The 51,907-nt window shown below is 34.5% G+C and overlaps 6 protein-coding genes across 7 annotated transcripts; 3 read left to right on the forward strand and 3 right to left on the reverse strand.

Moving 5' to 3' along the window:
- Positions 1-5,067: 5,067 nt before the first annotated feature.
- LOC125073883 (lysophosphatidylserine lipase ABHD12-like) lies at positions 5,068-11,743 on the reverse strand. The gene is made up of 10 exons (XM_047684966.1): positions 11,723-11,743; positions 10,918-11,039; positions 10,643-10,756; positions 10,191-10,319; positions 9,371-9,463; positions 8,648-8,782; positions 7,540-7,688; positions 6,436-6,603; positions 5,711-5,826; positions 5,068-5,125 (listed from the first exon to the last, which is right to left on the reverse strand). Exons 1-10 carry the CDS (start codon positions 11,731-11,733, stop codon positions 5,068-5,070), a joined length of 1,095 nt encoding a protein of 364 aa, XP_047540922.1. The 5' UTR covers positions 11,734-11,743.
- Positions 11,744-12,865: 1,122 nt separating this feature from the next.
- On the reverse strand, positions 12,866-28,099 carry LOC125073986 (lysophosphatidylserine lipase ABHD12-like). Of its 2 annotated transcripts, none has more exons than XM_047685137.1 (10): positions 27,964-28,099; positions 26,621-26,739; positions 21,238-21,351; positions 19,545-19,685; positions 18,739-18,831; positions 17,964-18,101; positions 17,683-17,837; positions 15,338-15,505; positions 13,488-13,615; positions 12,866-12,996 (listed from the first exon to the last, which is right to left on the reverse strand). In XM_047685137.1, coding segments are annotated over exons 1-10 (1,083 nt in total). In that variant the 5' UTR covers positions 27,966-28,099; the 3' UTR covers positions 12,866-12,971. The 2 variants fall into 2 exon arrangements, with proteins under 2 accessions (XP_047541093.1, XP_047541092.1); XM_047685136.1 differs by lacking the exon at positions 27,964-28,099 and adding an exon at positions 27,736-27,890.
- Positions 28,100-28,246: 147 nt separating this feature from the next.
- Positions 28,247-29,375, reverse strand: LOC125073987. The gene has a single exon (XM_047685138.1). The coding sequence runs from the start codon at positions 29,320-29,322 to the stop codon at positions 28,375-28,377; it is 948 nt and encodes a 315-aa protein (XP_047541094.1). The 5' UTR covers positions 29,323-29,375; the 3' UTR covers positions 28,247-28,374.
- Positions 29,376-31,324: 1,949 nt separating this feature from the next.
- On the forward strand, positions 31,325-32,203 carry LOC125073884 (spherulin-2A-like). The gene has a single exon (XM_047684967.1). The coding sequence runs from the start codon at positions 31,325-31,327 to the stop codon at positions 32,201-32,203; it is 879 nt and encodes a 292-aa protein (XP_047540923.1).
- A 4,601-nt stretch (positions 32,204-36,804) lies between these two features.
- LOC125074028 (pro-resilin-like) lies at positions 36,805-39,846 on the forward strand. Its single transcript, XM_047685206.1, has 6 exons — positions 36,805-36,828; positions 37,218-37,270; positions 37,347-38,435; positions 38,546-38,690; positions 38,844-38,978; positions 39,511-39,846. Exons 1-6 carry the CDS (start codon positions 36,823-36,825, stop codon positions 39,634-39,636), a joined length of 1,554 nt encoding a protein of 517 aa, XP_047541162.1. The 5' UTR covers positions 36,805-36,822; the 3' UTR covers positions 39,637-39,846.
- A 1,645-nt stretch (positions 39,847-41,491) lies between these two features.
- Positions 41,492-49,246, forward strand: LOC125073885 (larval cuticle protein A1A-like). Its single transcript, XM_047684968.1, has 6 exons — positions 41,492-41,569; positions 46,328-46,389; positions 46,827-46,958; positions 47,202-47,304; positions 48,195-48,329; positions 48,999-49,246. The coding sequence occupies exons 1-6, from the start codon at positions 41,492-41,494 to the stop codon at positions 49,152-49,154; spliced, it is 666 nt and encodes a 221-aa protein (XP_047540924.1). The 3' UTR covers positions 49,155-49,246.
- Positions 49,247-51,907: the final 2,661 nt, after the last annotated feature.

A 51,907-nucleotide genomic window follows, 5' to 3' on the forward strand; every position in this document is an offset into this window, starting at 1 on the left:
TTGACTTCTAAATTTAATAATCAGACGAACTTCTGTTATAATTCAATAGTATTTATTTGGATTTGAACTCGCGATTCTCAGATAAAACCCAGCCATCCACTTGACCGTTACCTCTCCTTATTTTCTATTTCCAAATAATCTACACACGACATCAACAGATATGTAGGTACCTAACTTTGGAATTGTCTAAGTTTTACTATAGAAAGGGGTACATACAGGTGACAGAATTTGGGCAATTTACCTCGTTGCGTTGATTGAGGCAGGTATTCATGTTGTTCTAAAGTAATCAGCAGTCTGGAAGTTCAGAAGTTGACCTATATTCGTGCGGTTCATAAAGGTCCGACGCTTGAATTGTCGTTTATCGAGTGAATGCAGAGATAGGCTATTCCAATGGAAGTGGGAAAAATGATAAACAAACCTTAGATTTACGTATTTTATGCGATTTGCTAATAACTCAGCTTTGTTGTGCACTACAAAGAGTTTATGGTTAACATATCTTTATTTATAATACAACACTGTTACACTTAACTACTTATATCCACTTTAATTTTACTTCTAAAATTTCGATAAGAATTTCGTCGACGTCCAAAACGCCATTTTTTCGCAAATCCACAGTGAATATCATAAGTAGATTAATCAAGCTCTCGACCAATGATATCGCGTCAATTTATTTTGTAGTAAAAAATATTCGTGTCTTTGCAGAATATTTTTTATCTTGTGCCTTATCGAACATAGCAAAGCAAAAAAAAGACTACGTTACTGATTTAAAGTCGAATCGATAAGTTTGTAGGGTAAACATTGAGATTGGCTTGAGGCAAGAAGTTCAATTAGAGAAATTAAAAACATGGCCGCCGGTTATAATTCATTAAACGGACAAGAAATCTTTGAAATATTTAAAATAATTCTTCGTTAAATACCACAAAGTTGCTAGGCATAAAAAGTAAGTTCTTCCTTGCAATTCAATCCTGCTTCATAACAAATTCATCAAATTCGGTTCAGTGGCCTTGAAAGAAGATCAGACAGAGAGATAGTTATATGTATAATATTAGTATAGATTAGATTAGATAAGAACCCACCGTAGATCACGAGTGTGAGATGTCAAATGTGACATTGACCTTAATAATTATAAAATTTAGGTATAGGAAACACGTATCAAAACGGCGGATCACTGTAAGTCAGTTGCTAACATTTAACGAGTTAGATACGAAATGAATCCACCATTACACTAAATCAAAAAGCAGTTATTCTTAACACTTGCCGTCTCACACGTAAATTCCTGTCATCATCATATGCTTAACTCTACAAAGACTGATACACTTGGCTTAGGCTCGTGTATCTGCTTAATTTATTACCCCTTTAAAAGGGAGAAAAAAAGAGAAAGAAAAAATAAATAAATAATACCTAATAATAATAATCTTTACTTGAAAAATATAAGCTTTACAGTATTTACACCAAGTTGCTTATATCTACACTAATCACTTAACATTTTTTTTAAATATTCTTACTAATTTGACTAAAACATACAACTAAGGACGAATGAAATAAAATTTAGTAAAAATAAAAATTAAATTTATAACAAAAAAGTATACAAAATAATCTTAAATCTATTTACCTAGGAACTACAAAATTAATCTTTAAAATTCTGAAATATATAGAATTGTTTGAATATATTATACCTATGTATACGTAATTAATGTACATATATATTTCATCTTGTAAATACTAGATGGCGTTATGTCAAATTGTAGATAATTCTGAATCGCGATGGCAAGATTCGCTAATTGTTTGCATATAGCATTTATAAATTTTCATGAATATACATGGTTACCAGTGGCACCTAAATAGATTTACTAGTAAAATGTTAGTGTTGTGGAGCATCCTTAGGATCGACTGAGCTAGTTGTTCATTATAAAAGGGATCATAAAATGGGTATCATAAAAAAAGGTATGATTTTGTACGCTTCCATATTCCCCACCTAAAAAATAATTAACTATTTTGTTGTTTGAACTGTCAAATGAAACGCACGTCAACACTTGTCACCTCCAAAGTTTGTCAAGCAAGTTGATGATCAATAACCGTGTATTCCCGATCAATTTCTTTCGTGTATTCTCCATCGTACGTGACATTGGCGAAATGATCTGTGCCCTGTCGGCACAACTAAAAGCCATTAAACTAAGAATTGACTTGCTCGTTGAATATCCTGCGCGGTTTGATAACTGACCTTCCTGTTTCTCTAGGCCATCAGGCCTACACCACAAGCACCGGTGTTTGGTTACGCCCCACCGGCACATCATCGTCAACCATCGCCGCACCATCACAGTCATCATTCTTCAAATGGTTACAATTACCAAAGACCATCAGTCCAACAGCCACCGCAATCAAACTATCGGCCTCAGCCAGTGCCCCAACCCGAAAAATCGGCTGACGCTATTAATTATTAATAATAATTAAAGTAACATCACTTAAATTAAAAAAGGCGTGACGTTTCGCACTACCGGGAATTGAATTCGCTTTTGATTTTGTATTTGCTTTTGTTGCTTCACTTCAATGTTTCGGGCGCTCCACCTATCTTATCTTTACAACCGAGTCTGGTTCGTAAATATACAATTAACTACAAGTTCAAAATATTTTTATAATTAATATTAACAGCCGGGATTAAGTTATAACAAGATAAGTATTATAACCTTATCCATAACGAAATTACATTTAATATGCATTATCTAAGTTTTTAATTATATATTCTAAGCCTCGAAGGAATTCTAATCCAACCGGAAGGTGCTGAAGGGACTTAACATCTTTAACGGGTGGCCACACTCGACTCCATCAATATTATTAAGATGAGATGAACATTTTAAACGTTAGTAAAGTTAAAAGTTATCAAAATTGTTAAATTTAAGAATTTTTATTTAATTTAATTTATTAGGTCTTTGAAAATTACTGAAAAAAAAACAAGTCACGGTTCTATATGTAGCTTTTCTGATGCAAATACGTTTCATTTCTATCTCGTTTACCAACTATTCACGTACTGATTAGTACAAATAGTAAATTACGATATATTTTAGGTTTATTTTTAATCTGTACCTGTCAGTCAAATGGCGCGAAAAAGAACGCTATTAAAATATTTATTAAATCTATATTTTTTTATCAATCTGTGGTTTCCTATATTTTATTTAATGAATAATATTGAACTAAATATAAACAGATTTTATTAGACCTACATAATATGTTCGACTCATAAAAATATTGTTTATGGCATGGTTCAACCGCACATCACTTATCCGTTATTTTCACCGCGGGGTTGCCAGTAATGAATTCGGTAACGTTAAAAACTAAACATTTGGTGAGATTGCGTTTTGAAATGAGTACTATGAAATTTCACGCTTGCGTGCGAGGGGCTAGAATATAAGCTTTAATAGTTGCTTTGAACAAGTTGGAGATGGCATATGTACCTATTTAATATTATTAAAAAAAAAACTTTTATAATATAATTTAAAAAGACAATAAATTAAATTAAAATTGAAGGATGGCGTACATTAATTTATTAGGTTTTTACATGAGATTTTTACATTGGTCATTCTTACATACAATTATAATAACTCCACAGATTATGTAAAATCTTTTAAAATCATTAAATGTTAATTAAACTATTAATTACTATTGCTTGCCAGTCAATGTTGACAGAAGTTTCATTATAAGTGAATCTTCTACACTGTTAGACTTGGTCAGTGTAATCAAAATACCATTTCTACGAGGCCTTTTTCTCTATGATAGATATATTCAGTGTCAGAGGACCGGCTTATATTTCCAAGGTCGCAGGATCAAATATGAGGCAATTTTATCTGTATTTTGAAGCATATAGTAAAAGAGGTCTAAGATTTTTATTTGTGAAAAAAAAATATTTATTGTCAAAGTAACTACAGATTTGATGAAGAAAACACCCTGGTGGTCCTATTCAACTAACAAATCGTTGCTGTTTAGCTGTTTTCTTATGCAACTAACACAACGATTCAGGTGCGGTTCGGTTCGATATTAGTAGAGTTGATCATTCTTTACGATACAACAGGGCGATTCCGTATGAATTAACTTTGTGAAATGTTGACAACTACCTTACAGTGATATGCCGTCTTGATACGTGTATCCTATATCTTTTATAATTATTATAGTGAATGTCTCTTATCTTATCTTATATAATAATAGACCTATATTAAAATATTTTTTTGTCGAATTGCTTTTGTTTGTTTGTAATAAATCGGCAACGTATCGTTACAAATTGGAAGAAATCCCCTGAACGAATCAAGAGATGCCAGTTGGATTTGTTTTGTCCATAAATATAATTGTTTCAATATTACATAATTTGTTTTAATATGATTATATTTAATTATTATTATATCTTAAAAAATATTCATAGAATTATTTTAATTCGAATGTTTTTTTCTACATCCGTTTTCGACTAAACTAATTTGTATTTTTAAATTGATCAAAACCGGATGTTACAACAGTGGGAAGAGAGGCTTTGATACTAGGAGTGAACATATAAATTGGCATTCTTCGATCAGAGAACTATTTTTGTATTAATTTAGATGGGAAACATTTCAGATTGAATGAATCACATTCTGAGGAAACATTTTGTTTTATTCCAACATGTAATAAACGGATATATCCATTCGAACATGCTTTAATTTAATCTAACTTATTTTTCTTATTCAATAATTCTATCATTAATATCCTGTAGACTTCCCACAGCTGGGCTATAACCTCCTCTCCCTTTGAGTTGGTTTGGACTATATTCCACCACGCTGCTACAATGCGGGTTGGTTGATAGAATTTCGTTGAAATAAGACACATGCAGGTTTCCTCGCGATGTTTTCATACACCGCCGAGCACGAGATGAATTATAAACACAAATTAAGCATATGAAAATTCAGTGGTGCCTGCCTGGGTTTGAACCCGTAATCATCGGTTAAGACGCACGCGTAGCACAATAATTATATAGCATTTTATATTTAATTGCAAAAACAAATAAAAAAAATTTTTTTAATTGAAACTAATATCAATTTATTTTATAATTTATAATGAGTTATTATTTTCAACAGCTTCCCTACTCTTGATCGTGTTCATGAATTTTCTGAAACAAGTTTAATAAATGGGTTAATGTTCTCCTATTTACTTTATAATATACATCAAAATTAAATCAAATAAAATCCGTTTCTATAATAAAATTCCACAGATATTTTTAACTTTGCCGATTCATATATTTAAATTAATTTGTAAAAAACACATTAATAAAAAAACCATATTATTAAATACAAGAATGTATAGATGATAAAAAAGCGTGGAGCTAATACTTGTTGAATTCCAGGCAGGATGTTATTATACACATATATAATTGTATTTAACTAATATAACTTTGTATTTTAAATTATGAAAAAGAGTAACTATTGAGTTTCTCGCCGGTTTTTTTCGGTAGAATCTATATTCCGAACCGATGGTAGCTTCACTTAAAATAGTTTTTTAAATGACGATTCAAAAGTGCTTGTAAAAGCATCCTTGAATAAAGTATATTTTGATTGGATTTGAATATAAATTACCAAGAAACATTCATATTTAGATAATTTTAGTTCAGACTAAGCTGTAAGTACCTCTACCTATCATTTCAAATATGGGCAGATGTGGTGGACTTTCAATTTTTTAATAAAAAAAATAAACTCACGTAATAACTTGAGGCAAGCCGGGCGCTTCACAAATATCATTGTGCCCCTTGTCAAACACATGAAATTCAAGTGGAGCTCCGTTTTCACCCCGCGATCTCTTCAAACATTCATATAACTGCAATAAAAACGATGTATTGACAATGATGACCTCATAGCCGTTTACGGCCTCAACGTCCACTTTCATGAGGGAATTACCATCTGGATACATTTTAGAACACACGAGTGCACTCCTTATTCCCTCACTCTGGAACGGCACTACAAATCAAGTTGAAATACAGGGCGTATAAACTCCGTGGTTATTTCCAACTTTCAGACTTCGGGTTGCTGAGAAATTTCCAATAAAACCATACTCGTTTTTGTGATTTACATACAGGATATTGGAGTCTGCGGCTTTATTAACCACATAAATGACTAGCGTGGCCGATAAAGGAATACATTATTGGTAGGCCTTTGACCAAACCCTTCTGGGTCATCAGGTACCTCACAAGTAATCGTTATTCTACCAATAATAAATACTGCAACATCAAAACTTATGATGGAATATTTTCGCATTACTGTATTCCAGTTTGAATAGTGTACCAGTGTAATTTAAAAAAAAACGAATAAAACACTATAATAGTTGATGGATTGCTTCTATTTCTCAGTCTCAGTGGGCAATGCTGTCCACTTACCTTTAGGGCCCGATTAGCATGTATGTCTTAAAAAGTTTTATAGGAAAACCAACCTTAACGGCTAGATCGTAAGGTACTATTTTATCTCCTTTCGAATGCAGAATCAGCACGGGTAGCCTCGTCACGGTGCTGAGATACTGGTCCGTCGTGAAGTTGTACTCTGATGACGAGCTGAACGGCTTCAAGAACGAATCCTTGTAATATGGTAACCAGGATACAAGCTGGAGGGGAATAGAAGGAAATTGCCTCATATGATGTCGTACACATAATTTATAGCAAAAATATAAAGTACTTTTTATTTATTTTATGTAAAGATGGTCGACAAACTGGCAATGCCCATAAACAAAAAATATAGTAATCATTCCTTACATCGTGAATGTGATGACAACCTAGGAAGCTGAGATGTTATGACCCTTGAGTTTGTAAATCCTTCAAACCGTAACACAACCGTATTGTTGGTATTGTTGCTTGGTGGTAGAGTAGATGAGTGGTTGGTACCTGCTTACTCAGACGGGCTAGCCCAAAATCTACTACCCAAGTAACCAAATGATGTGATATTCTCGCCCCGAATGAAGTGAAGTTATTTAGATCATCTAAAAGATAGTAATGGCTCTTTAAATTTAGATAGGACTAAAAGGTTTTAAAACCCCGCGCATAAATAAGAGATTATTTGCGTTGAAGGAAAAAAACTTCAAAAATATTTACAACTGTTTGATATCGTTTTGCCACATATGTGCCAACGCGTGCTAGATATAATATATATATAAGATATAAGATATACAAATATTGTCCAGAAAAGACCTTTGCCCAAAATTGAGACTTTTGTATGTTAGTTTACGATTTATTGTGGCGGTCTCAAAACGGCAGCACTCCCCTATAAAGTAAAACCTAAGTTTCGATTTTGAGCATTACGTTACAGTGATAGACGAGTACTCACTTGCAGTCGAGTCAGTGGCATTTTCACTGTAATGCCCTGAACTGTTATGAGACAGGTGAACGTTCTCGGTGAGGGACAGCCCTAAAGCTACCCTAGTCACTATGATACAAACGATAAAATGATCTCTATGACAATCATGATAATTAGTGCGGGGCGGGCCTTTTCTGTAGACTAGAGTGTAGAAAGACAAGATCATACTTTTAGGAAAATATGTAGTTACTTTTGAAAATGGATGCCTTTCGATTTCGTTAACGAGGTTGTTAAATGGTGCTTCCAGTACCAGGGCCTTGGGAAGCGGAAGACAGGCCGAGCCGCGGTTAGAACAAAGTTCGTCTAGATTTGAAACTAGATTCGCTGCGATCGCTGTACCTGGAACAAAATGTCGTAACAAAGTTCTTAAATAAATTAATAACAACAATGCAATCGCATCAATTAAAATCTTAATCTTCTTGTGGTTGATATATTTCGAAATAAGCAGGGCCGGATCTACCATATGCTTTTTGGACTTCAGCTCAGGGCCCCGTGTATTCAAGGGGACCCCAGCTAAGTTAAGTCAAAGTCAAAAAAAGACGATAATGCGAAAGAATCCATAACTTTATTAAGGCCCCCCTTAAACTTACGGTTCGGCCTTGGAAATGAGATTACATCGCTGTAATTTCGAATTTCGTAAAGTTCAATATATGTAAGTAGGAGTGTCAATTAAAATTATTCATAGTAATGTAAGTAGGCGGATAGAACCCTCGGTGTGGCGCGTCATTTAGAAAAAAGATAGTACTCAAAAGTATAGCTGTAGGTGACCTTTTTTAATCTATTGCCCCCTGTCTTACAGGGCCCTCGTGTACCATACCTTATAATTTTTTTTTTTTTTTTTAGCATATGCAGCCCTTAAATGTCCCACTGCTGGGATAAAGGCCTCCTCTCCCTTTGAGGAGAAGGTTTGGAGCATATTCCACCACGCTGCTCCAATGCGGGTTGGCGGAATACACATGTGGCAGAATTTCGTTACCTGGCTCTACCTTATAAGCCGAGATGGCCCAGTGGTAAGAACGCGTGCATCTTAACCGATGATTTCGGGTTCAAACCCAGGCAGGCACCACTGAAATTTCATGTGCTTAATTTGTGTTTATAATTCATCTCGTGCTCGGCGGTGAAGGAAACCATCGTGAGGAAACCTGCATGTGTCTAATTTCAATGAAATTCTGCCACATGTGTATTCCGCCAACCCGCATTGGAGCAGCGTGGTGGAATACGCTCCAAACCTTCTCCTCAAGGAGAGAGGAGGCCTTTATCCCAGCAGTTACCTTATAATACACTGTATATATTCTTACCCAGAGAGTGTCCCCACAAAATAACAGTGACCTTGTCGTTTCCTTGTAGGCACTCCATCAACCAGGAGTACACTTGGAGAGCATCCTCGACCACGCCCTTCTCTGTTGGACGTACGCGACTGGAGTCTCCATAACCTGAACAGATATTGAGCATTTGCCTTTGAGCAAAACTTATAATAAAACAAAATGCAATTAAGGTCTTCTGTTAAAATCTGTGAAAGATGTTCTATATCTGTGCGAAAAAATGCTTTATTTTTTTGCCTATGAGTAGATGCACTTGATGGTAGAGCTTTGTGCAAACCATCTGGTTACACTCATCAGATATTCTACCGCCAAACAGTACTTAATACTGTTATGTTTCGGTTTAAAGGATGAAGGCAGTGTAACTACAGGCACAAGGGACATAACCACTCAGTTTCCAAGGTTGGTGGCGCATTGAGTCAGCACTAATGTCTAAGGGTGGTGGTAACTAAACATCAGGTTGTATACTAGCCTGCCCTCCTACATATATCATAAGAAAGTAAGTGAATTTATCTACCAATAATGTTACAAATATACGATTATAATTTTAACGAGAGTAATTACATGTATATAAAGAACGAAACAAAAGAGTGACACTCTAGTCTACGTCAAACACATTACACATGTACAAGTGATGCACTCAAAGTTCTATTCGATTTTCCTTTGCGTGGTCGAGACGTGTCTCTGCAAATATATTGTTACCTCTGTAGTCAAACGTTATGACGTGGAAATTCATCGCCTGAAACACTTTGTAGAGAGTCAAGCGATGCGGTGACGCTCTGTGATTTGAATTACCTGTAAGAATAATCGGAGGATCGGAATTGCGATTCAACAAGGAAAGCCACCATTCCACGCGGTCATGATTTACAGCAACTATTTTTTAATTCTTTGTATATAGTATATAGTTTGACGACCTCCGTGGTCGAGTAGTGTGTACACCGGTTTTCATGGGTACGCCATTCCGAGGTAGATAAAGTTCATTAGTTTTCTATATTGTCTTGGGTCTGGGTCTCTGTGGTACCGTCGTTACTTCTGACAGCTACTTAGCTACTTACATTTGGATCAGAGTAATGTATGTGATGTCGTCCAATATTTAATATTTATTTATTTATAAGATATTATAATTTAAGGACTTAATGTTAATAATTCTTATGTAAATTAATTTAGAGTAATCGTATCGTATCGTACTGAAATGATTAAGGTAAATTTGGTCTAGAATAGAATGAACAGCAATACTTGGTATTATACAGAATCGTTATCGCATCGAAGAAAATCTTTAAGATAATATTTTTGAGTTTATAATTCATCTCGTGCTCGGCGGTGAAGGAAAACATCGTGAGGAAACCTGCATGTGTCTAATTTCAACGAAATTCGGCCACATGTGTATTTCCCCAACCCGCATTGGAGCAGCGTGGTGGAATATGCTCCAAACCTTCTCCTCAAAGGAGAGGAGGCCTTTATCCCAGCAGTGGGACATTACCGGGCTGCTAATGCTAATGCTAATATTTTTCATAACACTTACCATGACAATACAGGACAATAGTATTATGCGATTTATTTAGCTCATTTTGAAGTCTTTGTTCGAGTGTCAAGCAATCGTGTATCACAAATAACTCTCGAAATAGCGAACACGGTATGATGTGCCAAACACCTGAAGATGAAGTAAAAGTCAGTTTAGATATCCCAGTGGTTAAGCGAGTCTTATGATACCGAATTCAAACACGGGCGAGTACTAGTAAAATTGCAGGTGCTTAATTTGAGTTTATAATGCATCAAGGACAATATCGTAGCGAAACCTACATGTTACGAATGCAAATCTATCACGTGTAATTCATATTATAGCAGCACGAGGGAGTAAACCTTTCCTCAAATAGGCCTTTGCTCAGCCTAATTTACACTGAATGTAATTTATTATTCGGTGATACAGATGTAGGATAAGGTTAGTTTGCTCTATAAAAGTTAAAGAACCTTTACCTAATTTGATTGGACTATCATCAACAGTCGACTGAAATTGTATTTTACAATTTCTACCTCCCAAAACATTACAGCTGGAAGGACTTTCAAAGTCAAGATTTTTTGGATAGTTTACTGAAAAATAATATTCACGTATAAAAAATAAATAAATGCGCCTGTATCTTTATTATAGCAATATCTTAAATTTTATTGCTATATTATTTAAGCAGGAGATATGCAATAAATTAAATATTGAAAGTATTACAAATAACTTATTACATTTCTTATCTACTTACTGCAGTTTGAGAAAACAATTTTTCTTTGTACGGACTTGCTATATTTAAACAACAGTGGTATTACTGCAATTTGTAAGACTAGCACACTAGCTGTTAAAGATGCACCTGTTAGTAGTAGCGCCCTAAAACATACATATGTAATCGTTTCTTATTTAAGAATACACTCTTTAAATACATGATTTTGATTTAAATGTAGAACTACCATCGACTTTAAATGAACAGTCTCCCATAAAAAACCAGGATGGCTATTTTACTAACAAATTTTTACTTTATCGCAACCACAACTAAACGAAATCGTCGCCGTTCAATAGTTTTCCTATTCGACTAACCGATATTACCGGGATCGTATGGTAATCGGTATAAATTAATATAAATGAAATAAAAAAATCCACATTATATAATATAATAAAAAAATGACAATTGAATTCATACTAAATATAAATTGGGTGAAAATCAACGAAAACTACGTGCATGCCTTTCTTTAAATTTTACGTAACATTAAAGCAGAGACGACGTGAATAGTAGTAGTGCTATCAAGCAAAGATAACGGCTTAGGTAAGGTAAGGTTTAGGTGTGAGGAAGTACTACTAAGTTTTTTATGCCTTTATGATTCATCTCGTTCTTGGCGGGGATAGGATCATGAACCTGCACGTGACATTGCTAAAATAAGCTCTTTAATAAAGAAGGCCTTAGACCAGTGGTGGGCCAAGTACGTTTTTTTATTAAAACTGTATATAGTAATATTTTTTGTCTCTTATAATATAATTATGTCTGATATACATTTTTTATAATTAATTATACTTACGCGATAACCATTTTTACAACTTTTTTTCTATTTATTTTTATTTTATTTCACATGTTTTTGCCTACATTTATGTTTTATATTTTGTGATATTAGTAAATAAATGACGTAGTTGATAATTGCTAATGATTGACATATTATTTTTATTGTTAGAAAACAAAGAGAATTTAAGGATCTTTGTAAACAATAACTACTAGTAGTTTTAGATTTTATAATTCTTTATTGTAAGTCTTTAGAATTTATTTAGAACATATCATCACTGCTGACAATTTGTTGTAAAATAATGTATTTTTATTTACTAGTCAGTCACTCTGTGGTCGAAATCTATATTGACCGCAATCATGAAACTTTGTGTGAAATATATAAATTTGGTTGCCTTTTAAATTTTTCTTTTGTACCCTATTTTCAAGTTGTATAATTTTAAAGATATAGGGGGCAAACGAGCTGGAAGCTCACCTGATGAAGAAGTGCCCATGAACATCTTCAACATCGGGGGGCTTGCGGGTGCGTTGCCGTATTTTAAGAAATGCGTACGCTTTTTTTTTGAAGGTTCCCAATTTGCATCGATTCGGAAAAACCGCCGGAGAGAGCATGTTACACAGAGTGGTTGTGCAAGGCAGAAAATGCCTTAGACCACCATTGCATGTAAAACTTGGAATTTTGACGCGATGTCGATGTTTGAATAGCTTGATCGTCAATAATTTGAGCCACTACGTATATGTTTAAATGGAAGAAGCTGATACTGAGAAGCAGAGGGAGAAGTACTCCATGTAAGGCTAAATCTGCGCCTTTTATAGTTTTAGGCGACGGGCCGACGTGAATTACCATCTTGCCTTGCCAATGTTGCCATGCCAATTTTGCGCTACCTTCCAATTGGCCGTGGAACTAAATGAGGCAACATAGTAATATTCTCAAATCGTGGAGTTTAACAAAGACTCGATTTCAGACACAAAGTTCCGATTATCATCGTTCCCGAGAAATAACATTAAACATTGTTAACAGCACCAATCAAACACAAACGAGGAGATAAACTCCTCGTTTGTGTTTGATTTGAACAGAGGAGGATTTTGCCAAATTCACAGTAACATCCTGGCTTCTGGAGATTTACGTACTGGGTCCTAAAGATGTGTGGAATAAATGAAACAGTTTGCTATGAAATATTTTATTCCAATCAATGTAAACAATATGCAAAAGCACTTTCCCCTCCCGTGAGATCGCTGAAGCGTGAGTTTTGACTAAATTTACTAAATTCTCATCGATGATTCGATACGAATTCTCTGAAACAATCAAGAATACATAAAATATTTTTAAAGTATATATAATACTGGTATACTTTTATGAGCAACTGTTTATAAGAACACATTGACTAATGACAAATCATAACAGACGCACACGATAAAAAATCGTATTATTTGTATGTATATACAGGTTTTTTTTAACTGGGCGTGTTTGGGAAAAGATTAATTTTTCAAAAAAAAAAAATATATTGTACTGAGACAGATTCTTCTAGTCCTCCTAAAGCTCGGAGTTTCCCTAAACTGACCAAGTTAAAAAAACTCTGATGAGATTCTCAATTCCTCTGTAATCGCGTACATAGGTATATTTTTTTATATATACATATATATTTTTCGTTAACTGCCTATTCAGGGGAACTCAAAAGTCCCATCTACTATAAATGTTTCACAGGTAAGTTTTACTTGAAGCGTGAATTCAGGCATTTATTATTATTGCAAACGTTAAGTGTATAAAAAATGTAGAAACCACTCACCCGACGACTTCAGAGAGATCTTTAGCGAGGCAGATCCATTTGTGTCCCAGATTCTCCTTTTCGTCGTAGGAATGTAACTTGATGGTCGCTCCGCCGGCGGCGCGGGACTCCAGCACGGAGCGGTAGAGCTGGAAGCGGATACAATGTCATAATTATTCACTTTCCATTAAACGATTCATCAGCAACATAACGCACAGTTTTAAAACTTCAATAACTGTGTAGACATACTACTGGTACCGTTGACTGCTTGTTCAGATTTAGTTGGGTATCGGCTATTATATGACTATTTAATAATTATTGTACACTCGAGGAAGATAGACACATGGCGTGACACTGGTTTGCGATGCGGGCGTTGCACAGACACACACAGACGCTCACCTTGTGTCCGACGCAGTGCGGCACGATGCGGTCGTCGCGCGCGTGCAGCAGCAGCGCGGGCGGGCGTTGCACAGACACACACAGACGCTCACCTTGTGTCCGACGCAGTGCGGCACGATGCGGTCGTCGCGCGCGTGCAGCAGCAGCGCGGGCGGGCGTTGCACAGACACACACAGACGCTCACCTTGTGTCCGACGCAGTGCGGCACGATGCGGTCGTCGCGCGCGTGCAGCAGCAGCGCGGGCAGGCGTTGCACAGACACACACAGACGCTCACCTTGTGTCCGACGCAGTGCGGCACGATGCGGTCGTCGCGCGCGTGCAGCAGCAGCGCGGGCGGGCGTTGCACAGACACACACAGACGCTCACCTTGTGTCCGACGCAGTGCGGCACGATGCGGTCGTCGCGCGCGTGCAGCAGCAGCGCGGGCGGGCGTTGCACAGACACACACAGACGCTCACCTTGTGTCCGACGCAGTGCGGCACGATGCGGTCGTCGCGCGCGTGCAGCAGCAGCGCGGGCGGGCGTTGCACAGACACACACAGACGCTCACCTTGTGTCCGACGCAGTGCGGCACGATGCGGTCGTCGCGCGCGTGCAGCAGCAGCGCGGGCGGGCGTTGCACAGACACACACAGACGCTCACCTTGTGTCCGACGCAGTGCGGCACGATGCGGTCGTCGCGCGCGTGCAGCAGCAGCGCGGGCGGGCGTTGCACAGACACACACAGACGCTCACCTTGTGTCCGACGCAGTGCGGCACGATGCGGTCGTCGCGCGCGTGCAGCAGCAGCGCGGGCGGGCGTTGCACAGACACACACAGACGCTTACCTTGTGTCCGACGCAGTGCGGCACGATGCGGTCGTCGCGCGCGTGCAGCAGCAGCGCGGGCGGGCGTTGCACAGACACACACAGACGCTCACCTTGTGTCCGACGCAGTGCGGCACGATGCGGTCGTCGCGCGCGTGCAGCAGCAGCGCGGGCGGGCGTTGCACAGACACACACAGACGCTTACCTTGTGTCCGACGCAGTGCGGCACGATGCGGTCGTCGCGCGCGTGCAGCAGCAGCGCGGGCGGGCGTTGCACAGACACACACAGACGCTCACCTTGTGTCCGACGCAGTGCGGCACGATGCGGTCGTCGCGCGCGTGCAGCAGCAGCGCGGGCGGGCGTTGCACAGACACACACAGACGCTCACCTTGTGTCCGACGCAGTGCGGCACGATGCGGTCGTCGCGCGCGTGCAGCAGCAGCGCGGGCGGGCGTTGCACAGACACACACAGACGCTCACCTTGTGTCCGACGCAGTGCGGCACGATGCGGTCGTCGCGCGCGTGCAGCAGCAGCGCGGGCGGGCGTTGCACAGACACCCACAGCCGCTCACCTTGTGTCCGACGCAGTGCGGCACGATGCGGTCGTCGCGCGCGTGCAGCAGCAGCGCGGGCGGGCGTTGCACAGACACACACAGACGCTCACCTTGTGTCCGACGCAGTGCGGCACGATGCGGTCGTCGCGCGCGTGCAGCAGCAGCGCGGGCAGGCGCGGCGCGCGCGCGAGGTGCTCGTCGGAGCGGAAGGCGTGCACGCGACACGCCGTGAACGGCGACACGAACGTCGACTCGAAGTACGGCAGCCACGACACCAGCTGCGGAGCCGAAAGTGGGAACTCTAATATCGCGACCACTGAAGTCCACGATCCACACCATGGATACCTTATGTACTCATTCTTTACTCTATCCATGTAGTATCCAGGAAGTTTGAAAGTAGCACCTATAGCCGAGAAGTTATGTGGAAGGCTGCTATCATGGTATGGGCATGTTATGCGGAGGAATGAGGAACATATTGTGAGGAAGGTCTTGAGCATGAACGTGGATGGATACAGAGGAAGGGGACGACCAATAAAAAGATGGATGGATTGTGTGAAAGATGATATGGCTGGGAAGAATGTTACTTGTGTGATGACGTCCGATAGAGAAGTATGGAAGAAGAAGACATGACCCCACGACCCCAAGTAAATTGGGATAAGGGCAGGAAGATGATAATGATGAGCTAAATGCCGTCGTCGTTCTTAATATTTTTTTCACGTTGCATAAAGTATTCCCAAAAAGTATCAAATAAAATAGAGTAGGATATCGATAAAGCCTGATTTCTGCCCTATAATAAATTTAATATAAATTTAATCGCTAATTTGAAATATAACAATCTGTAGACCAGTATGAAACAAACAAGTCAATTACATGACCAAGGAAATGTAACGGACTAAAAATAGAACCCTGTGAGACATTTTTCCGTTTACATTAATTCTTTAAATTCAATTTTTGAAGATATTTAAATTGATTCTCATTTACAATATTAACCGATAAGATTATCTTGTATCGTAATGACATATAATTCAAATCAGTTTCATGTCTAGATATAAGATCTGTTACTAAGATAACTAGAATAGACTTTTGTTTTGGGATTTTGTTTATGATGTAGTATGTATAATAATAAATATGGGTCCAAATTACCGAAGAAGTCGTTTCTTGACGTGTTTCAGATGATAAAAAGTCAGTAAAGTGTAGTCAGTATTTTAACCGGTTCACTTGGTGGTAGGGCTTTGTGCAAATCCGTCTGGGTAGGTACCATCCACTCATCAGATATTCCACTCATCAGATATTCTACCGCCAAATAACAGTACACTGTATAGTTGTGTTCCGGTTAGAAGGGTGAGTGAGCCAGTCTAATCACAGGCACAAGGGACATAACATCTTAGTTCCCAAGGTTAGTGGCGCATAGGTGATGTAAGGAATGGTTATTATTTCTTACAGCGCCTTTGTCTATGGGCGGTGGTGACCACTTACCATCAGGTGGCTCATATGCTTGTCCGCCAAACAATGTCATAAAAAAACCGGTTTCATTTGTTCCGCGATCTATTTAAATCCAAATAAGTTTTTTTTACTTTAACTTTGTGTAATAGTAGACAAAGCATTCGATTTAACATACTTGATCAATGATTTTAGAAAAAAAAAACAGACAAAATAGTATTTATTTAATAAAATAATATTTTAAAATCTTTTTAGACAGCTCCTACTAATTACTAACAAGTACTATTTCTCGTAACTGAATGTTTATGTACAAATGTTAGCGTTCCAAAAGTGTAAACTCTAAATTCGTCGTAGTGGTGTATAATGACAATGTCTCCAGACTACGGTGACCTTTCTCTTACAATGCACGTGTATATCGTATAAGTAACTTTGATCGAGGTCTTGGATAATCTATGATTCGTGAAAATATGGCATTTTGAATGATGACGAAGTTGCCATCGGAACTTTGGAAGTCAATAAGTGGAATATGAATATCTAACGTTTCTTTAACCTTACTCCTGTTTCCCTTGGCATTGCCGTTTTATATAGCATGCCAACCACATCTATTTATATTAACCAATGGAAAACATTTTATTTGTGAATTTGACAGAAATTTTATTCCTCTTGTCAAATTAAAAAAAAATCGTGTAATATAACTAATAATAAATGATAGCTTAAGAAAACCGTCTGGCCAAAATACGGCCAGCGTCGTGGGTTAGAGTGAGAGAGCCTGCCTAACACTTCTGTATGCATAAGAGAAAGGGAAGCCAGATAAACCGACGCCGTAACGCGTTACGTAACGCAGCGGGGTAGACACCGGTCCCATAAGAAGTTTTCACTTCCAAAATTGAATTTCAATGATTCAATACTTTCGAGGAAAAGGTTTAAAGTTAATCACCACACTGCTCCAATACTGGTTCCAAGATCCACAACAAAAACTCTTCCAAAGGAAAATAGAACAAAATTAGCAACCCACCTTAGCCAATGGATGATAATGTATTTCGTCCGCTAAATTATTAAATGGCGCTTCTAATATCAGTCCATTCGGTAGCGGCAGAGGTTTCGGACGTTCTAGAATGTTCTTCGATAACTTGTCCAGGTTCCCGAGGAGATGTGAAGAAATGCCTGTACCTGGAACGGACATTGATACGTCAACTTTTGCAGATTGTGTTAATTTTATAATCACTTAAAAAGATTAAACTGTCTGCCACACAGACCCAGAATAATGTTTAATTTCTAATTACTATTAATGCTTACCAAGCGAATGTCCCCAAATATAAATTGGCGGTTTTGTCGGAGCTTTCTCGACTGTCGTCTGTAGCCAGTCGTAAACGATCAGAGCATCCTCCACTACACCGTCTTCGCTTGGAGTCACGTTTGTGGAGTCACCGTAACCTGATGAATGAAAAAAAAAAATAACATAACTACCCTAATAACGATCTTGTTTAAATTGAAAGATATTCAAGAGATATAATAGTCAAGATGGCCCTTTGGTGCGTGTATTTTAACCTAAGATTACAAGTTCATGTTTTAAATTTATATTTATTAATTCATCTCACATGTGATAACATCGTGAGGAAACTTGTATTTGTTGCATGAAAATTTGCCACACGTGTCCACCAACACACATTGAAGCAGCGTGCTGGAATATGCTCTAAAACGTCTCTTCAAAAGGTGAGAGATTTAGACCAGCAGAGAGATATTTACAGAATATTACTACTTTACTAAAGATATCAACATGAAGATAAAATAAAATATAAAAAAAACATTGTTAATCAGCTGATGGTAAGTGGTCACCGCTGCCACGTAGACATTGGCACCATATGAAATTGAGATATATGGAAACTGATATGTTATGTCCCTTGTGCCTGTAGTTACACTGGCTCACTAACCCTTCAAACAGAATCACAACAATACTTCGTATTGCTGCTTGATCGCAGAATATCTGATTGTGGAGTGGTACCTATCGCGATGTGTGATGTGATGTGATGAGTGTGTGTGTGTGTGTGTAATATAATCTATAAGAACATACCTCTATAGTCGAAAGCGATCGTATGATAGTCCATTTGTTGAAAGAACTTGTATATTTGAACTCTGTGTGACGTGGCGCGGGAATTCGAGTTACCTGAAATGAGTAATTATTGACATGTTCTATTTGATAACTTCTCAAGCAATGGAGAATCACTGACTCGAACCGGGGTGAACCTAGCCTTTGAGGTATGTGGCTTTTTAAAGCTTCTAGCCCAACGAGGCGTTCAATAGATACGATAGCACTAGCTGTTGCCCGCAATCTTGCTCGCGTGGAAGTTGGATATATTTACAGATTAATTTAAAATATTACGTTAATTTAAGACCTCCTTGTATACCACATTTGTGTGTATATCACCCGTTTGGGGTAGAATATCCAGAAACGCTTAAATACGTATCTACTCAATTTTAATCAGTAGCCCAAAAATAAAGTTTCATGTTTCTAATTTAAAAAAATACGGACTTCCATACAAAACTTTCACCCCTATTTCGTCCCCTTAGGCCCCTAAGAAAGAAATTCCAAAATTCCTTCTTTAGTTTATGCCTTCTCAATAAAACTACCCTACTCACCCAATTTCATGGCCCTAACCTTAAAAGTTTACTCGGCGATGATGAATCAGTCAGAAATTATTGGAAAAATGTATGGACATGTCAGTATAGAAAAAAATATGATAGTTTATCATGTCAAGTCGAAAAATCCACAACTTTTTATTGCCCCGACCTGAGGTATGAATCCAAAACTACCGGATCTGTGACCTTATATCTAGCCACGAGACTGACGAAGCAGTTTTAATCTAAAGAATTACTTACCGTGACAGTAGAGCATGACAGGATACTTGGAGTCAGACAATTCCGAATCCATCAGCCTGTTCAGTTCTTCTTTATCAGCATTTCCTTCGAAGCTACCTTTCAGCTTCTCGTAGGCACTTTTTGGTAATATATGCCAAACTCCTGGAAGAAATTATATCGATTAATTATCGAAGTCTTCGGTTGCACCAGTGGAAAATGGTTTACCTGGTAAGTGGTCACCACCGCCCACAGACATTAGCGCTGTGCGAAATCAATGTACCATCCACCTTGGAAACTTTAAGATATTATTTCCCTTGTGCCTGTAGTTACACTGACTTCAAACCGAATAAAAATACTATGTATTGGTGTTTGGCAGTCGAATATCTGATGAGTGAGTGGTACCTATCAAACGAGATTGCACAAAGTCCTACCACCAAGACGCCTTTATATTTATTTATATAATACTTGACTTTTAATAGATCCTATGTGAGTTTTATTTTTGGTTCTAGGTATAAGACGTTGCGTTGGCTTGGGTTTTGTACAAAGAAAGGTACCACCAATTGATTTTACAATATAACAACGGGAACCCACTCGGGTAGTTTCTCCAAACACGCCACCATCCACAGTAATTACGATAAACATGAGCATCAGTAGTGGTCACCACTAACCATCGTATACTGCAGTCACGTTTGCTTTAATGTTTTTCACTTTATAAATATTCTTTGTCAAAAACTTTTTTTTTTTCCTTCCTTCAAAAGCCAATATCTCATAACTAGAAATCGAACTGCGACACGTCAACAGTAATTGTTCTATCATCCAATTATCCTATCCATTGTTCTATTTAGCAATTTCGTATTACGTATCTCTATATAATAAAAATAACTGAACGCAAGGACAGACATTACTTAAGGTGGTATCAGACGGTTCGTTTTTTCATTTCGTTCAATTTACTAGATAGATACTGACCACTCATCAGATATTCTCTGCTTCAGTATTGTTGTGTTCCGGTTTGAAGGGTGAGTGAGTCAATGTAACTACAGGCGCAAGGGACATAAATGCTGGTGTCGCATTGGTTATATGAGGATTTATTGAGTTACATTTCTTACAGCGCCACTGTCTATGGGCAGTAGTAACTTACCATCAGGTGGGCCATTTGGCAGTCTACCAACATACATGGCATAGGAACTGGCACATATCCATGCCAATGACAATGAATTCATTAGCGAACCGATCCAACGATATAAGATCGGCATTCGGCTTAGAATTGAATATTCACATTGGAGTCCTTCAGAGTGAATTAGTCTGACATTATCTTTATATGCGTAAACTTGTTAACTTTACGAGCTATTGTGTTTATCGTGACTAAAAAAAATATATGTAAAGAGGTTTCGTATTTGTATATAATTATTACAAATATGTATATACTTTTAATTAATGAAAGAGTCCCTTCTTAGTTTCTTACCGTATGCTGTTAGAATCTAAAAGATATTCTAAAGTCCTCATAGCATACAAGCAAGACATTTAGTACCTAATTAGTAATTTTTAATATTAATTAATGTCCTGTTTAATGTCGAACATAAATATTATATGTATCAGATAAAATTCAGCCACGTGTCATTGGAGTTTTTGGTGAAATATTCCCATATTTTTCCTTAAGAGGAAAGGAGATATTTGTCCACTTGTGGGTCTGTTTCACGCTGCTTTACAAACTTACCTATCTTTATATCACAATTGTCGACTTTTGATTTGTATTCGATGTTGAAATTCCTTCCACCGTCGACACCGCTCGCTTTTAAGTCGTCGAAGTCCACGTTTATTGGCCATTGGACTGAAATAATGAGACCGATTAATAAATAAATATATATTGGACAACATCACATACATTACTTTGATCCCAATGTAAGTTGCTAAAGCAGTTGTGTTATGGAACATCAGAAGTAACGACTGTACCACAAACACCCAGACCCAAGATAACATAGAAAACTAATGAACTTTTTCTACATCGACTCGGCCGGGAATCGAACCGGGGACCTCGGAGTGGCGTACCCATGAAAACCGGTGTACACACTGCTCGACCACGGAGGACATCAAACTTTGATATCGTTCCGATCTCCTTTTTGAAATCAAACATGGAAACTTATTTTTGTATCAAGATCATCTCGGTCATTCAAAAATATAATCACCCTCATAGGGTGTCCCTAATATATACTAATCCGCCGAGAGCCGAGAGCCGAGAGCCGAGATGTCCCAGTGGTTAGAACACGTGCATCTTAACCGATGATTTCGGGTTCAAACCAGGCAGGCTACGCTGAATTTTCATATGCTTAATTTGTGTTAATAATTCATCTCATGCTCGGCGGTGAAGGAAAACATCGTGAGGAAACCTGCATGTGTCTAATTTCAAAGAAATTCTGCCATATGTGTATTCCACGAACCCGCATTGGAGCAGCGTGGTGGAATATGCTCCAAACCTTCTCCTCAAAGGGAGAGGAGGCCTTAGCCCTGCAGTGGGAAATTTACAGGCTGCTAATATAAAAATATATGCATTACGCCTCACTGATTGAGTTCTAGGTGTCCCGTGTAAAAATAAAGAGAAAATCTGTATTGTGAATATTTCAATGGAAATCCTCGGATGCACGAATATCATTTTGCTTGTGTTGAGGCAATTATTTAAATAATATAATTTGGTAAAAAGTGAGATTATTTTAATTTTGAGCACAGAAAATTAAGCACACAAAGAATTAAAATCCACATGCAATACTTATAAAGATTAAAGGATAAATGCCAACAAGTGTTAACATACATATCACAAGTGAAGTGTGACGGATTAATCGTCATAATAGGATAGCTTCTGATACTATCCTATTAAGAAGTCCTTTGTATACTGCTACAGTCGAGCGTCACTTGATGTAAGCAAATTTATTTATTAAAGACCATCAGCAGTTACCACACTTATTAAAGTAATAATAAAAACAATTTACAGACATATACAGGGCTATTGGTATTAGGAGGTAATAGAGATAATATAATTTACCGTCTCGCATTTTTTAGATTTGGACCGAAAATTATTGTTTTAATATTGATAAGTAACCAGTATTTTTTTTTTAAATAAATTTTTAAAGTTGCATTTTTGACTTATTTTGAAAATAAATAATGACGGGAATACATCGAATTACCAAAATAATCCTCTATATATTTTCACTAAAATAATTTTAAATTACAAAGACACTAGAGGTTAACTGCATTATTTTTTTTATGATATAGGTTTGTGGAAGAGCAACTGGGTCACCTGTTGTTAAGTAAGCCTATAGACAACGGTTAATATTTCGTACAGAGCTTTGTCTATGGGCGATAGTGACCACTTACCATCAGGTGGCCCATTTGTTCGTCTGCATAAATATATCATAAAAAAAAAACGGATTTAGATAAAATTCGTAATAGACATTAGCTTATAAAACACACAATCATCCTAATACCATTGCCAAAGAAAGACCACAGTGGCGTGCATTTGGAGAGGCCTATGTCCAGCAGTGAACGAATACCTCCCTCCTCTTACACGAAGCTAGTTTGAATACATACGACACGAATATAGTAAAGTATAGCAAATTGTAATTCCGTGATATTTAATTACATAATCTTGGAAATATATCGAATATTTAATAACTTGTAAAATTGTCTATGTCTAAATCTCATTGTCTTTGATTAGTCGAAATTTGACTTGTATGTGCAAGAGGATATCGAATAACTTTTATTTTAATAATTACGTATATAATTAATTATTAAATAGTTAAATACGACAATTGATCATTTAATAGTGATTATAAGACGCATATCAAGGAAATCAAATATTTACGTAGATACCCACGCTAGATTCGCTCAATAGCAAAACGCTATTAATTTATTTTTTTTGTAAAACTAGATTAATAGGAGTATATTCGTAGTTGATGATAACAATGACGCGGAATTATTTAATTTAAATTAATTTAATTAACAAAACCGGTTCGTTTACAACGAATTACACGCGAAACTTTGGGTTTATATTGCGTAAAATTAACAATAATAGAGTTCTTTGTATAACAATGACATATTTGATTTTTAAATGATTTAAAACATGGATCCAATTGGACACAGGGCATTTGGTTAAATAATATGAAATTCTGCCATTACACGAACTTTTTCAATCACGTAACTCGCTAATGTAAAAATCTGCCACTAAAATCTATTTTCAATCACGAAAAATTCCTTGAAGTACACAACCATCCACGCAGTTTAAGAGGTTTTTGACAATATAATTACAATGGGTCATCATTTCTTCAAGCCGGACACATTCAAGGTCGCATTTTGATGGGAATATTCACCTATCCAATTACAACTAAATCATTCTCAAGAGAGATTAGACATATTCGCTGGGAATATTCTAGTGAACGAGAGCTCTCTTTATTCCATTACTCACATGGAATGGAAATTCGACACGACCGAAGATCAGAACCAACGGCTTTACAATCTCTTCGAGTGTAAACACTACAAAATACCATGTACTGTTTGCCCTGCTATAAACTACAGAGAACGTCGCAACAGAAAACCTCAATAACTTTTTTTTTATCGGCCACTGAACTCTGGACTTCTAGATCTAGATCTATCTAGGTCCTAATAAGATAAAGACATAGAAGCAGTTATATATTGTTACTAGGTATGTAATCGTGGACTTTAAAACGAATATCGATTATCCATCAAACCGTCCTAATCTAATCGTATAACATTTATTCGATTACATTTTTTGATCGGTTAATGAGATTTCGAATACGTTAACTTGCAGACATTAATACAGACATTATTTTAATGATATTCATTTTTTTAAGTTTATTTATTTTTTCCTGGTAACACATGCATTTTATACAAATACCTAGTTGAATAATACATAATACGTCAGAGATTAAAAAAAATACTAGTTAATGTGGCGAGAGCGAAAGGAAACGATTGTGATCAACTTTTTTTTTTTTCTTGTAATTCGTTCGTTTGCAACGGTGAGAGGCACTGTGCCGTAAAATATATGCAAAGCAATCATTATTTATTTAATATAACTAAAATCGTTGGGTAAGTTATTAAATGCTATACGTAACTTCCGACTTCATCGTAAACATGACTGACGTCGTCATGACATGACCAACGACACGGGAGACCGACCAATTATGCGGAATATATGAAAATGCACAAGTGTGTGTGCACAAACACACCTGCACTCTCTATTCTTTCACTCACATGATCTCATGAGACGGAAAATTCGACCCAACTGAGAAGACTCAGGCGCAGTACCAACCGCTTTACTTTTTTACGTTGTACTACTTGTTTTAAAATGGGTCTAGTTTTTTAGTAATTAATATTTGTCATAATCATGAGGATGTATTAAAGTAAAAAGATAAACAATTATGATTATTTACAATGTCTATGGCTACTTACCATAAGGTAGCCCGTTTACCAGTCCGCTAACCGTACATTATATACATATATAAACATATATATTACCAATACAAAGAAATTTCACTAATGTCACGTGAAATTAATTACAGTGAATGTTTTTAATAGTTCCTTATCTAATTAGTATTTTGGACATGAGTGTCTGCAACGTGCAAATATCCTACTTTCTACAGACACAGATAAGCACATCGCAAGAATTGCGTAAAGACTTGAATACCTCGTTTTTTCTAGTCTGACTAATATTCTAAATGGGAAATCGAATTTGATACATTTCTTAATCTTAACTTAGCCGATACACGTTGACAGGGGTACAGAAAAGTACCTATACCATACCCCCGAGGACTTCCCTCGGGGTACTAAAACTAGTAATTCTGTAACAGTACCCCGTATTACTGCGGAACGAGTCGCGAGTACAATCTTGACCTGTGCAGGTCTCTTTTTTAGGTCTCTTTGGAGGAATGAAGAAGTTGGGGGTGCTGAAGCTGCGTGAGGACCAATCACACGCACCCTCGGCACATAATCATTCGGCTACTGTATGGCCAAAAGTGCATATGCGCAAATTTACCCCTACTACTGCCCATCTGTGCTCACGACTCATGTCTATGTTTGCCCTTTAAAAAAACTATAATAAATAAATCGTACTACACAATGATTATAATTGGTGACAAAAAATCGCGGTTTTTTATACAGAATATGTAAATTTTATTACATTACATTAACATAACTATGTAATTAAATATAATTTGATAAGGAAAAGATTAAATCTTGAGTTTCACATTGTTCTTCTCGTTATAATCCGTATTCGAATCGGTTGCTTTATAGCGTATTCCAATTTAAGTAGGAAAAAAGATAAACAAACATTAGATTCGCGTATTTCATGGGATGTGCTTATAACTAAATATTGCGCACTACTAAGAGTTAATGATTAATGTATCTTTATTTATAATACAACAGTATTACACTTAACTACTTATATGCACTTTAATTCCAAAATTCCAATAACAGTTTCGACGACGTTCAAAATACATTTTTTTAACAGATCCATAGTGAAAATCATATCAAGCTCTCGACCAATGATATCGCGTCAATTAGCTGTCAAACATTGTTTATTTGACTTTTCTCCACTTATGGTTTGAAGACGTTTAAGTTGATCTTACTAATATTGTAAACACGGATGTTAGTTTGTTTATCTGTTACGCTGTCACATCTTTACTACTCCGACTATTATGAAATTGCACATAAACGTTACAAAGGAAAGTATCCTTCGATTCGAAATCGCGATTAGCATTACTGAATTTTCATGTGCTGGCGGTAAAGAAAACAATCGTTTGAAATCTTTATCATACGGCCAATACCCAATGAACAATACACCAACTTGTAATGACCAACGATTGCCTTATTTGACCAAATCATCCCAACACGGGGCAAACACCCTGGCCCAACCCAAACTTAGTATAGACAGCAATTGCTAGTTAAATATGTTTAGATTTATTTTTAAATTAAATATATAATGTTTATAAAGTACTGTGTATTATATAAATAAATAAAATGGATTAACATAATAATTATTATTGTAGTAATGACCTTCATAAAATCATAATTATATTATATATATTGCTTACCAAAGTTAGCAAAAACAAGGTGCCGTCTAAATGTCTTTGAGTATTTGAATATCAGCGGTACCACGGCTACATGAAATACAAAAATACCAGCTGTTATTGAGGCCCCGAGTAACAGCACCCTGGAAGAAAAATTTATACTTTATAAACAACTTTTAAATTTTACTCAAGAATCAATTAATTTTTTAACAACTGACATTTATAATAAGATGATTAAATGTCAATTGATTTATTTAATGTATAGTTAAAACATGCATATTAAACACACATACACACACATACAAAAACCAGTTTACATGCATAACTTTTTTTTAAAGTTATCCATTGCTTTTGTAGAAAGAAAAATACAGACATTTACTTTTATTTTTTTTACAAAAAAAAAAAGTTAATTTTCAATGAAATCAACCAAGGGCATAGAGTGTTGTTAAAAATAAACATTCCACTTTAGTCTACCATAGGCAACAAGTACAGGGCATAGACCTCAGTGCATAAATCCTAATAAAGTATTTTATTTCCGATACAAATTCAAATGTCTTCATTTACTCATTTGCATTTTTCCCATTATATATTGTTGGTGCACTTTGTTTTAATATATTTACTGGTTGTTTGCTTTTAGCTTTTAATACTATTATACTATAGTAAATATTCCTTGTAGCCTAACAGCTAGGGTTTTAGATGGCTGTTCTTCTTATGATAATTATGTATATTAATTCTACATGTAAGTAATATAAAACTGTATAAGATACACAAGGGTCTTACCGCTCAGTAGATTGTCTGGATATATTTTAACAATTCAATGCTATGCTGGGTAATTCTATACATTTACAATAGTTAAAATAGTGAGTCATAGAAAACTATGATGTCATGAAATATTGACTAATAACTAACTAATATATTGATATTACATAAGGTTTTATATTTTATGTTTTTACAATATTTAAATAATTATAGTAAATAATTAGAGTAACATTAATTAGATTGATTTAATCATTATTTTAAAATAAAATCGCCACATGACTGTGAATATTAATATAACTCACAAGATATTTTAGTTATATCGATCGGCTTTTTTTTTGTCTTAATCCTAATGTATTAATACAAAAAAAATATATACTTACGCGACAGTGTACAAAGGCACGCAGATTAGAACACCTCTCATTTTTAATTTTTTTTTTAACACACAAATCGAGAAAAATGCAAAGAAAATGCAAAACAGAAATGTTATTACGTAAAAATATAATAAATTAATAAATATTTAATAAATACGCATAAATAAAATAATATTAATATGTTTAATTAATGTTGATGTAATACGTGTGCAATACGGAAGATTTTATAAAACTAACATTTTATACAATGTTTTATATCCAAGTGATGCTATTGCGGTAATGGAAAACACGTAATTTAATTTCCGGAATAATTAAGATTACTGTTACTTTAACTTTCGGCAAAACGACCGTGAGTCGTGACGTGAAATTGAAATTAAAATCACGAATAAACTGACATGTGTCACTAGTCAACCATGTCAGTTTAGAGTTTACTGCAGATACGGTGTTGCTATTTAACTACAATGAAAATAAAAATATATCTAAAAATTTTTGTACAATTAAAAGCGCATGAAGCTCAGTACACATCACATAAGTAATATCTATTGCAACAATATTTATTTCTCAATCTTCGTAATATTAACCGTACGTCTAAATAAGTTTACATTTTTTGAAACGAAATATTAAAAAAGAACATTTTTTGTAACAATTTTATTGTCGCTTCTTTTTATTTATAATACTTAATTGTGATTTTTTCGGCTTCTGCTGATGGAATCGTTTATCAATAAATATCATAGGCATCTTTTTTCCTGTGGTGTTATCAATTACATCTATAACTGGGTCTGTATAACATTTTATTTCAATAGCCTCAGTTACAATAATGTCATTATTTAATTTAGCAGCTTTCATTATTTTTGATATGTTTGGTGCGTAAAAATGATATTTTCCATATACATGTGCGTAATTAATGACCAAACTTCCAATTAGACTAGAAGTGTATATCACTTTAACGAGAATGACAGTTCGTTTAGCGGTTAGTTTAGTCGTAACTGTGTTACCTGGTGCAATATTGATAAAACCAACATTACTCATTCCAAAAATTGATTTCTTTGTCTTGAAATTATTATCCATCCATTTATTTTTGTAAGTTAATTTTGTTGTATAGTGATCTATTGTTATATTATAGTATATGTCGTCGTGGAATCCATCTTTATCCCAAAAAGAGGAAATTATTGTTTCCACTGGCTCGTGCAAATTGACTTTAATTTTTACTTTTCTAGTTGTATTATTTATGTAATTACGAGATTTTAATTCAACATTCTCGTTCACTATGTCGATAATTTCGGCACTTTTAACATACAATTTTCTATGTAGTTCTTTCCATTTATATTTCGAGAATAAATTGCCATAAGTAGTTGGATCTTTAAGGAATATATCATCAGGCGCTTTACCGAGTTCGATTCTTAAACCTCTGTTCAAATTATAATCGGTGATATTGTATAACTTTACTTCCTTTTCAGTCACTAATTTCACATCAGAGCCATGAGACGTCACTGTAGTCCCACCCTTATTTGAGGCAACTTTAACGTTTATATTAATTTCAGCTCGACATTCTACAATATACAGTATATAAACAAAAAAATAAATTAATAAATTCATTTTAAGTAAATTATAAATTATCAGTAAAATCGCTCTATGACTGAGTTTACTAATATAATAGCTTGTTTAAACTGATTATAAAATTATATAAGATCGTCGTTTATAACTAATAAGTTTATACAGGGTGGCGCAGACGTCACCACGTTTAATGAAATGAAATGCAATAAAAAAAAATATATTATTGAAAAAACAAATAGATGAATAATGTTAAAGTGAATTTTTTGAACAAAATAATTCACACGGAAAATAAAAACAAAGAAAAACACGATTTGCAAAATTAGTTCAGTAACCTGTAAAAACGGCAACGCCGCGCGGTAGTGCGATCGCTGGACGTCCCCGCTCACCCGCTCTCCGCACAGTCCCCTTTGAGTTCAGCCGTCATTACTTTAGGTTAATAATTTTATGTAAGAGTAGTTCCGAACGGCAATTGTTGACTAATTTTAGCCGTAAGTTATTCACCTGCTAGTCACACACAGACACATTGTATAATTGTATATACTCTGTTCCAAGCATAAGAGAACAAAGGACAAAATGATTTGTCAGTAAATTGACACGATATAATTGATCGAGAGCTTGAAAATGGCGTTTTGAACGTCGACGAAACTTATCTCGGAATTTAGTAAGTAAAATTAAAGTAGAAATAAGTAGTTAGTTTTGTATTATAAATAAAGATATATTTATTATCTTAAACTCTTAGTAGTTTACAATGTAGTTGAGTTATTAGCAAATCGCATGAATCTAAAGTTTGTTTGTCTTTTTCATTACCTACTACTACCTACTTCCCTTGGAATAGGCTATAAGCAAGTCATCCATACGAGCTTGCTCTACCAGGACCACGATCTTCAGTAATGAAGAAACGACTGAAGAGAGAGAAAGAGAGAGAGAGATAGAGAATTACTTACTGACGCATGATGATTTATTTTAAAATGAACTCAAACAATGCGCATTTATAGCCTTGAATGTCTTGTCGTAATATTAAAGATTTTTTGAATAAATAAACAAACATAAATGTGTATTTTTTAAATGTATTATTAAAACTATATGAAATAATATCTATTGATTGACCTACTTATCATATCAAAAGGTCAAGTTTAAATCAACTGTAAACTACAAGTAAAGTATGTTTATAAATATAAACATACTTATTAAAAATAATTGAAATAAAATATCCATAAATATAAATACTTTTTTCATAAAAATATATTGTCTATAAATTAAAAGTTTTTAATTTTTACACATAAATATAAATGCTTTTTTTGAATTTACTAATATAATTATTAAAGTTTAAATTCGAATCTATCTCTCGTTTAAAGTCTGTTGGGCGCCTAATATACCTAGCTAATGTATATAATGCAATATAAAATAGAGGAGGAGTGGACCGCGGAAAGAGGAAATCTCAGTGTCCGACCCATATTAAATGTTACATAATTATAATTAAAATTATTAACTATTTGTATTTAAATGTCACCAAAATAAGCAAATCCGTTATTAATTTCTGTACCTCTTACTTTAAAATGAGCGCCACCCGTGGCTTTGTGTGTGTGTGTGTGTGTGTGTGTGTGTGTGTGTGTGTGTGTGTTTGTTGGTTTGGTTTGCATTTGTTAGGTAAATTTTTGGGTATCCAATGTGCTGCTTCAGACTGTACCTATATATACATATCTCTTATCCAATTTTTATCAGCCGTTCCGACTTGATTAAGTAACAAACATCCATCCAATTGTTCGTATTTATAGACTAAGACTCTAGTGTCGTTTTTAATGTAGTGTTTAAAATGTTGAGAGCCATCTACACCATTATACTATTATTCAGTGGGTAGCTCTAAAACTAGGTATTACTTAAAATAAAAAAATAAATACGGAACTCTAATTTATTTATTGATAATAAAGACAAAGTTGATAATAAACCGCACAAAAAAAAACAGTTTCATTCGAGACCAAGGACCGACAAGAACTTTATTTAATACAAATTATTTAAAAATATAAGTATTACTTAAATTAACAAAATGCACAGTGAACTCATAGTTTTTTTATGTGCTATAATAATAATTGAAGCAAAAATAACAATAAACGTAAAAGCAGGAAAAATTAAATCAGACGTTGAAATAAATTATTCTGGTTACGACAAAGATATTATAGGTGATAAGGAAATTGAGCTCTTCAACATTAACAAAATCAATTTTAAAAAAGCCATAAAGACCAAATACGGCATGTTACCACGTGATGTCTTCTTAAAAAGTCCAACTCCATGGGGAGATTTATATAAAACGTATAACTGGGAACAAGTATCAAGAATACTAAAAGTAAAATCTGCCAAGTTAAAAGAAAGCACCGTCAAATCAATGGTGGTTCTAGCTCAAGACTTCGAAAATAAGTCGAATATTACGATAAAAGCAAACGCGGGAATTAGTCAAACAGTTGAAAATACAATTTCAACGACTTGGTCAAGAAGTAAGGAGACGACAGTGTCCCAAGATATACAGTACGACTTGAATGTAATTTTAGCTAAAATATCCGGTACGACGAGTTTCTCGTTCAGTTCAAGCGTTGGTACGAGCGAAGAAAAGTCAGAAACTGTTACAATTGGTACAACGACTAATGTGGAAACAGAGTTACAACCAGGACAAGCAGTAACAGCTGTACTCTCAGCGAATAGATATAATTTGGAAATTGAAGTTTTGTATCTGGTAACACTGAGGGGAAATGTTGCAGTGAATTTTAGAAAGGAGTACAACGGTCACCATTTCTATGGGCCGTCGATTGAAAGTGTTTTAACGAGTGGTGGTTTAAATACTGAAGTGACATTTACGGAAAATATTCAATTGGGCCTTTACACTGATGGTTCGTTGATGGTGTATGATAAAGTTACAGGGCTGCCAGTATAAAATTTGATATGACATTTGTTTTTTAAATGTCAAATATTAATGTTCCTATTTTAATTTTATAGCAAATATATATTATTATAAATGTATTGTAAGTTTTAATAGCAATTATGCAGTCATTTGTTATTATCCACCCGATTGACTAGGCGTATATTATTACTAATAAAAAAAATATAATAATAAAGAATTTTTTTTTTTTCTATTTTGAATCTCAAATTTCAGCACTATTCATTCATTCGATACATAAAATCAGTATGAACTGTTAATAATATTAATATTCTATTAATCACGTCTACCTAATATTGAAAAGATACTTTTGTTATTATTAGAGATTCGCATAAGAAATATTACTACGGTTGACATCCAACTTTTATATTAAGATATCTTTCTTAATCTTTTTTTCATTAATAATTACTAAATCTACGAACATATAACGGTCATGATACGCCCCGATTCTATTCCGATCCAGTTTGACTGTTCTTTACAAAAATTAGCCTGACAATCCTTATATGAGGACAATTTCTACTTATTTATATCGATTACAATGCGATCCTGATTATATTCTGATCTCACCAGGGCCGGATCTACCATATGGCTTTTTGGGTTTCAACCCAGGGCCCCGTGGATTCAAGGGGGCCTAATGCGAAGGAATCCATAAATTTATTAAATTAAACATATCGTATGGTTTGCAGCTCTGCGAGTCCTGCAATTGATCAAACCCATTCAATTAATTTAATTCAAGTCTACGTTCAGCTATGTCTTAGTTGGGTCCCTAAGTAGTGTTAGCCCAGGGCCACCTTAACTTACGGTCCGGCCCTGGATCTAACTCCGAACCACAGCAGTAATGTACCGTTTGTAGATAAAAAATAACAGCTGATCGACAACGATTATGTTTCGATTCGATTGCGATAAACTGACAGCTTGTTAGTCGAATCGGTGCTCAGTTCGTGTAATTTAATATTATTTATTATATTTATATTGAGGATTGATCCTATTTAAAAAAAATATATAGATTTAGAGACAATTAACTATTTGACTTTATAATAATAAATAACAATCAATAATGACATTATTTACGATAAATTAATAATAATAATTAATAACAAAACGCAAAAACATCGACATTTTACTCAGAAAATGTATGTCAACTCCGAAGCACCCAAACTTCGCGCCAAAAAGTAAACCCGCTTGTGTCAAGCTGTCAAGTGTCATGCGATTTTTTTTTATGTATTACGCCACAAGGTATTATTGCATTAGGCGAAAAGAATTATTATTGCTACTAATCTTTAGTCCCGTATATCGTAAAAAAGACTTTAAGATTTTTCCAAAGAAAATTACGTAATGCTTTTTATTTTTTACAGTTAGATATCATATGTCTGACACGTGCATATAATTTGGGACCTCAACAACTAAAGCCGTACAAGCTAACCAATAGATTAATGTGTTAGTTAAATATAATTAATCTGATTTGAGATAAAATGTACACAGGTTCTCTTGCCTCCATTTAAAAAAATATTCTATACAACTCATGACACTCTAAAATTTGTCGTGGATACAAGATTCGACCTTGGTTTTAACGACATGTTTGGGAAAGCGCAATTGCATAGTTCAATCTTTAAAGAAGAACATTTTTTATGATACTAACTATTAAACTAAGTAAATAAATAAACTTACTTTATGTCACGGATTGGCTACCTGATGGTAAGTGGTCACCACTACCCATAGACATAAAATCAAAATCATAATATTCTTTATTCAAGTAGGCTCATAAAAGCACATCGTCACGTTACATTGTTTAATTAAATTTAAAGCTGCCACCGCTTCGGAAAGTAGATTCTACCGAGAAGAACCGGCAAGAAGCTCAGTAGTTACTCTTTTCCACCATTTTAATTACAGATTATATCAGTAAAAACAATTTTTTTTTTATATATCCTGCTTAAAAGTCAATAAATATTATACCAAGTCCTAAGGTACGGCCTGTACAAAGCTCTCCATAAACCTTAGACGTATCTAGTTTAAACATAGTTTTATTGTTTATGCCACAGTAAGCTGTAAAATAATGCAAATAAATGCTACTGTTTTTTTTTTTTAAACTGCTAATTATATTAAAATAAAATATATTATCAAACCATTAAACATGTGTGGTTATAAAACTCATATAAAATATATATATATTGTGATTGATGATAATGTCGTCCTGACCGATTACGGTCACGGCGGGAAGTCTCAAGTGAGACCAGTCAACAACGCAGGACATATTCGCACAAGTGCACAAGCTCATCACGATCGGAGAGAGTTCAGGCGTAGGACCAACAGCCTTACATGTTTTCCTAGGCACTGGGGCTTAAACACTTCCAGTTTACAGACTCCGGGCTGTTACTGAATAATTTTATGAATTTCTTTCGGTCTGAACTGAGGTTTGATCCCAGAACCTAAGGATCTGTGGTCTTATAACGAGACAGACAAGGCAGTCAAACTTTACATCGTAACTGTAGAATGGTCCAAAATTGATTTTACATAAATCAATATCAAAGGCTAAAGACAAAGTTATAAGTTTGGTTTGTTTATTAGTATTTATGAAAAAATATGAAGCATATATTTATGGAAGTTTATAGGTTTGGGACGGACCTAGCTTAAATATTATATTTGTAGCGAGGGCTTTCTTAACATATAGTCTATTCCAACCACAAGAGGACAATATCGAAATAAACAACATTCGACACTGAATTGACGCAATGTCGAAATGTCGAATTCTTGATTAATCTATGATATTCATTATGGATATGAGAAAAAGGAGGCGTTTTAAACGTCTTGGAATAAAAAAAAAGTACTTTAGTGTAATAGTGTTGTATTATAAATAAAAATATATCAATCAAGAACTATTATTAGTGCACAATATAGCTGAGCTGGTAGGTAATCGAAAGGAATACGTAAATATAAGGTTTTTTTATCTTCTTTCCTTCTTCAATTGGAATATACTAAGAGCCGTTACAAACTTATTAACATAATAAAGATAGATGTCGATAATGTTTGCGAAATAAACCCGCTAATACTGCTTTACCTAGCAGTCTTTGTAATAACGTATCTTTAGTATTGTAGCTGAAAAAAAAGGAGTAGGTAACATCTTGATACTTATTCTTTTTTTAAATCACATAAAACCTACAACGCTTATTTGTGAATTTAAAATTAAAAAGTACTTATACGTAAGTACTACACGTGTACAAATTCTTTGGTTCATGATCATATTATTTTATTTTTATCTGTGTAACAAGTACTATGGATTATAATATATTAGTTCCCAAGATTGGTGGCGATTTAAGGGTTGTTTAAAATTTCTTACACTGGTATATCTTTATATACATAAATCTTCTATACGTATGTTTGTAACTGAACACCTCTTAAGCGGTTGGACCGATGTCGATGACGTCCTTTTTATATATTTGAATGGGTATCAGTTAAGATACCTGGTAGGTGGGGAAACAATCTTATGCTTGCTTGCTAGAAAGCTTAATATTTCTTGCAGGGCCAGCGCCAATGTATGGGCAATGTTGATCTCTTTTCATTACTTGCTATATTTGCCAGTCAGTCTACCTATACATAATAAAAAGATCAATAGCAATTTATTTATACTTATATGGTTTATACGATAACATTACGTTTATTATTTTAATGTGTCTTAAATATATAAAAGTAATAAAAAGTTGCAGTGGACATAATATGTAGATTACAAGCGAAGATCTTCGGTTCAAATACGTGTCATCGTAACAGAATGTTTGTGCTTAATTTGAATTTTGTTCAGTGGTTAAAATAAAAATCACGAAGAAATCTGATTCGTCGGGTGAAATTCTTTCACACATGTATCCACCAATCCGAATTAGAACACCGTTTTAGAAAACGCTCCGGACCGTCTCCTAAAAAGAAAATCCTCCTAGGATTTACTAAACGAAAAGATAAATTGAAATCCTAATTATTTTATAAGTAAAGTCTTCCATTTACTGTTATATTTTATTTGCTCATTGTTATAAACTGTAGCTTATATAGAGTCGGTACATATAATCATTTATTTACCCATAAATACGAAAACTTTTTAATTTACATACTTATTAAGATCAAGAGCATTACGCCGCAAAGCGATAATCGTGAAGCACTTATGCACGCAACACTAATTTTGTATTATACTCAAACTATCGATTTATTTGAACAATAGCACATCTGGTTCAGTCAGTGTCGACATATGAAGGCTTTAACACAATCAAATCAATATAAATTACCACAACTTTGACACCTATTTAGACTTTAATGATATGCAATACAGGTGTAATTCCTTTGGCAAATATATTATGGGATGTCTCTTTAAGTTTGTCAAGGAGATGGTATCGTTGAATTGGATCTAGTATATATAGTGGGATGATCATGGGGTAACATCATTCAAGTTTCGCTTGTACATTAGTGAATATACCTCGAGAAGGGTAGGTTATATTATTTACCTACAAAATAAATAATTTTCTATTTATATAAAAGTGTTCTTATTAAAAATAATGTATTAGCTATTGTCCTAAGTAGATCTTTATTATTAATAATATGTTTTATGATTGCAGGTTCAATTCGAAAATACACGCAAAATGAGGGTAAGTTATTAAATTTATAATTTAAAAAAATATAAAAACATAATTATTTTCAAACTTAAAATTTTCTAATTCCGTTACTTAGTGAATTACATAAAAATGACGTAAAATAATTACAATTTAAACACAAAGAGTAAATATGCTTAATTTCAAGTTAATCGGCCCAATAGTTTTAACGATCGCGAGTGTGAGAGTAAGTCGAATAAGTCGCCGTAAATATGTGTAAATGAACACATATTTACATTCTCAAATTGGTGCAAATTCGGTCCGTCTTATTTTATAGGACACCAGTTTATCTGGTCCGAGCTCCCTGTGCTTCAATTTCTGAGTCATTATCTCCATTCGAGGAGAACTGGTGTTCATCGATTGCTAATTCAGATTTTTTTTTTCAGGTATTCGTATTTGTCACCTTACTTGCTTATGCTTTGGCTGAACCACCGGTTGAGTAAGTATTCCATAAAGAAAATATTGAATGCAACATCCAAGATAATCCTTATTAATATTTTGATTATTTTTTTTAGGAAAGGTTATGCATCAGCTCGATCCAGCTACCACCCAACTAGTGATTTCCAACGTTCCATTTCGCAAGAATATGGCGTACCAGAATTTGGCCAAGCCAGATCTCAATCGCTCTCCTCGTATATCCCTTCTTCTAGAAGTTTATCACAAGAATATGGATCACCAGCTCGATCGAGCCCATCTCAAGAATATGGGTCACCAGCACGATCGAGTCTATCTCAAGAATATGGATCACCAGCTCGATCAAGCCCATCTCAAGAATATGGATCACCAGCTCGATCGAGCCCATCTCAAGAATATGGCACCCCAAATCTTAGATCAGGAATTTCACAAGAATACGGGCTTCCCAGCTCAAAATCTGGTCTTTCCCAAGAGTACGGAGTACCCGATTCACGTAGCTTGTCCCAACAATACGGGGCCCCTATTGCTCGCAACACAATTTCCACGGAATACGGGACTCCATCTGGTCGCTCTCAAGATAGGAATCTTCCTAATGCCCGTCTTTCTCAAGAATATGGTGCACCACAATTAAGATCCGACACCCAAGACTACAAAACCATAGGAGATTTTTCATCAGATTCTTATGGAACTCCTCTTCAAAGATCCCCTTCAAACTTGTATGGACAACCCGAGTTTCGTTCTACTCCTTCTGAGGAATATGGTTTGCCATCTCAAAGAAGTTTTGAACAATCTCCTTCTCAAAAATATGGTCAACCCAGCTCAAGGAAAAGTCAAAACTTTAATTCATTTTCTCAAGTTAACGCTTTCCCTTCAGCCAGGCAAAATAAACATTCCGCCGTATCAAGGAATTTCCAATCTTCATCTTATTCAAAAACATCACCGCAAACTTTTGGTTCATCGCGTTCAATTTCTTCTCAATACGGGACACCGAGTGCAAGAAATATTGATTCTTACTCCCCAACCTCAAAGTCTATTTCCAAATCCTATCTTCCAAGCTCAAGGACGATCTCACAGAATTATGGTGTACCAAATGAAAGGAGTCTTTCAACTGAATATGGAGCGCCTGAAGCTAGAACTAATCTGAATACAAACGCTTTTACTTCTTCTTACGATACGGCTTCTCTTGCTAGGTGAATATATGATATACACTTTGACAATCATCAGTAAATTATTATTAATATCAGATTTACTTTCCATGTATTTTGTGAAGGTAATTTACTATTCTTATTTCTAAATGTAGGTCATCCCCATCCCTTAACTACGACGTCGCAGCTGCCAGAGATTCAATGCCGTCTGATAACTACGGAGTACCGGACCAATACAATGCGGTTTCCAATCAAGGGTACAACTATGCCAGAAATGCACTCGATGAACTGTTAAACCAAGTAAGTGAAAGCCATATTAAAAGAGTTACATATTCATAAAAATACCATAGACAAAATTTGCAAGGCCTACCATTAACAGTCATATGTACTCAACTTATAACAATTTGATCTAACATTTCTATTTGTTACACAATTATGTATTTCTTTCCGTAGGAACCAGCTAACTACGAATTTGGTTACAAAGTCAGTGACGTCGAAAGTGGAAGCGATTTCGGACACACGGAGTCAAGGCAAGACAACAAAGCTGAGGGATCATACTTTGTAGTTCTACCTGACGGCACGAAGCAGGTTAGTTGTTCACAGAAACATTATCGACTATGTAATTTCATTAAAAAAAAGTCTATTTCACCAGTTGAATTACGGAGAATTTGCTGGTTGGCACTTACTTTTTTAATCTTGAAAATAATGATGCAAAATAACGTATAAGAGCTTACATGTATAAAGCACCTATAATGGTTTAAACATATTATTTCACTCTGGAATAAGTAATAGACTGTCTGTCTGTGATGTGATGTCAGCTGTGAAAATAGTATCGCAAATTACATTTAGTACATTTCATTTTTGCTAATTTATATTTTCTTATGTAAATTTGACTAGCTGCCCGACTTTGTACGGATAAAATTAATAAAAAGTCTTCCAATGAACACACTCTCTTGCCCTTAAAATTTAACTATGCTAAATTTCAAGTCAATCGGACATGTAGTCTTGGAGATTCGTGATTAGTAGAATTTCACTTATACTTGGGTGTAAAGAACTAAAAACTGTTAGCGAAGACTAAATTGTGTCAATAATTTAAAATATGCTGCTTGTTTTCTTCCAGACTGTTGAATATGAAGCCGATGAACGTGGCTTCAAGCCTAGGATCTCAGTTGAACCAGCGGAAGCCAGGGCTGGGTATGATGACAACGCGTCTGATCTGGCCCGTTCTGGTGATGGACCTTATTAAAAGGGGGAAATAAACGATATTCGCTCAATGTAACTTTGACTTTATGACGTTTCAAATCGATGTGATTCATGTTTTCGTCTTAATGAGGTTATCAAATTGCAATTTTCCTTTCATTAGTATCATACTATCAATGTTTCTTCTATCTTGTTATTCAACGTAAATGAAAGCACTGTTTTTGGTGTGAAAAACACAACACATACTTATTTTATATAGTCATTCTTAAATATGTTTTTATTAAAAATCTGTACCATTCATGTAGATAAATTCTTAAACATTGTATTTAAACCTCTTTTGACGAAAACTCTTTATAGGAATACTCATTTATTTATTTTTTATAGCAAATTGAAAAATGTATAAAAAAAATTACTTTACCTCATAGTTAGTAAATTAGCTTGTCTGTAGTGTGATATTTTAGTCGCTAATAAATACTTTTTATTAAAAAAAAATGTATTTTTTCCCCCTAACTAATCAAAAAACCAGGTATCAATTCATTAACAATATACAAAACGTACTTTTAATTACATTGTTATGTAAGTTACTGTATAGTATGTGATATACACAGAAAATAAATATATGATACTCAACCAAATTAATAATAAACTTAAATAAAATTTAACATGTAAATATATATCCATTTTTATAACTACTTTTTTATCATGAAGAAAAAAAAGAACATTTTATTTTGGTAATGTATTGTGATGCAACTGTATTTATATGTATATACTTAATTTGCCTAAAACATCAAGCCGAGAGTCTCGAGCCACAAAATTACCTAAATAATCACAGCTCTTGTTTGCATGCCTTTCGCATAAGGTAAGGCTTAAGCATTCCATATCATTGTTTGCATTTAAAACTAAATTATTTGCTGTAAACAATACATGGTTCACATTGTAAAAATTCATTTGTTTTCTGACCACTTTTAATAGTACCCAAGTATCATCAATAAATAATTATTATCTTTACCATAGAATTAATATATAAAATACATATTAAGACCAAAAATCCATCCCTTAGAAACACCTATGGTTGTTTTATACTCACAACAATTAAATTCACTTGGAAGCTGATTTGATTTATTTATTTATTTTATTTATTTATTCGTTACCACAGTTTACATAGCATATTTTAGGTTGGGTCTCTCTAGTGAGCATGATTCATACTCGTGTCAGAGGGGATTAGTTTTAGCTATTACAAGAAACGTTTACAGTAAAGAAAAATTATATAAAGCTTTGGATAAATAACAGGATACTTCAAATCAAAGAACAGCATTTTGTTTTAAGTTTAAGAATTGCCTATGATTGTCGATCACTATGATAATTTGAAACACGTGCATTTTATAATTTTCAATTAAATAAATGTTAAGTAAATTAAACAATAATCGTATGAATATCATAAATGTGAATATTTGTAACTCAATCACGCAAACACGCAGGCGGAGCTGTGGATAGAAAATAGTTTTATCACGAAAAAAATATTATTTGTAATCATGGATTGATAGTGTGGTATCGTCTTGATTCACCAGGATACTCTATTCCTCACTAACATCAAAGCTATCATGCTGAAGCGCAATTTAATGCTCTGAATATAGGTATATGTTATGGATATATGTATAAACTATTTATTCTTTTTTAAAGACAAAGGTAATTTTAAATTTCGATTGTGAGTTTTTTGCTTTAAATATAGCTGTAATGTTAAAATGGGTCTATATTGTTCAAGCTCTGGACCAGAGACATTAAGTAATAACTTTAATTTAAAATAAGCATAAATATATTAAAATTTTCCATAAATACAATTTCAATTCAAAAACAACCCAAGCCCAGTTTGTCCTAACTGTAGACTCTGCTGTTTCTCAAAAATGTTTTCAGCCTTCAGGAAAAAGTACGCTCTAGTGATGCCGTCGATGCTACCTGTTCACGAGTATGGAAAGTGGCCTGTGAATCATAGGGAACGGAGTTACAGTTGTTCAGAGCCTCTAGTGGTGAAGTTTTTGACCATTACACTTGTCACACTATGAACTCCCCTTTAAAATGTATAATGTTTCGGAAAGTAGAACCGTAAAATTAGATTGTGCTATGCAGGTCACAGGTGCTGACTTTACATTTCTGTGGCATCAGCAATCATAGCGATCCTATCACCGACTTATATGTAGCTAAACGGTTTTAAATGATTAATAATATTGTATATTGCTATTAATGTCTCGTGCCTAGAAAATGTTATGCGACTTTTGATTGACTCTGTAGCAAAGTCGAATATAGTGCCATTCCGTGAAAAAAACCCAACACAAGTTTTAGTACCTAAGCCGTCTAATATTCTCCGTATTTTGCAAGCGTCTGCAATTTCCAAATTAAGTGAATGAGCATTACAATACAAGTGCTCGAGGAAATTGTCTTCTTATTGTAGCTGAACTTCTATACAATACCACAATATCCTTTACCAACAAAACCTGTTGTATCTATTCCATTGATTCACAATCGTGTAATTTGAAATAATGTCTTTTCCAGTAAAATAAGAAAAAGGGAAAAATTGTAGTTAGTCCTCTCGCAAAAACCTTTTATGAGCATATACCTATGTATGCATCTATAATTTTCAATTCTAGAAATGTCTTTTGTACATTAGTACTCAAAAACCTCACTTTCCCCACACTGGATCTTGAATATCCTCGCGGATATTTATAATTTCATTTTGCACAGAAGCGCAACTTTACAAACGCGACTGTAATGTTACGTCTCCTGCGTCGGCTCTAAATCACAAGAGGGTACGAAATGGACCGTCATCCTCCTGTTTTTTGTCTTAAATATTTCCATGATCGGCGCCTCCCATTGGTACTTCTTGATGAAGTAAATCTAGCGACAAGCTTCTATATCATATGAATTGTGTCAAATGCGAAATGCCGTTATAAGTTAACAATAATAGTTTTAGAATAAAAGTTATTTGTTTTTTTCTTTTAGTGCTTTTAAAGAAAAGCATGTTTTAAAAGAAAAACCTTTAAATTTATCTTTGGCTTAGAGAAGATGTAAAGTACTTTCTGATGTTCTTTATAGTTTTGGTATTAAATTCAGAAAATAGTTTAATACTTCATTCATTTCAAGTATGGTAGATTACACTATTGTTGCCACTTACCCACACTTGAACTAATTTTTTTATCATGTCTACTATAACATCAAAGACGTTTTACTTTAACCTCGCGTAACGTCTAGACGCATTACTTTTTTTGAGGAGGCAAAAATACATAATATACCATTTGAATACGTACAACTATTAATATAATAATTATTAAAGTCAATGTCGTATGTCTTATGTCACATTCCGCCTTTCACATTAGTGTTCTCCAGTACGTTTTGAGGTTCTTCATTCAGAATAGCTCAAGAGCTGACTTTTGAAGGACGTCTATTGAAACGCGTTATTGTAAAGGCGAATATGTCGTATTGTATTCGTTATTTATTTATTAAGGACCATCAGCAGTCACTACACTTACACATGTTATACATAAAAACTTATTTATATTCAATATAAAGTGTTCGACTCTTTAAGACGGCCACAACATGCATTTTTAGGTGTACCTAATACACATGTATATTATGTATTGTAATACACATGTATATTTTTTTACTAAAATAAACTACTAACTAGATTAAATAAAGCAATAAATATCTAAATATATAAATAAATATTTAAAACATACAACATAATAAATTCAATAAAAAATTACGAGAATTAGTAAATAGGAATAACTTAAAAAATTTAATTCATTAATAAATTGAATATTAAATGAAATAATAATAATAACTTTATAATACCCATAGTAAAGAATTTATAACTTTATGTCAAAATAAAGTTTAATGATTTTAAGAGTAACTGTATTCAATCTAACTGAATTTTCGTTGAAACTTACTGACAACTAGTAGAAACACACAGCTTTTCAGTGGCAACGCATAATATAATCTTTATTTTTAACCGACTTCAAAAAAGAAGCAGGTTATCAAATAGATTTTATTTATTATATTTGTTATTTCATTACTCCGTCATTTATGAAAGTAATTTGGAAAGTTCTTCTTTGAAGTGATAACTTCTTATGGGAGAATAAACCGCTTCGTTATGTTACACGTTATTTGTTTGAGAGAATATACTTCCCGCATCAAATCTGAAACATTTATTATAGAATTATTTATTATTTATTCCTTAAATATATACAAATATGAATTAAAAATAGTTACTGTATATATTTACTAAATCTTGACCGCGTGGGATGGTGGCAAGAATGCTAGCAGCATTTCCCCATTGAATCGCAATTCCGATCTTCTGGGCAAAAAAAACGAACCAACCCTCGTAATAAATTTAATAATATTTAAATAATAAGAAATATATTATTTTTTATTATTAGCTTTATTTATTGGAATATGTTACGTAATTACTTGATATTTTTCGTGAATCAATCTTTTTATAGCACGGATAGGCGGACATGGTTGGGCCATATGAGTCCCTATAGAATAACATGATTGCACCACTACCAAGGACGAAATAAGAAATTTTAGTCATTGTTTACATCGTTAATGCCCCGCTAATCATGGAAAACTAAGATTTTATGTCTGTATTTACACTGGCTAAATCACTCTAATTCCCATTCGGTTATTACTTTTCACTAATAGACAGCGATTACGTGTTGGCAGGGCTTTTAACAAGCCACCAATAGTGGTACCACTCAATCTTCAGATATTCTACCGCTACAGATATTCTAACGGTATTACCTAATCAGTATCTTTGATTTCCGATTTGAAGGGTGAGTGATCCAGTGTGACTACAGAAACAAGGGATATATCTTAGTTCTTACAGCCGTCTATAGGCATTGGTTACCACTTACCGTCATGTATTACAAGCCCATTCTACCAATATACATTAAAATACGATATTATCGCGTATTCTACTAGTTTCTTAGGATAATCTCTAATGTGACCTTAGCAATACAAAAATAGGATATGAATCCGTGATCCATATCACGACATGTCTACACAAGCGGGGTGTGACGTGGACAGAGAGAGCTGTAGAGTCGTCCAAAAAAATATAATCTTCTCTAATATTTTATTTCGTTTATTTAATTTAGATAAAGTGTAATTTTGTGAAATTATTTATTGGAATACTACTACTATTAATCAATTTTCAAAAACCAAAACGAAATGACTCGAATTACTTATTACTTATTAAAATTTGTTGTAACAAAAAAATAAAGTTATCACAATTTATTATTATATTACAATATTTTTTTTTCTTTATACGTTACGTCATAGGTATATTAATATTCACGTCAACTATATCATATAATACGCACCTTAATTGTATCCAACCCCGACCGACCCACATTGTAGCAGCGTGGTAGAATACGCTCTAACATAATAAGTAACCACTCAATTCATTCGCTGTTCCAAGAGCTCGCCTTGAAAGCTTCTCTATTATGTCGTTAATGAGCGGTAATTTTTCATCCCCTACTATCATTACTAAGTCACTATAAAAGCGTTTAGAAGTAGGACATGTGTATCATTCAATTTGACACTTGTTACATCTCTTGATCTAATCTTATCTGGTTCTAAGATGATGGTGAGTTACCTAACATTGTTATACTTTGGTTAACAAGACTAACTGCTAAATTTCTTGAAGGTTTGATATAATATATAAAATCTAAAAAAATAAATATAATTTGTTCAAGTACTTAGGCTTTTACGAGCACTTTAAATCATTTTACAAAACTATATTAAGTGAAACTACAATCGGTTCGGAAAGTAGATTCTACCGAAAAGAACCGGCAAGAAATTCAATAGTTACTCTTTTTCAACAATTAAAATACAATTACATATTTATATAATATATCTCCACGTTTTTTTATCATCTGTATAATCTTGTGATAAGCAATATACGTACTTTTTTTATTAATTAATTTTATAATTTATTTAAAGGAATATCGTTGAATTTCGAATGTGCTCCTTTGAAGTCGTTTTTTATTTCATTTTTCTATGTAATTAATATTTAAATAAAAAAAAAAATTATTTAAACTAAAGATTTGACACAGTTTCAATGGCTACTCTTTCCATACTTTCTATCAAGACGTAGTAAATATTTATTATGAAATTATATATTAAATAATAGTTTCTGCCTGTGTGTGAGAAATTGCAGAGGTGCTAAGAACATAATTCCGGGATAAAAAGTAACCTATCGTCGTTGCGCCTGCAAAAGTCGCCGTGTGTTTTTTTCTTATTTTTAGATTTTTGCGCCGTTTCAATCGTTATTTCAATGTATAGAGCTTTCGATGCATGAACGTCACATAGCTAAATTTTAAAACTTTTAAATTATTGAAGTGATCACAAAACTGTTTTTACAGTACGTGCGTATTGAAATAACGATTAAAACGGCATAACAATCAAAACATACTTAATAAAAAAACACATTGCGACTTTTGCAGGCGCAACGACGCTATGTGGTATTCCATAATCTACTCTGTACCAAATTTCATCTAGATCCACTCAGTCTTGGCGTTATTGACTAACAAGTATCCGTCAGAATTTCGAATTCATAACACAAGTAACATACATTTTGGGTCATTCGAAATTTAGGGTTAAAAATCAAAGAATAAAAAATCCAGATTCTAGATTTAGTCTATGTAACTTTAATACGTAATAAAGTTATTTTATTTTCTACATTTCAGTCAATATATATCGTCGTTGCTGTAGCGGCTTTCGTGGCGGCGGAACCTCCTCTTTCTAAAAGGTACACTCTACTATACGTGACGATTGGAATTGAGTCATTCAAATCTGTTTCGAACTAAAATATTACAAGTTATTTATATACATACGTTACTTTTAAACTACTTCAAAAACTTGGTCGTTAGGGATTTGTGCAAACACGTCTGGGTAGGTACCAACCACATATCGAATATTCTATCACCAAACACCAATACATAGTTATACTGTGTTCCTGTTTTAAGGGTGAGTGAGTCAGTGTAAATAATGACACAAGGGGATATACACACTGATAACGTCTTAGTTACCAAGGTTGGTAGCGTTGTAAGGAACGGTTAAAATGATTACAGGACCATTTGCATCTCCACCTACCAAAAACATAAAAAATATAGGTATACTAATCTTCTTTCGAGGCGTCATGCGTTACTCCTATTTTGGTCTTAACTGTAAATGTTACCTGTCTAGCTACCTGCCACCTTCGCCAGCCAATCGTAACGGATATCCCCAAGGACCAGCTGGTTTCACAGGGGCTCCCCAGGTGATCGCAGCTAGGTCACGCGATCAGGGTTTTGGTCATGGTGGAAATGCAGTTGCTAGGTAAGTCAAGTTTTTATCAAAAATAAAAATATGTTATAAAATAAGGATTTATAGCATGTATTTAGATCTCAGAAATCATATTAGGTATATAACAAAATCGATGTCCTTTATTGAAGCAATTTGTATAATTGTCGAAATCTGCTTTAATTTATCATATTATCCATAAATTTATTTGTGTAATTAGTTTTCAAGAGGAATATTTATATTTTTTAGGACAGCAATTAGACAATTTTCATGTTACAGAGGCAGTCTCCACGATCAAAGCGCGCAAGCCAGACTTACTCACTCCCAGGGCTACGATGAGAACGCGCCTGCTTTCGCCAGAAACGCCATTGATGTCAATTCGGTAAGTGATAATGACTTACTAAATGACTCTTCTAGTAATCATAGTGAAACTTTGTCTTACCTTTATGATAATGGTACATAAGCTAATGGACAGCAACGCCATCTAGTAGCGAGTTACAGCAATGTTAACAGTAGTATATGCCAAGTTTTTGGAATAATCGGTTAAATGGTGTCGAAGTCTATAAACATCGAAAGATCTTTTTTTAAAAAAAAACATATTTGTTAAGTTTTTATTTTTTAAGCTATAAACAATCATGGAAGACATAGATTAAATATTCAGTGTTGCTAGTATTTTAACCATTAAACTTGAAAGTCTTGTTTATCTGTTATTTAACGTACGTTATTATTATGACTGATTTATTCGGCATAGACCCAAGCATAGATGGCATCCTAGCGTATTATAAAAATATAATCGATATCAACTAAACATAGAGATTTGGGCTAAATATTACTTACTTAAAGATTTTGAATCCAAATTTTTTAATCTAATATATTACTTACTTAAAGATAGTTACGTGTTGCCAATATCTTTTAAAATAAGCTTTTAAATTGAACGTCCAATAGAGTTTAATAAATGAACCTTACGACTGTAACAAATTAAAAGACTAAAGATGAAAAAACAGCTTCATTCATATGAACAGTTCATTAATCTTATTTTCATTAAAATTACAGACAATACATTTAAGTGTTATAGGATTATAGTCATAGATCACATATTTTAATTTTTAAACATCGGAGGTAGCGATATACTTTTTTTTTTAGCTAAAAATATATTTGCTTAAAGAAACACACATACAGTGTGTTTAAAATTTGAATGAATAAAAATGAATAAAGTGATATCTATTTGTAGCACCAAAAAATAGTACTTAGGAATGTAAATTTCTTGCACAGGAACCAGCGAACTACAATTTCGGATACATGGTCAGTGACTTTAACGAAGGTACTGACTTCGGACACCATGAAGAGAGGCTAGAGGAGAGGGCGCAAGGGCAGTACCATGTGGTCTTGCCTGATGGTAGGAAACAGGTAATGTAGATTATACGATTCTAATAATGACTAACAATAAAAAAACATGTCTTGATGCTCAAATTACTAATGCTAATTAAAAATAACCTTTTTTAATTAAGAAAGCCATTTTTGTCAATACTTCGAAATTATTTTGGAATAATGAGTAGGTAAATATAACGGTAGAAATTTCATGTCAAAATACTGAGCGGCTTTTTCATAATGCGTGTTCTAAAAAAGCGGCGATATTTTTATTAAATTAAGGAAATATTATGGAGTCCATATTCATCTGCCTTTATAGCTGCGCTTTAAACGAAGAAGAAGAAATAAGGGAGTTGCTAATGAAGTCAAAAGTTGTAGCAACTTCACTAAATATTATAAAACAAAATGAAAGGCTTTGTCTGTTTGTCGGAACGCGATAAATACTAACAGGATTAAGGATTACAGGATAAGAATTTACAGGTCCATAAGTCTTTAGGTGTATAATTCCGTATGGTTTTGTGTAAATTAGTTGAAATAAAATGAAGATTGTTAAAGATGTCGAAAAAAACTAGTCGCCTGGGACCTTCGCCCCGTAAACTACCAGTTTTTCATATGAAACCAGAACGGGTAGCCATAATTCAGTCTAATATAGGAAAAATTCTACGCGTGATACGCCGATTTTCTTCAACTTAAAAATTATTGTTACAGACAGTCAACTACGAAGCTGATGAACATGGCTTCAAGCCTCAAGTCTCATACCAAGACACCGAAGACCTCACCCGTTCTAACGGCTACGATTTGAACACCCGTAGCCATGGCAACGGCTTCAACAGCGGCCATCTTGACCACGAGTCGCATTATTGACTAAAGCCCGGGCTTATATTTTTTTTACAAATCCTTTTAACATTGTATTAATATTTATTAGGATTATTTATGGAGTTAATATATAATATGACCTCGATGTATTTATTGAATAAATAAATTTTTATTTCTCATATCTTTATGTTTTTTTCTCTATTTTTATTTTGCGTTTTATCTTGATTGCTTATTTGACGACCTCCGTGGTTGAGTAGTGTGTACACCGGTTTTCATGGGTACGCTCCGAGATCCCGGGTTCGATTCCCGGCCGAGTCGATTTAGAAAAAAGTTCATTAGTTTTCTATGTTGTCTTGGGTCTGGGTGTTTGTGGTACCGTCGTTACTTCTGATTTTCCATAGCACAAGTGCTTTAGCAGTTGTCCAATATTTATATTTATGACTAGCTGACCCGGCAGACTTCGTACTGCCATAATCGATAAATAAAAAAGCTAAGCTTTCGTATAAAATAAATTTTCAAACAAACAATAGGAATTCGTAATTAATAAAAAAAAATGCTTGATGTAAATGGTTTATTATTATTATTTTCAATTAATTAATATATATTTATAGTATAAAAGTAATTAATATATAATTTATTATTATATTTTATTTATAAGCTACTGTATTTGTCTTTCATGGATCACAAATGAAAAGATACGCCAAATTGCTTCGTTGCTACTTACATAGCGACCCATCTGGTACTGTGATACTTCATAATTTTCATCGGTTATAGCGAAGACGGTCATATCGCTACCTTTGCTAACATTACATATGTACTTTAGACTTCACAGAGTTACAATGTTCTACATTAATGTGAGTTTCAAAAGCTTTGGACAATATTGGCGAGTATAGCACAATCCAACGATTGTCTACATCAACATTTTATCCTTTTACCCTCACAACTACCAATCGACCATTGTCCGCAATGAGTATCCATCATTTCCCGTGATGGTTTCAGCAGTCAGGTCTCTTAGGAATCGCTTGGAACACTTGCCGTAGACCATACAGTTGAAAACTCTGCAAGGTATAGACCTTACAGAGTTTAGATACAGATGCATAAAAATTCTAATAAAAAAGATACATGGGTATGATGTGTTTGGTAACTACTGCATGCAATTTTGGGTCAACTGTTTCATAGCATTTATAATTAATGTATTTTTCTGATCGAAGCTGTCTTTGGTTCAAACGGATGTATGTCAATCGTTCAGTCTCAATTTTGACATGCATGTCAACTGCAAACTAATGGAAAAGCACCTCAGAATATGATAATAATAAGAGTTACTTCACCTTCACGGATCATGAGTCTTTATGAATAGAAATTCATAGCAATAACTATTTATGGGCACCTGTTTGGCATCAGCGCCTGTTACTTGTGTAACCATTTTTATATTAAAATGGTACCTATCTTCCCCCGCCAGACGATTAAAGGAGATTGTAACACATCATAAGTCCTGTGTGTTTCAGATACATATTTCAAATCATTATTCCGACGATGAAGCACAATATCTCTAGATTGTAAATTTTCTCCTACAATGACATCATCCACTTCGTCAATGGTGAACGAATTAAACCTCTTTGTGTGTCATCGGCCTCATCGGCACCGGCTCATCGGCAGGTGTTTTGTCAGCTCGAACGACAATATTATGGCTTTCGGATGGCATTCGATCCAATGCTATTTTGAAAATGTTTACTAAATTGTAAAAAACTATTATAGTATAATAGTTATAACCTTGGAAGTGGGCATGATGTCACCTGGAAACAGCTGTTATATTTTTGAAGAAGCCAAGAAGTGTTTAGAATCATTTCTCATCCCAGAAACTAAAGAGCGTAAGGGATTTGGTGGTGCGACCAATGTGGCAATTTTATTTTGCCTCCACCACAACATAATCCAGCAGATTCACCACTGTATTGTAACATCTTACAATATTTACCAATTATTGTCATTTCCCCAATTTTTACCGATTTGTCGGCACAATAATCTATTGCTGGATCACAGTGGAATGCAGGATCGTTTCAGAATCACAGGAGCACTGAGTCTGCGAGATCTCTCAATTTCATTATGTTACTAACATTTAATTTTATACGACTATTTTCTCGATTTGTTTCTTTCTGGTTAGCACGTGAAGTAGCTCTTCGCATATTTGATTGACTGCGACGACCTAAGTCAGCTCATGTTCTCCTCAGCATCGTAAACAAATTAAGAAAAATTCTCGCGCACTTTGCGGTAAAGTGTCATTATCACAAAGTTTAAAAAAAGAGCACATCGCAAAGGATCACCGGAGTAAAAAAAAGTTCTCGCGCACGTAGTAGTAACCGTCACTCACAAAGATAGAAGCAAAGAGTCTAATACTATATAGGGGGATAGAAGGATGCAGAATGCACTCTTTGTCATAAGAGGAATCAATAAACAATAAATGTTCGATCTATTTGTTGGTTGGTTTGTTGGTTACCATGTTGCAAAAATATGATTATGGCGTCGATAATGATATCGATACCGAGCATTGATACTCAATGTTTATTGAACACTAAACATCGATGTTAATTGATGACATCGGTGGTTTTTTGTAAACTTTGCGCCGTCCTAAAGGGAAGAAATTATTAAATTTGAGAAATAGATATAATGATGTTTTAAAGAAACCAAAATCAATTTTAAAACATCTATGTTTTATTGTCTAACATCGATGATCATCGAAAATCAATGATAATCGACCATCACTATTTCTAAGGAAAAACAAAGTTGTTTTTATTAAATTCCTAGCG

The sequence above is a fragment of the Vanessa atalanta genome, chromosome 26 (assembly GCF_905147765.1).
Source record: "Vanessa atalanta chromosome 26, ilVanAtal1.2, whole genome shotgun sequence".
NCBI lineage: Eukaryota > Metazoa > Arthropoda > Insecta > Lepidoptera > Nymphalidae > Vanessa > Vanessa atalanta.

Excerpts from the sequence above, each read along its gene's own strand:
- LOC125073883 (XM_047684966.1), bottom strand. Across the intron at positions 7,689-8,647 it reads TTTGTGGGGACACTCTCTGG|GTACAGCGATCGCAGCGAAT; the intron begins GTAAGAATATAT and ends ATTTTGTTCCAG. Across the intron at positions 6,604-7,539 it reads AAAGGCATCCATTTTCAAAA|CTTGTATCCTGGTTACCATA; the intron begins GTAACTACATAT and ends ATTCCCCTCCAG.
- LOC125073986 (XM_047685136.1), bottom strand. The coding sequence starts at position 27,776 with ATGAGAGGTGTTCTAATCTGCGTGCCTTTGTACACTGTCGC. Across the intron at positions 19,686-21,237 it reads CAATTGTGATATAAAGATAG|GAGTTTGGCATATATTACCA; the intron begins GTAAGTTTGTAA and ends AATTTCTTCCAG. Across the intron at positions 18,832-19,544 it reads TGTCATGCTCTACTGTCACG|GTAACTCGAATTCCCGCGCC; the intron begins GTAAGTAATTCT and ends TACTCATTTCAG.
- LOC125073987 (XM_047685138.1), bottom strand. The coding sequence starts at position 29,322 with ATGAATTTATTAATTTATTTTTTTGTTTATATACTGTATATTGTAGAA.
- LOC125073884 (XM_047684967.1), top strand. The coding sequence starts at position 31,325 with ATGCACAGTGAACTCATAGTTTTTTTATGTGCTATAATAATAATTGAA.
- LOC125074028 (XM_047685206.1), top strand. Across the intron at positions 38,436-38,545 it reads GATACGGCTTCTCTTGCTAG|GTCATCCCCATCCCTTAACT; the intron begins GTGAATATATGA and ends TTCTAAATGTAG. Across the intron at positions 38,691-38,843 it reads TCGATGAACTGTTAAACCAA|GAACCAGCTAACTACGAATT; the intron begins GTAAGTGAAAGC and ends TTCTTTCCGTAG.
- LOC125073885 (XM_047684968.1), top strand. The coding sequence starts at position 41,492 with ATGTTTTCAGCCTTCAGGAAAAAGTACGCTCTAGTGATGCCGTCGATG. Across the intron at positions 46,390-46,826 it reads GAACCTCCTCTTTCTAAAAG|CTACCTGCCACCTTCGCCAG; the intron begins GTACACTCTACT and ends TTACCTGTCTAG. Across the intron at positions 47,305-48,194 it reads ACGCCATTGATGTCAATTCG|GAACCAGCGAACTACAATTT; the intron begins GTAAGTGATAAT and ends TTTCTTGCACAG.